This window comes from Brassica napus, chromosome C3 (genome assembly GCF_020379485.1).
Source record: "Brassica napus cultivar Da-Ae chromosome C3, Da-Ae, whole genome shotgun sequence".
Classification (NCBI taxonomy): domain Eukaryota; kingdom Viridiplantae; phylum Streptophyta; class Magnoliopsida; order Brassicales; family Brassicaceae; genus Brassica; species Brassica napus.
The window spans coordinates 31894701-31965613 of NC_063446.1; the positions used below are offsets into that span (position 1 = coordinate 31894701).

The window sequence follows — 70913 nt, forward strand, 5'->3', positions numbered from 1 at the left end:
GGGATGTGAATGTGTGTGTTAGTCTGTTCGACGGCCTAGCTTTCGCATTTCATACCAAATTGGAAAGCTACGGTTCTGAGCCAAAAGTTGTAATGTCTCCAACGTTATTACACAGCTCCATCCGTAGGATTTATAGTGTTCTCAGTCCAATATATCACTCAAAAAACACTTTCCATCATGCATGCCGATTATTTGTCAACGGCACTTCCCAAACCCATCTCTACTGTGACTCTGAGACAACTGTCGGTCAAGAACTCTATGAAAAGTAAGTACTTCTAATACAGATATTAGATGTAAACAATTTTATGCAAATAAAAAATATTGGCATATGCTTCCTCTAACTTTTCTGTGCTGCCACGTTTAAACTCTTTAGGTTGTTTGGGGATGGTTCAACCAGCCTGCCTCTACATCAAAGCTGGTTCATTCCCCAAAAATTGAACCGCTCACCCATTTTGAGCTTAACCAATACGTGTTGACCTCCGAACCTAAGGTGAAAGTCTTAACTATCTCAAGTTACCCCTCAATAGTGTATTGTAATTGTTATGGTTCTGTGACTGATTAGAGATAATTGAATTTCTATGAACTGCCAAAGTAACTGGTATTCAGGCAGATAAAAGTTGGTGTTATATTGGTTGCTCTAAATGTTCAAGGAAGCTCCAGTAAGAGATTCTTCATTCACATGCATCAAATGTGATAAACCCAAAGAGATAACAATGGTCCTAATCATGATCTACCTGGAGAGAATCGTGTAGCACCAGAAGTTGCAGAGGTAGCAGGAGGTGTGACAGCAGAAGTCGGAGAGACTACGAATGTCAAGTCACCCATCAACCAGCCTCATCTGTTGTACCAGCAAGCGTTTGTCCTGCAGCAACCAATCCGATTCTTTACCAAAAACGGAGTGGAAAGAAGAAGGCACGCATGGCATAGCTCAACGTGGAAAATGAAAATCTCCACTACATTTACTTTTTCTAATAATCTTCTCGGGTCACTTTCTATTTTACATTAATCTCTATGTAGTGGTGAACCGTGGATGTTTGAATTATTATTCCAAGTTTGTCTACTCACATTACTTTCCCTTTGTTTTAACACGTAAAAAAATTGAAATATATTATGTAGTGTCTCAAAAAAAAAATATAAGTCTTGCAATCAAGTGCATAGTATATATACAAATATAGTAACGCCAAGGATGGCTGCTAGGAATCGGTGAGACATATAACTTATTTTGGGTTACTTTCCGATTTCACAAAACAGGGACACCGTTTCCTGGTAACACGCATTTTTAAAAAGAAGTTGCAATTTCATATATTTTTTGATCAAAAAAAGAAGTTGAATGGTGTGATTGATACATATTAAATATTGTATATATATATAGATAATTAGGTGTTTAGCCTGCACTTGTGGACTATTTTACAAAAAAATTGGAAATAGATATATTTTCAGTTCAAAAACCATCTTTCTTTTTAATATTTAATAATTAATTAAATATTCATTTTATATACGATAAAGTATTTTTATTTTAATAAAATATCTTTTATTACATAAAATAAACTTGAAAATATTCATATATACATAAAAGTATATACATGGATCTAAATTTATTTTTAAAATATTATGATGTATAATATTTTTGGATAACATAATATAGAATATTTTTAGATAATGATGATTTATGGGTAATTATATATTAACAAATCCAATCTAACTATTTATTAAGGGTAATAAAGATTTTAAAAGCTCCAACTTTTAACGTGAGAGCGAAAATCACATGTCAAATAACATTATAACTATTTTTGAATTCTTTGTCGGCTTTTTAGAAGTTATCACAATGAATGATTTTGATTGTCCAAAGAAATTTATATTAAAACTTAATAATTGACTCTATCTTGTGTGATATATATTAAAATAGAGCTGGTTTAATATTACTAACCAAATATAGTATAAACATATATATATAATATTTTAATATTATTAAATTAAATATAATATTAATTTAACTATGACATTATCGTTAGAATTTTTGTAATTATTCTCAAGATAATGATAAATTATCAGCTAAAAGTATTTCATTCGGTATTAGATCCCTACAAACTCTGCTAGGGCAGCACAAACTAATGCATCAGTAGTGCATCCACACATGACATCAATCGATCTTATTCATGTCTCTCCAAACAAATGGAATGAAGAAGCGTAGGAAATTTTAGTTCACCGAAAACTCCAAATCAGTGTCAACTGTAATAAAAGACTGTGATTTGACTGTATTAGCAACCTGAACACATCACTATGGGAATGAAATAATTAAAAAGAAATCGTGAAACATATGTTAAACAAAAATTATTACAAATCACACCAATATAATTAAATATAAATTTTAACTATTATATTTTACAAAACTAAACATGGAATAACATAGAATAGAACATACGAACCCGGCGCGTAGCGCCGGAATACCACTAGTACGTTTAAGATGATATGGGAAACACAATAAACAAAACAAATGGTTTGATTACTTGTTAATTATGCATGTACGATTGAGACTATTTTATTGAAATAAATATGTATTACTTCTTCTTCTGCTCATATTACTTGATGTTTAAATTTTTTTATTCTTTTTTTTTACTTATTTTTTATTAAGAACACTTTTATTCAATCTATATTTCTTAAATTAAAACATTATTACCAAAACTAATCCAACCAATAGAAAATCATACTGCAAAATAGAAATGGTCACAATCGCTTAATAACATTAACTTTTTGTATAAATATTTGAAACATCACTTAAACTGAAGCAAAAAAATAATTCTAATACTTTATTATTTTATATAATAATAGTTTATATTTATTGTATTACTCATTTCTTGATTTTTAATAAAAAAATATATTAATTCTAAAAGAGTATTTTCTATTTCCTGGCAGATATGTATTTCAACAAATTGGAGAATTCATACTTGAGTTGGCAATTTCCACAGATGATTCTAAACCCATTAATTGAATTTTAGCATTATTTTTGCTCTATTAATAAGCATCAGTAACAGTTTTGATTTTTTAAGTATAACGATTCGGGATGTTATGGTAAATTATAACATATAATCCTATTGCGGACCAAAATCCGTTTGTCAAGAAAATATGAAAATCTGTGAAATTATTTATGGTGATCTAATCTCAGACATTTACAGATGTTAAGATCTATAGAAAAATCTATAGTTGTCATATATAATGTATATTATACTGATTTCTTTGTCATAGACTTTTTTTAAAGAAGATTCTTTTGAATACCAGATCTATGTCAAATCTAAGCATAAGCATCCTAGATATTATTTAACAAGTGATTGTTTAAGTGTTTATACCACAATCATTTTTAGAAAGCTGATGACATGATTTATTCAAAATATGACATGAATCATATCTAATTATTTGATATTATTTAACACAATTATAACACAAAATTTAACTATAAAATTAAATTATAAACAAAATCATTTAAATCCTAATTATTACCATAATTAATCAATTATAAACAATCATTTAAATTTTAGATGAATTTTTTTTATAAACTTTCACTCTGAATAACTTTATAAAAATAAACTAAAAATATTTATTGTTTTATTAGTATTTTATATATTTTTAATGTTTATCCTATTTGGATGAATTTAATATTTTTACGTATGAAATAAGCAAATCTGAAACAAAAACAGACCTGTATATAGAACTTATGAGTTTTACAAAATCGCATCAAATCCAACCGAATCTAAGTTATGGACTAAATCGGTTTTAGTTGTGGTTAATTTAATTTCCTGACTGAAATTCAACAATATGTGGGTTGATTCCTAAACCCTAAATAAAAATATAGTCAATATAGTCATTTAAATGATGAAGTTATATTTTGGTTATAGAAATATACAGTAATTGAAGTAATCAGTTATACTATTACTTATATATGGTCTTGGTAGAATTTAGTCATACTAACTTACATAAAGTGCCAAAATGGACACGCTACCTAGTAATGACACAAGCTTCCGAAGAGTACAATGCCAACCTTATTAAAAGTTGTGGTGACCCAATTTGATGTCATTGCTTTTATGTGTTGTATCTATGTTTGACCTTTTGGTTCAACACATATAAACATAGATATTAAATGACATTCTATAGAGGTTTAAAAAAGCAAAATATTGCCGTTTAAACGATGTACACTAAAAGTGGATAACTAGTGTTTTATGTTGAACTTTGAGGTCTGTTATATTCAACCAAAGAGACCAAAAGCTGGATATTTTTTTGCCATTTAATCCTATTTTGTATTGACGGGATCTAATAAAATATGTTTTTACAATATTTATTTGACCTGTATCCCAGAAAAAAAAAGTGACCATGTTTATGAGGACTGTATTAAAATTATAACATATAATCAATTATATAAATCTAATATTTATATCGTCAATTTATTTCACATAATTAACTTTGACATAACTAAGATTATAAGCATCGATTTATCAGTATAAGTTTGCAACTACTAATTTATAGTTTAGATTAATCTCTCTTATGCAGTAGTAAAAGATCACAAAGAAATTCAAGTTTAATTGAAATAAAATAATCAATGCAATATGTTGTTCCACTTATTTAATTTATTCTAGTACCCGTACTTAATTCGTTATAGCTCCGTACCATATTCTGTATAGGCCTTTATGTGGTCTCTTTGGGCCTCATGAAACTCTATCAAAATCTTTAAATTTGTACCATATTCTCTCTTATAGGTTGGGTTGGCATAATAAATCCATTTGGGTGAAAAATCGATTTAACAAGAACTTGAGAAACAACTAACATAGTCAAACGTTGACCAGAACTAGTCTCCCATATACCCCACAGTTTACTAACATAGTCAAACAGTTGGGTTTCTAACTCAAAACTAATCAAGAGTAACTCATGTCACCAACTACCATAGATATTAGAGACAAAAAAAAAAAAAAAATTCAGTTGAAACGTGATTATCTCTATAATCACAGTTTATTGGGCCACTAATAATAAGCCCATAACATGCCGAATGGCGCGTGTATTAACGAAATTTTAACTTTTTGTGAAGAGACAAAAAGATAATCTATATGTAGTAATAAATAGCATTTTACAACTAAAAAGGTGAATTTTTCTTCTTTCCGACGCCTTTCCTCTTTTTTTCAAAAAAAAACATTCAACTTTTTTCTTTGTGTAGGTAGACCCTTTGGATCATCGGAAAAGCTCTTTTTGAAGTCACCCCAACTAATAGTTGTTGAATCTTTTTTTTTGTTCCTCTTAAAATTAAATTCTCTCTCTGTGGAGATCTGATTTGTTTCTCATTTGGGTCCAACCATGGGTGGGTTTTGTTGAAGCTTTTTGAGTTTTGCATAATTGAGTACAAAAAAAAAAGTTGTCTTTCTTCTCTGTCTTTGTTAAAGTTTTGGTTTTTGGAGTTGAGTGGTTGAATAGAAATTATGATGGAAGCGGGTAGCTCCAATTCGTCGGGTCAACTTTCCGGGCGGGTCGTTGACACAAGAGGTAAACACAGGATCCACGCCGAACTCAAAAGGCTTGAACAAGAAGCTCGCTTCTTAGAGGTATGTATACACTTGATCTCCTCTTTTAAAAACGGATCCTTATTTGTGTGCGTGATTATTAAGCTTGAACTTGTTATTCTTGTCTGAATATTTATCGTGTTTGGATCAATCTTTAGTGGAGTTCGGTAGAGAATTTCAAAAGTTCGAAACTTTGTAGTTTTGGAAATACCAAAAGTGTTGATCTGATATCTAAGAGGTTACAGCAAACTCTTGTACTATATCTGTTAATGTGATGTGGAGGTAGGCGACTTTAGGGTTTCATTAGCTTGGAGAATGTTAGGGTCTGTAATAACAAGATATTAGAAAAGGTTTAAGGTTGGTGAAGAGCTGAATTAATATCTTGATCCCTTGGGGTTTGAAGCTGTTTAGGACTAGAATACTTGTGTGTCTTAAAATGTAACAATGTATATGATGATTCTTCCCTCCATTTATATTTATTCAGGAAGAGCTGGAGCAGCTTGAAAAGATGGATACTGCATCAGCTTCTTGCAAAGAGTGAGAACTAACTTCTTCGTAGCTGGTTCACGAATCATCTCTATTTCAATAAGCTTGACTCATTTCTTCTAATGGATACAGGTTCTTAGACAGTGTTGAGAGCAAACCAGATCCTCTTCTTCCCGAGTAATCCTACTTTTGTTTTTGCCATTTTTCTTGAGAGATTCATTTCTTTTAGACTATTAGTTCTGATTTTGAAAGCTTCTTTTCTTGTTTTTGTGTGTGACTACTTGCAGAACAATAGGGCCAGTGAATGCAACATGGGATCAATGGTTCGAAGGTCCTCCCGAAGCAAAAGGATGTGGCTGCTTCATTCTTTAAATCTTCACTTCCTCTCCTACGTTACTCCTTTTCCTCCATACAATAGTTTGCCCTTTTTACATTCCTGAGCAGTTAAATTGATGTAATTTGGAAAGAAAAACTGATTCATCTGTGCAGATAATAAAATGTATTGATATCCATCGATGCGTCTCTTAGAATACAAAGAATCACAGTGAAAAAATTTAAAACAAAAAGCAAGATTCTTTTCAAATAAATGGTTTTGATTTGTAAATGTACCTAACATGTTAGCTTTATATTAAAATTTTTTTTTTTTATTCATCATCTTTCTCAAAGCTTCAGGCTTTTGAGGCTTTGCCTAGTATCATCTTCTTGCTCAACCTGAAAGACATACAACAAAATGTAAGAAAAGTAGCAGAAACGAAAAAATCTTGTGAATTACTTAAAGCCAACTTGTGGAGGAAGCTCACCTCAACAACTACTCTTGATTTCTTCTTAGACTTTCCATTACCATCAAACTTCTTCACAGCTCTTCCCTTTTTATGAATCACTACTTGCTCCTCACCATCATCATCATCTTCAAAGTCTGTAATAGATAGTTCATGATTGAAATTGTTACTTTTATAAACACATATTGTAGTGATGGGAAGCCACCATAGAAATCTTCAATGTCTTCTTCCATAATCTCTCACTATTTTAAATGCATAAGAAACAGGCCAAAAACACCTGAGTTTTACCATAATCATCATCACCATCAAGGTGAGACTCCTTAGATGGGAAGCCACCATAGAAATCTTCAATATCTTCTTCTACTTCTTCCAAGAGTTCATCATAGCCTTCAACATATTCAATCTCTGGCTCCTCCTGAGATTTAATTTAGTAAATAAAATGTCAGTACAACGAAGCTGCATCTTTTTTTTGATGGTCAGCTCAGGTAAAACGAAAAAGAGCACCTCCTCTTCTTCTTCTACTTCAACTTCCTTTTGAACATCAGTAACAAGCTCTGGGTAATCGAGTATCTTAGGGTAAACGCCTTTCATCAAACGTTCTAACAACTCTGTTTCAATGGACTGTTAAAAAATAAAACAGCAAATTATAATGAGAATCTTAGAGAGCTAAAGTGAGGCAAAAGCATACAAACAAAACAAAGTGTAACCTTCTCCAACTGTGCTGCTTTTAAAGCCTTTTCCTCTCTTCTTGGCTCTCTCTTTATATCCCTCCTTGCCATAGTCATTATCTTCTCCCTTTTGATTCGAAAACAAAAGAAAAGAAAAAAACTAAGACATGTTGTGAATCAAAATAACATATATTAAAAATACCAAGAAAACGACCTTGTTTTGAGATTAAGTTTTCTGGTACGAATACGGATCTGAGTCATTTTGGTCAGTCTTTGTTTAACCTTGTGCTGCAACAACTTGGGCCAGTACAACTGAAACACGGAACAGGATCTCAATAGATCAGCATAACTGAAAGAGAAAGAAGAAGAAGACGAAGAAGGGATCAATCTTTCAGAGATCTCACCAAGTGCTTATCAATGAGTTCAAGGGCCTTCTCATAGTTTCTAGGCAGCTTAATTCTCTCCCACAAGTTCTTTGGCATGTGAGCTCTCTCTATTGTCTTCATATACAAATAAAACACTCCTATGTAACAACAACAACAACAACACAGAGAATCTTTGCTAAGAAATCACAAGACTTAAACCATGTTTCAACATTCCTAAGTGGTCCAAACACAGGACATGAGCACAAACAAAAGGTTTTGAATATTTTGATGAAATTACCATCGTGGTCACGGATGGTGGCGTAGCGACTGTTGGCAAGAGGGCAAGAGCTACGGTTGCAGATACCTGTTACGTTATAAGGGTTTCTGCAGAATATTCCTGTTTCGATTCTACAAAAGTAAAATTAAAGCAAAAGCTCATCAAAGCAAATCTTTCAGACAAAGGCAAAGAGAGATGAAAAGAAACATACTTGGCCATGTAACTGCAGTGGTTGTGTCTGATAGCCTGCCATATAACCTCATCGTCTTGCATCTTTCACGGTGAAGATGATGAAATCCGGCTTAAGGGTTTATGAGAAGCTGGTGAAAATCGGCGTGGATTTATAGTTTTTGGTGCGTTTCCGGTTCAATTCGGTTTACGTTATTAGGCCTTCTGCTGTTTGGCTTGGTTTGATTTGAGTTTTTGGTTTATGGATTTTTGGATTTTTTTTTTTTTTTTTTTTGCCATCAACTTATACAGACTCATACTGACTTTGTAAACCAAATCGGAAGATTTTGATCCATGTGAACGACAAAAGACGGTTGCTTCCTAACACTGTGTGCTAGGCTATCCGCCTTCGTATTCTGCGTCCTTGGTACATAGATAATCTCTGATCGAAAGAAACTTTCTTTTAGGACTTTTAAATCTTCCAAATAACTTGCAAAAACTGGTCATTCTCCTAGTTCCGAAACCATTTCACCAATTGAAAACAATCTGTTGCAAACGTAACCTGAAATTGACGTAAGTTTCTCATACATTCCATTGCTCAGAGTAGCGCTTCCACCTTCGCATGTAGAGGAGAGAGACTAGCCCGAACATTCCTCGTCCCCATCAACCCATCAAAACCTTCTAAAGTACTGAACCAACCCTGTCCTGAAAAAATATCATTCTCCTTCCAGGAACCATCTGTGAAACACCATCTTCCTCGGATTGACGGTAGAGTCGTAATCTCTACTTGTGGTACTCTCCTTTGTTCATTCAATATTTGGGTCTCAGCCCAAAGTATTGATTTTCTTTCTGCCAAATTAAGCGTGTCTCTAGGGTCAATATCCAGATTATTAAAAACTTTATTATTCCTTCATTTCCAAATGTACCATAATATCCATGCAAATTGATGATCATCCATCTGCGGGAAAACTCTCCAGAATAGATGATCCATATTTGTGAAAAGAGATCTTGTTGGGAAAATAGCTGAATTTGATGGTATCTTTGAGAGAGCCCAAACCTGAAGTGCTGGAGGACATTAAAAAAACACATGGTTTATCGATTCCTCATCGGCTCCGCATCTTGCACAACATATATCCCCCTGTATCCCACGCGCTTGCAGATTTTTCTTGACTGCTATACACCCCATCACCAATTGCCATAGAAAATGTTTTATCTTTGGTGGGCACCGTATTTTCCAACAGAACGCTTTCAAAGTATCAATTGTGGGTCCAAACATTAATGGTGGTTTTTCCCTGTCTGAGTAAACCGGTTCAACCTGATATCCTGATTTGACCGTATATTTCACATTATTTGTGAAATGCCATCCATCTCTATATACCATCTGGGTTCTGCATAGTGGTATGCTTTCTATAATTTTCACATCCTGTGGGGTCCACCAAAGTCCGGAGGGCCTGCGAGTTCCAAGTTCGCGAAGTAGAATCAATAAGAGAATCCACTGTGAGGTCTGGATAATAATTATGTTGGTTTTTATTACCTGGTCTCGGGCGAGTGGTTGGGAGCCATGGATATTTCCATACAGATATAGATGATCCTGATCCCACCATTTTGATTAGTCATTTGCTTACCAGAGATCTAACAGATACGATACTCCGCCAGCCATATGACGGATAATACGAACGAATCGGTTCCAGGGGTGAGACATTCCTGTAATATCGACCTTTAAAAACTCGAGAAGATAAAGTATTTGGCTTTTCTATCAGACGCCATAACTGTTTACCAAGCATCACTGTTTTAAAATTAGTTATGTCTTTGAATCCCAGCCCTCCTTCATCCATATTTATACATACTTTATCCTATGATTTCCAGTGCATGCCTCTTGTACTTCCCCCTGGATTCCACCAGAATTGTGCTACCGTGCTCGTCAGTTTTTTTTGCGGTAAACGATAGCAAGACATCACATGATTTGGTAATGCCGTAACCACTGATTTAATGATCACTTCCTTTCCTCCTTTTCTGAAAAACTTAAAAGTCTAACCGTTGACCCTATTATTTAGCTCATCCTGCACAAAGCTAAAAACTTGTATTTTGGAGCCCCCAAGATTTTCTGGTAAACCTAGGTAAGATCTCATTCCTCCAAAATTCTGGATTTCCAAAATGTCTTGTAACTCCTGTATGGCTGATTCCTCAACCTTGTGCCCAAATTGAATCGAAGACTTACCAAAATTAATGAGTTGACATGATACTACCTCATATTCCTTTAAAATTCTGAGAATGTTTTGACATTCTTATTTTTGAGCTTTACAAAAGAAGAGACTATCGTCCGCAAAAAATAAAATCTATTCGAGATCAAATTTTTTTTTCTCTTATGTTTTCGACCAATAGATATGGTTTAATCATTTTCAGATTATAAAATTTACTCTATTTTTAAGTATAATTATTAATAATAAAATAATAAAAAATAAAGTAAATAGAAATAAAATATTTAAAAATTACCATTAAAATTTATCAAAATATAATGCTTGAAATTTAAATTAAAAAACATTACCATGTTTTTAAATCATTTTATTTTTAATTATTATACTAAAATATAATTAATAAAATATCTATAAATTATAAAAAAATTAAAATATTTTGAAATTTTGAAACTATTTATAAATTTTAGGACATAAATTAGTTTTCATTTTTTCTAACTTCAATCGCTATTTTAAATTAATATAATATATTGTATTAATAAAATATTTAAAGTTTTTATAATTTTTAGTTGTTGTTTAGTGTGTCTAATAATTATCAAAATTATTCAATAATTTTATTTATATAAATTAATAACTAATTGTTTACAATTAATACTAAAATATCTATATTTATGTACAGATATTAAACACAAATCAATTAGTTTACATTAATGTTTAAATAATATATAATTGTATGGGAATTTTATCTTTATGAAAAATATCATTTATTTAATTATTAATTAATTAAAATATAGTATTTTATACAAAATAAACAAAATTCGTTTTTATATTGAAAACACACAAAAATTGGTTTTTGGCTTTTCTTCTTCATAAATTGGTTGAAATTCTGAAAAACTAATTTCCTTAAATTTTAAGAAATCCATTTATTAAAGGGGAAATTTTACTTATACACTTTATTTGATACCATTATTCAACTTTACCACCAACCAAAAGACATTTTCATAAATATCACATTCATTAGTGTGTAAAAGACTAAATTATCCTACCCTAATCTTTTTCTCCATTGCGTTTTTTCTTTCTCTGTCGAGACCCATCGCCCCTCTCCGTCGAAATCAGTCTCTTTCCGTCGAGATCCATCTCTCTCCGTCGAGATCCATCTCTCTCCGTCGAGATCCATCTCTCTCCGTCGAGATCCATCTCTCTCCGTCGAGATCCATCTCTCTCCGTCGAGATCCGTCGTCTATCTCCGTTGAGATCCGTCGTCCTTCTCCGTTGAGATTTATCGTCAAAACCTCTGGCATCAGATCATCTTTGATCACTTCACATGTTTGAGGAGATTGTAGAATCTGGGTTTTTACCATTCAAGTCTATTTCAGGTTTATGGATTACGATTTGTTGCAATATTGAGATTCAGAATATTCATCAATCTGAAGAGGGTAAATGTTTGATTAGAGATGAGTATGCAATATGATTTTGTGTTTTGAAATTTTATGAATTGGGTTTACGAGTTTATTAAAGACTCTGAATATTGAGACTTTAGCACTGAAATCATTTATAAGGATTTATTAGATAATTTATAAGGGTTTGTAAAATTCAATTGTTATTTAGAGTCGAAGCTTAGTATAGGTACTAGTCAAGAGAGAAATGACATAGTGATAGTGGTTGCTAGAGAATTGTATTGTCAAGATTCTCTTGCTATAATAGTGAACCGGTAATTTCCATTCTCTTTTCAAAAAGCGAAGCTTTTGGATATTATCTTAATATGCCTCTCTTTACGGGTGGTTTCAAAAAGGTCACATTTGTCTGTACATTTTCATGGCAGTTTATATCAATTGAGAAGAGACTACTGACTCATAAGGATTCGCATTGCAATGTAATGCCAAAAGTTTGATCTTTTGTAATGAAACTTGATAGATTCTTTGTTACCAAGTGTACTTTAGATATGAACTCTGTTATTGTGCAGTCTTCAGAAGATTTGAAGAAGGAGATTGCTTCAATTGAGTTTGAGATTCTGCGTATAGAACAATATTTTCTCTCTTTTTACATGGCATCTTTTGATGAACAAGTTACTTCATTCTCTCCACACACTGAAACAAGCTTAGTCTCACAATCAGACCTTACTGGTGTGCTCAGCTACCATTATCAAGCATCTCTTGTGTCTGAACGTTCCTCTTCATGTCCTTGGAGTTTCCAAGCCAGCATAAAAGCCTTTTTTACAAATGTAAGTAGAACACATTGGTCTTCAGCATTTAGCATACTTGTTTAACTGATTTGATGTTTGCAGGAGAATACAAGATATGTTTATGGTCATCACACTACCCTTAAAGATCTTCTAGGCTCATCTCACATCGTAGATGACATGGAAAACCCGAGTAGGTTCTCTGAAGAAATCTTGAGATGCATATCTTCAATGTATGTCACACTCTCCGGCAGAGCAAGAACCAGTTCTTGTCTTCAGGCTTCACCTTCATCCAAAACCAGATTTGATAGCTGGAACCCATGCCTTGGGGATAGCAAAGAAGCAAACGCTCCACGTGGTGTTGTAATAGAATTTCTGAAACTTCACCTGGATGATAGTTGTTTCAATATTTACGAACTCTTATAAATAATTTGTAAGTTTTTATAATTTTTATAGCTAATTTATAAATCTTTATAAAAGAAGTTATAAACTCTTAGAAATTGGTTTATGAAACCGGATAAATGACTTATAAGCTTTTCTAAATCATTTAATTGTTTCTTTTAAATTTAAATTATTCAAGAGATCATATGTGCAGTTCCAAGCTATTTTTTTACTTGAAATCAAACTCGTTTACAGTTAGTTACACAATACATGTACAACAAAAAAGAGAGAGAGGGAGATTGGCAGAAACATTATAATTGTTTATAAATCATTTATAATTGTTTATTAATCATGAGTGGATAGATAAAATCATAAGCTTTAAGATATTCTTATAACTAACTGATTAATATTTATAATTAATTTATAACCTCTTATATAAATATTTATAATTTCTTATCATTTTCACGTAAAAATATTTATAAAAATTTTTATAAATGATTTTGTAAGTTAGAAAATGTTTTATAAAACCTTATAAACTCTTTTTTCTTACTAAAAACCTATTGGAGTGAAAGTTATAACGATTCTCATTTTATAAACCCTTATGAATCATTTTATAAGGTTTTTATACATTAACTTAGGAACCTTAATAAATTAGTTTATAAACCTTAATAAATTAGTCTATAAACCTGTATATATCAGTTTACAAACCTTATAAATAATTTTATAAACCTTTATAAATTAGTTTTAAGTGTTTAATTTCTTAATTAGTTTGACTTTTATAAACCAGTTTTAAAATTCTTATAAATCAAAAGCCAATTTTAAAAAATTATAAATCAACTTATAAACCCATGTTAAGTTAGATGAACTTCCAACTTAAAGCCAATTGGTGATAAATGGATTTATTTATCTATATTATATATTTCTTAGATCTCTTCCAAACTACATTATTTCAAACTACATATGTGAGACACTTTGTGTCTTTTGACCTTTAAATTAGTTGGAGGTGTATAGAAAAATGGGTGTGCAAGCTGTGAAATTTTAATATTTTATAAATTAACAAATAAATCCTAATAAATTAGTTTATAAATTTTTATAAGTCATTTTAAAAACTCTCATAATCAACTTATAGACCCTTATAAATCATTTTATGTTTTAATAAGCATTTATAAACTCTTATAAATAATATTTATAAACTCTTATAAATCAAAAGTAAATCTATAAACATTGATAAATCAACTTACAAAAATTTATAAAAAAAATTTATAAACCATTTATAAAGGTCTATAAAAAAAGTTATGAGAGTTTATATTCAATTTATAAGTGGTATTATAAGAGTTATATCGGTTTAGAAATCAACTAAGAGAGTCTATAACCATTTAAAAAGACTTATAAAACAATTTATAATGGTTTGTATAATAATTTATAAGGGTTTATAAAGGTATATAAATAATTTATAAGGGTTTACAAAAATAATTTATAAAGTTCATACACCATTATAAAGGATTAGGAAACAATTTATAAGGGTAAGTAAAATTATTTGTAAGAGTCTATAAACCATTTATAAAGACTTATAAAACAAGTTATAAAATCTATAAACCATGTATAAATGTTTATTAAAAAGTTATGAAAGTTTATAAATAATCTATAAGGAGTATGTACACTATTAATAAGGGTTTATATAGGTGTAGAAACCAATTATAAGGTCTCTATATTATTTATAAGAATATACAACCATTTATAAAGGCTTGTAAAACAATTGATAAGAGTATGTAAAATAATTTATAAGAATTTATAAGGGTATGTAAATAATTAATAAGGATTTATAAATAATTTATAAAAGTTTTTAAAAACAATATAGAAATTTTATAAATCATTTATAAGGGTTTAAAATTATTTATAAAGAATCTAGACCATTCAACGTCAACCTAACCAAGCTTGATTTCTATTACAATAAACAAAATGTAGTAAAAAAGAGTAGTTTCAATTATTTGTAAGAGTCTTTAATCCATTTATAAAACAATTAATAAAGTCTATAAACTATTTATAACCGTTTATTAAAACATTATGAAAGTTTATAAACAATTTATAAGGGGTATGTATACAATTTATAAGGTTTATTAGTTTATGAATCACTTGGAAAGTCTTTAAATCATTTATAAGAGGTTATAACAATTTATAAACACTTATCAAAACAATTTGTAAAAGTTTGTAAAATAATTTTATAAGGATAAATAAATAATTAATAAGAGATTATAAATCATTTATAAAATTTTATTAAAAACAATTAATAAATTTTATAAACCTTTTATAAAGGTGTACAAATTATTTGTAAGAGTCTATAAACCATCTATAAAGGTTTATAAAACAATTTATAGAGTATATAAACTATTTATAAATGTTTATTACAAAAAATTATAAAAGTTAATAATTTATAAGGGGTATGTATATAATTTATAAGGTTTATATAGGTATATACATGTTTAGAAATCAATTATACGAGTCTATAACCATTTAGAAATGCTTATTAAACAAGTTATAAGAGTTAATAAAATAATTTTCTAGGGTTTATAAATGTATGTAAATAATTTATAAGAGTTTATGAAAAATTTATAAAAAATAATTTATACGAATATGTTCTAAAAAACCGACATCGTCAACTCCTTAAATGTTGTTCAATTTAGTCTTAGAATGTGTGTGAGTTTCTCTCTGCAACATTAATCATACAGTTATTTACTAAAAATTAAATTTGTTCCAAATATTTTTTTACACCTTTACAAAATATAAATCTGGATTTCAGGATATTGTTAAAAGTACAACTCGACGATTTATAAATCCTTATAAAGAAGTATTTAAACAAGAGTTCAATTAATTTTAGGATTTGCTTCCTTCTGTTATCCAAAAAAACAAATAAGACTTATTTGAACTTGTTATTTGAATAGTTCGGGTTAAGATTAAGATTTTCAGATAGTGAACACTAGGCCTGGGCATTTTGACCCGAAAACCCAAACCGGAACCGGACCGAAAATTTACAAGTATCTTTTGGGTCTAAATTTTTTTTACCCGAAAGAACCGGAACCGAAAGGAACCGACCCGAATAGATCCGGATCCGAAAAGAACCTACCCGAATAGACCCGACCCGATAAGAACCGATTTGTATCCGACTTAAAAACATGTATATTTAAAACTATTATGTTTTTGTGTTCTATTTTATATATATATTATTTTATGATTTAGTTGAAATATCTTTTGTTAACAATATTTGTTATTATTTTATAACATTTTTTAAGTAATATGAAGTTTTAAAATGTAAATTTAGAGTTTAAAAATATTTTATTTTAGTTATTAATAGTTTCATTTAAATTATTTTGTAAAATTTTAGATATATATGACAAATATCAACTAAATTTGATGAAATTGGGTATTTTAATTATAGACCTGAACCGACCCGGATCCGAGAAGAACCGACCCGAACCCGAACCGAAAATTTCTAAGTACCTATTGGGTCTAAATATTTAGGACCCGAAAGATCCGGACCCGAAAAGAACCGGCCCGGACCCGAAAAGAACCCGAAGACCCGAACGCCCATGCCTAGTAAACACTACATTTTTACAGAACTATAATTCCTTATAAAACTGAATTTTAGGATATTGTTAAAAGTACAACTGGACGATTTATAAGTATTTATAAAGAAGTTTTCAAACAAAAGTGGATGGCATATGTCTATAAAAAACATATAAATGTGTGAACCTGAGAAGTCTTTGAGGAATGCTAGGCAGAATGAGTATAAGGAACTCAAAACTGATTTATAAACATTTATAAAAGAACTAAATGCAACAAAAGAAGTAACAAAGAACTCTGCATTAGAAGCATATGCTATTACTTCTTCAGCCTCACGCCTTCGTCTCTTTGTTTCCTCTAATTCTTGTTCATCCAATTCCTTGTAGCCACCACCACGACCTCCCCTATATGGAGAAAATAAATGAATAAGCACAGGTCTTTCAAGAGAACAGTGAACAACAGCCTATCAGGCTGAAACATAACGTTTCTTAATGCAACACTAATTTGGCCAAAACATTTCAAGTGAGAAAGCACATTTTGATGCATTAGGAGCTTTCTCATACTGAACATATTACCAAAGAAAGCATTCGGTCAAATTTCAGAAGATAATATTGTTTCCCCTTTTCCAGTTATCTACGAGGCCATGTCTAAAGATGAATAAGCTGACACGAAGACTACTATTATCGAACAAAAATCTTATAAATGTATCCTAAATTCACCGCAAAAGCATCTATAATACCAATCCTCAGCTCGAATACTGTTAAAGAACAATACAAAGGAAGGTTGTCATTGACATTGAGTCATACCTCACACCACATTCATTCTGACCAGGTTTATTGGTGTTGCAGACATTACATTTTAAACGCTTAGCCCAGTTGACATTGCCACACCTGATAATTAAAATATTAGAGCAAAAGAAACGGATTGCTCCTGTTTTGAAAACCAAAGTATATGACCACTAAAGACCGGAACGGCGGAACCAAAGCATATATATACCCACAGCACAAGTACACAAAATGCATAATTACCCAGTGAAAACAGTCTATTAGCTAAACTAGTAGAAAAGTAGTATACACTTCTATATAACCTAAAATATACACAGATCAAGTAGCAGTTAGCCCTGAAACTACAAGATATTCACCAAATTAACAAACTTTTCCAAATTAACAAGGAATATCAATGGATAAACCGAAGCAAGAGACGCATACTAAACTAAGAATTCATAAGCAACCCAAAGATAAAAGCATCTCACACTGAGACAACTACCAAACAAGCTTATATGTCTCATTTAGACTTACAAGTGGATAAAGGAGGGGTCTTTCAGCATTCTTCTGATTACTCTAAGCCGAAACCAAAAACGATATCCAAAAGCTTCAGTGATTGCTTTTGCGGAATTTTGGTATAGATTCTAAAACTAAGTTGAATCGAGAAAGTAAGAAGGAGATTGAAACAGTGGAGCTTCCTTGGAATTCATAAACACAATCGAAAAAACTTGATGGTGGTTAGTCGTCTTCATTCATAAGCACTATGTTCTTGATCGATAAATTTATAAAGTCTTATAAATTTGAGATTTGAAAACTTCATGAGAAAGACTTCTGTCTTCCTTCTCAGAAATTGATTGATTTTGAAAAATCTAAGATAAAACTATAGAAAGAGACGAAAATCACCATATATTATCCTCTCACCTTTGTTACGCATTTGTGGTGAGAGATCGTCATGTTTTGTTCGTTTGAGCTTGTAATCTTCGCCAAATCTCGTCGGACATCAGCGTCTTCAAATCTCGCCGGAGTCGTCGAATCTCGCCGGAGAAATCGTCATAATCGTAGAATCTTCCCGGAGTCGTGAATCTCGTCGTTCAATTTGAGAACTGTTTGAATCGTGGGAGAAAGAAAATGGTTGTATGTTTGATTAGTTAGGGGTACAATGGTACTTTACTTATTAAAATTTTAATGGTAAATTTGGTTGAGGTATAAATGAAATGTGGTATCATGAAAGTGTTATATTTGGCAATTTCCCTTTATTAAAAAACTTTTATCGGGAAATCAAAGGGTTTAAAAAAAAAACAAAAACTAAAAGCTAAAATATGATCGGATGAAAAATGGTTTTTAGAAAAACAAAAACCAAATACCGAAAAAAAAAAACACTAACAATCATCATCGAGAAACAAAAAACTAAAACTAAAAAAACTAATAGATACAAATCATCACCTTAATAATTTGGTTCAGATTCGGTATGTTCGGTTTGGTTCAGTCCCAAGGATTTTGATTTTGTAGAGGCTCGTGATTCTCGCGTCGATGCAAAAAAAAAAAAAAGATGAAGACAAATGACCCTCCCAAAAGCGCTGTCGTATCAAATCAAAATCCAACTCATCACTCACACTTCGGTATATCCGCCTTCTTCTTCTTCAACAACAATTCTCTCTCAGAGCCTATACTAAATCTCCCGGAGCTCTACTTCTCCGGCCGAAACTATGTCTCAGTCTATCCAATTCTCAACTCCTTCACGCACTCCTCACCTTCTCCACCTCCCTCACTCACGCTTCCACCGTCCTCTCACTTCCTTATCCTTCCGCCAATTCCCTCTCAAGTACACCTCAATCAGAGCCTCCTCCTCTCCAGATCTCGGCTCCTCCTCATCCTCCCAGGTGCTTCACTCTCCTAACGGCACTGGCGCTGCCAAACCGGAAGAGCGATCCGTCGTAGCCACCGCGGTCTCCACGGATACGGCAGCGATAGACGTAGATACCGTGACGGAAGCGGAGCTGAAGGAGAATGGATTCAGGAGCACGAGGAGGACGAAGCTGATCTGCACGATCGGGCCTGCCACGTGCGGGTTCGAGCAACTGGAAGCGCTCGCGGAGGGAGGCATGAACGTGGCGAGGCTCAACATGTGCCACGGCACGCGCGAGTGGCACCGCGATGTGATACGCAGCGTTAGAAAGCTTAACGAGGAGAAAGGATTCGCGGTTGCTATCATGATGGACACTGAAGGCAGTGAGATTCACATGGGAGATCTTGGCGGTGAATCTTCTGCTAAATCTGAGGTTTTGTCTTCTCTTTTCTCCATCTCAATCAGAGCTTGAGCTTGACATTATTGCTCTGTATAATTAGATGATTGGTAGGCCTGAGCATTGTAACTGAATCGGTCAGTGTTCTAATAATTGGTATAGCCTGCGCTTACTCGGAAAATTGGTTTAAAAAATCGATTTAGGCGCCCGCCTAAACATTAATCCTCTATAAGGCGGCCAACAGCTACTAGCCATTTCTTGAACATTGGCACTAAAATACTAGAACTGATCAAGTAGGGTGGTACCTGAAAAGCCAAAAAACCATCCTCGAAACCTAAATAACTACCTCAAATACTTAATTTCATGTTTATTTTGATATGTTTTGTGCAAATATTCGATGGCCAATTCTCTCAAATAGACTTTTTTTTTAAATTTATGTCACAAAAATAGATCCAAAAACTAAAATGACCAAAATAACTTTTTTTATTTTGAAAATTTTAATTTTTTTTTTAATTTTAAAATTTGAAATCCTATCCACAAAACTCCACTCCTCAGCTTTAAACCCTAAACCTTAAACTTCACTCCTTAACTCTAACCCTAATGTCTAGATTAATTAACCCTAGGGTATAAGCGTATATTTACTTCTTTTGATAAAACATTAAGTCTATTTTGGTCATTTTTATTTTTAAGGTCTATATCTGTGACAAAAACTTTTTTAGGTCTATCCTAGGGAATTTCTCATATTTGTTCAAATCCGAATTATTGTTAACTGAACCCTAAATAGGTCTTAGACAGAGTTACAAAATCTACATGAATCCAAAGTGTTATTAACTAAGTCGTACACAAGGTTATATAAAACCTGACTGGACCTAGGAAGATGAACCGAAAAACTCGATCCGCGCCCGAACACGAAGGCCCATGCCTAATGCTTGGTATGACATTTTGCAGGATGGTGAGGTTTGGACGTTCACTGTTAGAGCCTTTGATTCTTCTCGACCTGCACGTACCATCAGTGTGAGCTATGACGGTTTTGCTGAAGGTAAATGCGATTATGTTTTGCAGTATAAAGAATGAAGTGGAAGTGAAGAAGAACATTTTAGATGATGGTTTTTGAGTACGAAATTGAGAAAACATTTGTGATGATGCAGATGTAAGAGTTGGTGATGAGCTTCTGGTTGATGGTGGAATGGTGAGATTTGAAGTGATTGAGAAGATTGGTCCTGATGTCAAGTGTCTATGCACCGACCCTGGACTGTTGCTTCCTCGAGCTAACTTGACTTTCTGGAGAGATGGGAGTCTTGTACGTGAGCGTAATGCTATGCTTCCAACAATCTCTTCCAAGGTATCTTCCCTTTGATTTCTTGGTTCACCTTATTTGGTAAATTTGGGATGGATATGGATAGAAACAATGTGGAGATGGGACCTTGATGTGTCTTTGCTTTGTAGTCTTATTCTTTAATTCTTTAATTACAGGATTGGTTGGATATTGATTTTGGAATTGCTGAAGGTGTGGATTTCATTGCTGTATCGTTTGTCAAGTCAGCTGAAGTGATCAATCATCTTAAAAGCTATCTCGCAGCTCGTTCCTGTGGAGGGTAAGTAAAAATGTTCATTACCAAGTAATAGGCCTGCGGTAATTAACCAAACCTGCCAAACCAAAAAGTTTGGTTTTCGGTTAGAAGGTTTGGTTTAGTTGGGAAACTTAATAAACATTCAGTTTCGGTTTGTTAATCGGTTAGTTCGATTTTCTAAAAAAATCAAACGGTATCATTCTTAACCAAAAACTTCGGTAGAAACTTTTGAAACCGTACCAACCCAAGATAACACACCGAAGAAACCGAACCCCCAGGCCTAACCAATAACATCTTAGTACTACTACATGAGAAACATATGATTTACCTTCTGTAACCACTGTCTTTAGTTTATATCGTAATCCTATTACGATGCAGGGACATAGGAGTGATTGCAAAGATCGAGAGTATTGATTCTTTAACAAACTTGGAAGAGATAATCATAGCATCAGATGGAGCCATGGTTGCAAGAGGAGACCTGGGAGCTCAGATACCTCTCGAGCAAGTTCCAGCAGCTCAGCAAAGAATCGTCAAAGTCTGCAGAGCGCTGAACAAACCCGTCATCGTTGCTTCGCAGCTACTCGAGTCCATGATCGAGTACCCAACTCCGACCAGAGCAGAAGTAGCAGACGTGTCTGAAGCAGTAAGGCAAAGATCAGACGCGTTGATGCTCTCTGGAGAATCAGCTATGGGTCAGTTCCCGGACAAGGCTCTCACAGTTCTCAGGAGTGTCAGCCTAAGAATCGAGAGGTGGTGGAGGGAAGAGAAACGTTACGAGTCTACACCACTTCAACCTATAGGCTCTGGTTTTTCAGACAGAATCTCTGAAGAGATCTGTAACTCTGCTGCTAAAATGGGTAAGTTTCATGTTTATTTTAGTTCCTCAAAAAGACAAAACTCTCGTTTAGTTTCTCATGTTTATGATCCGAACTTTTGCAGCAAACAACCTTGGAGTCGACGCGGTTTTCGTCTACACAAAGGACGGACACATGGCGTCTTTAGTTTCCCGCTGTCGCCCAGACTGCCCGATCTTCGCTTTCACGACCACAACCTCGGTGAGAAGACGGTTAAACCTGAAATGGGGACTGATCCCATTCCGGCTAAGCTTCTCAGAGGACATGGAGAGCAACTTGAACAAAACATTCTCGTTACTGAAATCAAGAGGTATGATCAAATCAGGTGACCTCGTGATCGCAGTCTCGGACATGTTGCAGTCGATCCAGGTAATGAACGTTCCGTAGGTTCATTCTCTCTTGCAAACATTTCTCCAAAGACTGTTTTGTTTCCTACTTTGTTGATGTTTAGACTTACTTCTACATTAGATTCCTAAGGCAACAGTGGACGATGCCATGAGTGTAAGCTTTGTTTATTGTGTACTGTTTTTTTTTTGGCTTTCAATAATATAATTAATCTATTACAATATTTTAAATCCTCTTTTGTCGGATTTTGCATAGTAAGCCTTGTTAAAAAAAATTGAACAATTTGATTTAGGAACACGTTTAGGTTGAAAACTTAAAAGAAATCATATGCAATTGATATCATATGCAATTGATACCATAAAAGAATAACAGACTCGATGACTTCCGTCTTTTTTCGACAATATACACACTTGTACGTTAAAAGTTATAATCGAGATGGCGGCTCCTAGGGCTTTGGCTATAAAAAAAGTGATTTTTGTCTCCAAGCGATCTGCCGTCAACTGCGACAAAATATAGATCTCTTGGCTCATACGAGGAACAAAAGAGATTACAACACTCTTTGCTTACCTCCGCCATCAGTAGATCTAGTTTGTCTCTGTTCTCTAGTTTTTGCTACGGTGTTTTTCTCAAAAGACGTTTGACGCACGCAACGGTTTCTCCCTTGTATTTTTTCTGATCTTCTCTAGCTTATGCTACGCGGCTTTTTGTTGATTCTGATATTGTTATTGGTTTGGTTCCTGGTGAACTTTTTACTTCGGGTGGATCTCTACGCTAGAACTCAATTGGGGCTTTGAGAATACCGGTGACTGTTCATGATGAGCAAATCCACTAGTATGGTGTGTCGTGGTGAAAACTCTGCACAGGCGAAAAGAAGTCTCGAATCGAAGGGGGATATTATCAGGATCCCAGAGTGTGATATGTCGGCGATGGCAGAAAGATTCAAGTTGACTCTCATTGGACGTGTTCTGCATCTGGGTGGTAGGAGTATTGAAGCTCTGATCTCACAATTGCCCAGACCTCGTATTTGGAACGTTGAAGGAAGGGTGAGGGCAAGGAACTTAGGGAACGGACGTTTTCAATTCGATTTTGACAATGAGAGAGACCTACAAGCGGTCCTTAACAGAAGGCCTTGTCACTTTAATCAGTGGAGCTTTGCCCTGGAGAGATGGGAACCTTTTACTAGGGAAGATTTCCCAAACACAATTCCCTTTTGGGTGCAAGTTACGGGGGTGCCGGTACACTTCTGGAATGACGGTACTTACACGGAGATAGCAAAAGCTTTGGGAACAAAGATGGCAATTGATGCAAAAAGTGCCCGCATTCAAATTTCTGTCAATATTGACAAGCCTCTCCAGTTCGAAGGCAGAGTGGGGTTCCCGAATGGAGATATTGGGAAGGTCACTTTCCTATATGTGGGCCTTCACAGATACTGCTTCACTTGTAAAATGATTTCTCATGATGAGAATAACTGTCCGGAGTTAACGGAAGATCAGAGGGAACAAAAACGTCTACAGAGGTTGGCTCTAAACAACTCTGGCTTACAGCTCCAGTTAGATGGTTATGATCATGGCCATGGACGTAAAAATGGTAGCAACTGACCGAGATCTCCTACGCTTGAGAGAACCAGAAAGTCCCCGCCCCGAAAGATACACTCAGACGGTTCTCATGGCAGGAACAGGGGTTACGGTGACAGTAAGGAATCACGAGATTTCGTACCTGATCAGACAACTAAGACACGCTACCATGATAACTCGCACCAGAGGAACAAGTACTCTCCAGTGAAATCTAGAACGGGAGTCTGGAGCAGACTGGACAAGGAATATCCCCCACCCCGGTCCTCAAGAAGAGGTAAGAGTACTGATCTCAGAACAAATATGCACTACAAGGGAGGGGAGCAAAAGCGAGCTCCTACAGCTCTAGACCGAGTTTCAAACCGTATCAATGAGACTCACTACCAAGAGTGGAGACCAAGAGAAAATCAGTCCTATACTAAAAATCGAAACAGAGACTCTCGAGATGATCAGGTCTTTGTGCCTAGTGATATGAACCGCGGTACTCCAGTGCCAGCAAGAGCGGAACAAGAAGGATCGGACTCCCAAAGAACTATCTCAGAACATCCAGATAATAATGATAACACTTGTGCACATAGGAGTGGACATCTGGTGGTTCATAGGAATGAGACAGAGGATGAGAATCGCATGAGATTAAAAGTCAAAGCTATTATGTCCTCAGTAGATGATACCCCAATGTCCAAGGAAAAGAACGTGCCAAGTTCTGCTATGCTCATTGGCAAAAACACTATCATCATCAGGGAACCATCAGTGCTGGATTCATCTTCTCAGCAAGCTCAGATCAGACAAACAGAGGAGAGAGCTCAAGGGGAAAAGATTGTATCAGTCGTGAGAAACACTGGGATAAGAGAAGATGTGACTTTGGATGATGACGGCATGCTAGACGAAGAACAGGCAAACAAAGTCCCGTTCACTGTGGAGGACGAAGCTGAAGTGGATAGGCTTGTCTCTGAGTTTGATGGTGTGGTGATGGCCAATTTGATACATGACTTTTCAAGGGTCTAAGATCAAATCAATGTAGTATAAAAGATTGTCGAACCAATCCTAGGTGATTATGATGCAAAGGGAATGCAAGACCATGCTTAATCTAAGTGCTACCAGTTTTTGAGATGATTTGAAACTAACTTACTACCTAAAATGCAATAAAGGCACAAGCTTTCTTTCTTATAAGAAGTGAGAACTCATGGGCTATGAGAACTGATCTTGGGTGATCAAGATTCAACCTAAAGGTGTCAACTTTTAACCAATTTATATTTTCCTTAGGCCTAGACACAATCCTAAGCAAACTCTATCCCTAGATGAATGCTCATTTACCTAGATAACTCAAGCATCAAATTCCTTTGGTTGAATGTTACCTAAGTAATCATTAATCTCAAGTCTACTAGTCATCTTAACACCTTTAACAACAAATCCCTTTGACAAAGGATGTTAAAAGCTTAGGAGAGTTGGTTCAGGCATTTCATCAAACACCTTCCGGGTATAAAATGCCTAGAGCTCAACTTTGGAGAGGCCAACTCTAAAATTGCATTAAAAGCCCTCTACTAGCAAGGAATAAGATTGATCTATACCTAAACACCTTAGATCTAGCTTAATCACCCTTAATCTCCCTAACCCATGAATCCAAAGATGACTACTCACTACTCTCCATGATGAGCCCAAGAATCAAAGATGATTTGGTGCTAAACATGATAAGAGATCAAGAAAATCAAGCAATCACAAGAGAGAAATGATCAAGATATAATCTTTCACCTCAAAGTACTTTTGTGATTTGATAGAAAACAAGATTCGATCCTACAATTAGGTCTGAAGGACCTTTATAGTAGCTTAAAGTCGAACCTGGTTTAACCCAACAAACTTGGGTTAACCAAAACACAAATTGGTAATTATCTGGTCAAACCCGGAAAATGTTGACTTTCTTGACTCGCAGCGGCCACGTGAAACCGCTCCGCCTAGCCGCTGGGACACTCGCAGCGGCTTACTTGCTTCGTCATCACACCGCTGCGACAAGTACGAACGCGGCAGGGAACGAGGTATTTTCCCAGCGGTCTCGCAACACCGCTGCCTTAGGCCGCTCCCGCACTTGGTCTCCATTTCTTGAGTCTTCATCTCTCGAGCGTCTACAGCGGCTTCGGTACAGCGGCCGCTGCGAGTCAAGAAAGTCAACATTTTTCGGGTTTGACCAGATAATTACCAATTTGTGTTTTGGTTAACCCAGGTTTGTTGGGTTAAACCAGGTTCGACTTTAAGCTACTATAAAGGTCCTTCAGACCTAATTGTAGGATCGAATCTTGTTTTCTATCAAATCACAAAAGTACTTTGAGGTGAAAGATTATATCTTGATCATTTCTCTCTTGTGATTGCTTGATTTTCTTGATCTCTTATCATGTTTAGCACCAAATCATCTTTGATTCTTGGGCTCATCATGGAGAGTAGTGAGTAGTCATCTTTGGATTCATGAGTTAGGGAGATTAAGGGTGATTAAGCTAGATCTAAGGTGTTTAGGTATAGATCAATCTTATTCCTTGCTAGTAGAGGGCTTTTAATGCAATTTTAGAGTTGGCCTCTCCAAAGTTGAGCTCTAGGCATTTCATACCCGGAAGGTGTTTGATGAAATGCCTGAACCAACTCTCCTAAGCTTTTAACATCCTTTGCCAAAGGGATTTGTTGTTAAAGGTGTTAAGATGGCTAGTAGACTTGAGATTAATGATTACTTAGGTAACATTCAACCAAAGGAATTTGATGCTTGAGTTATCTAGGTAAATGAGCATTCATCTAGGGATATAGTTTGCTTAGGATTGTGTCTAGGCCTAAGGAAAATATAAATTGGTTAAAAGTTGACACCTTTAGGTTGAATCTTGATCACCCAAGATCAGTTCCCATAGCCCATGAGTTCTCACTTCTTATAAGAAAGAAAGCTTGTGCCTTTATTGCATTTTAGGTAGTAAGTTAGTTTCAAATCATCTCAAAAACTGGTAGCACTTAGATTAAGCATGGTCTTGCATTCCCTTTGCATCATAATCACCTAGGATTGGTTCGACAATCTTTTATACTACATTGATTTGATCTTAGACCCTTGAAAAGTCATGTATCAAATTGGCGCCGTTGCCAAATTCTAAGTTGATTGTGACATTGAGATTTAGTCATTTGCTTGAGACTAAGTCAATTTTTATTTAATCGTGTTATTGCTTCTCTTTGTTCTTCTCTCTTTGCATTTCAGGTGTATGAACACAAGGAGCAGAGGTCCAACAAACCTAGTTCCAAGAGTTGAAGACATTAGAGCACTTGAGAGGGAGATAGCAAGACAAAGAAGAGAAGTAGAGCAACAGGCTCACTTGCAAGGGTTGGGGTTTGATATGGAGAATCTGCCTCAAGATGGTGAAGCCCAAGGAGGCAATGGTCCAGGAGCTAATCATTTTAGACCACAGCGCCAGCCACAACATCCATAGCGCCAAGCTCGTGCCATTGGAGCCTATGATCAACCTCACATTCATGGTCATAGGTTGGGAATCAGAGCACCAGCTGTGGAGAACAACAACTTCGAGATCAAGTCAGGGCTGCTCAACACTATAGAGAACAACAAGTATCATGGTCTTGCTGCTGAAGACCCTTTTGATCACTTGTACAAGTTTGATCAGTACTGTGGCTTGTCCAAGACAAATGGTGTTTCTGAAGATGCTTTCAAGCTGAAGCTATTTCCTTTCTCTTTGGGAGACAAGGCACACCAATGGGAGAAGACTCTTCCAAGTGACACTGTCACTACTTGGGAAGATTGCAAGAGAGCTTTCCTAGAAAAGTTTTTCTCTACTTCAAGGACAGCTAAGATCAGGAACGAAATCTCCGGATTTCAACAAAAAGGTCTAGAGAGCTTCAGTGAAGCATGGGAAAGGTTCAAGGGTTATTGGTCTCAGTGCCCTCATCATGGTTTCAGCAAGGAGAGCTTGCTTAGCACCTTCTATAGAGGAGCCTTACCACAGTGCAGAAACAGGCTTGATACTGCCAGCAATGGTTTCTTCTTGGGGAGAACTGAAGAAGAAGCAGAGGAACTGGTGGAGAACATGGCTAAGAGCGACTCAGTCTACAGCGAGGAGCATGATAGGGTCAACAGAAATGATGATCAACAGACAAAGAGAGAGATCAAGTCCCTGCAGGAGAAGATGGACTTGCTTCTTTCTAACCAAGCTAAACAAGAGCAGGTCAACTTTGTGGGTGGTCCTATTCAAGAGATTCCTCCCAAGATTAATGAGGTTGATGGTTTGGAAGGACAAGAAGAGCTGTGCTTCATCAACAACAATGGTTCTTGGTACAGGAAGGAACCTAACTTTCAGTACAACAACTACCAGCAAAAGTCCTACTCAAACAACCAGCAAGGAGGATACCAGCAGAGGCAAAACACTCAGCAAGGGAGCTATCAGCCTAGGCAAAACACCCCTCCTGGTTTCAACAATAACAACAATCAGTCTACTCAAGCTCAAGGAAGTTCTTCACAGGCTCCAGCTTCAGATACAAGTGTGGATGCAATGTTCAAGAAACTTTTGGATTTTCAGGCCAAGAATGAGAAGACAATGGGTTATGAGTTCACGAAAATTCACTCCAAGATTGATGGAAGTTACAATGAGCTCAACAACAAGATCCGCCATTTGGAGAATCAGTTTGCTTCAATGAACTCTCAGCCAAGTCGCCAACAAGGGGCATTACCTGGAAAGCCAGAGCAAAATCCCAAGGAGACAATGAAAGCCATCACCCTTAGGAGTGGAAAACAGCTACCACCAAGAACTCTCATTAGGGATAATGAGAAGCAAGATGGGGAGGTGGTCATCAATGTGGATGATGATGTAGTTATTATGGATGAGAAGACCAATGAAGAGATCTTGGAGAAAATAGTTGAAGCAAAAGGAAAGGGTAAAATTGGAGAAGAAAAGAAGGGGGAGAACAAGAATGAAGTTGCTACTTCATCAAAAGAAGCTCTATTCAATCCTCCTCCCTATGAACCAAAACTTCCTTTTCCCGGTAGATTCAAGAGACAGCTTTTGGAGCAATACAAGGCTTTATTTGAGAAACAAATGAGTGAAGTTCAGATTACTATGCCCATAATTGATGCCTTCATGCTAGTGCCTCAATACAGCAAGTTCCTCAAGGATGCTGTAACTAAGAAGAAGAAGGAGATGGAAGGCATGGTGGTTCTTACTCATGAGTGTAGTGCTATTATCCAAAGGCTAACCATCCCTAAGAAGCTTGAAGATCCAGGAAGCTTTACTTTACCTTGTGCCATTGGGCAATTTACTTTTGAGAGGTGTCTATGCGATTTGGGAGCAAGTGTGAGCCTTATGCCTCTCTCCATTGCTAAAAGGCTTGGCTTTACACAATACAAGAAGTGTAGACTCTCTCTTGTGCTAGCTGATCGCTCAGTGAAGATTCCCATTGGTATCCTAGAAGATCTCCCTGTCATGGTTGGAAATTGTGAGATCCCTACAGATTTTGTGGTGTTAGAGATGGATGAAGAACCAACAGATCCTTTAATATTGGGGAGACCTTTCTTGGCTACAGCAGGAGCAGTTGTGAATGTTAAGGAAGGGAAGATTGATCTTCACCTTGGAAAGGGAAACATTCTTCACTTTGACATCAAGGAGGTAATGAAGAAGCCTATTACTCAAAGCCAAGCATTCTACATTGAGGAGATGGAGGTGTTAGCTGATGAACTTCTAGAGGAGTTGGCACTTGAAGACTCTCTACAACATGCCTTAACAATTGAGAGAGAGGTCCAAATGGTTGAGAACAAGGAAAGTGATGCTTATGTGAAGATGCTGGACTCTCACAGAGAGATTAGTGATGAAGAACAGAATGAGGAGATTTCATATGAGGATCACCATGCTTCCCCAACTTCTCAACAAGAGAATCTCCAAGAGGATGATTGGAGTGAACTCAAAGCACCAAAAGTGGAGCTTAAACCTCTTCCCCATGGTGTAAGGTATGCTTTCCTTGGCCCTAATGAGACTTACCCTGTCATAGTGAGTAGTGAGCTTAGTGAAGATGAATTGTCTAAACTTTTGAATGAACTTAAAAAGTATAGAAAGGCAATAGGCTACTCACTAGATGATATTAAAGGGCTATCACCTTCTTTATGCATGCATAGGATACATCTAGAGGATGAATCTATGACTTCTATAGAACATCAAAGAAGGTTGAACCCCAACTTGAAGGATGTTGTTAAGAAAGAGATTCTAAAACTCTTAGATGCAGGAGTCATCTATCCTATTTCGGATAGCAAATGGGTGTCTCCTGTGCATGTTGTTCCAAAGAAAGGAGGAATGACTGTGGTTAAAAATGATAAGGATGAACTAATACCAACAAGAACAATAACAGGACATAGGATGTGCATAGATTATCGAAAACTTAACAAAGCATCTAGAAAGGATCATTTTCCATTGCCATTCATTGATCAAATGCTTGAGAGACTTGCAAATCATCCATATTATTGTTTTCTTGATGGGTATTCAGGGTTCTTCCAAATCCCCATACATCCAAATGATCAAGAGAAAACGACTTTCACATGCCCCTATGGTACCTTTGCTTATCGAAGGATGCCATTTGGGCTATGTAATGCTCCAGCCACTTTCCAAAGATGCATGATGTCTATTTTCTCTGATCTTATAGAGGATGTTGTGGAGGTGTTTATGGATGATTTCTCTGTCTACGGATCTTCGTTTTCTGCTTGTTTGTCAAATCTTAGCAGGGTCCTCAAGAGATGTGAAGAGACCAACCTTGTGCTGAACTGGGAGAAGTGTCACTTCATGGTTAAGGAAGGGATTGTGCTTGGACACAAGATTTCAGAGAGGGGGATTGAGGTAGACAAGGCCAAGATTGAAGTGATGGTTGGGTTAGCTGCACCAAAGACGGTTAAAGACATTAGAAGCTTCCTCGGTCATGCTGGATTCTATAGAAGATTCATCCAAGACTTCTCGATGATAGCAAGGCCAATGACTAAGCTTCTATGCAAGGAGGCTGCATTCGTCTTTGATTGGGAATGTCTACAAGCCTTCAAGAAGTTGAAGGAGAAGCTGGTTAGCGCCCCAATTGTGCAGCCACCAGATTGGGATCTCCCCTTTGAGATCATGTGTGATGCTAGTGACTATGCTGTGGGAGCTGTTCTTGGTCAAAAGAAAGACAAGAAGACTCATGTGATCTACTATGCGAGTAAAACTCTTGATGAAGCCCAAATGAAGTATGCCACAACTGAGAAGGAGTTGCTAGCCATTGTCTACGCCTTTGAAAAGTTCAGAAGCTACTTAGTTGGGTCGAAGGTCATAGTCTACACTGATCATGCTGCATTGAGACACCTCATGGCCAAGAAGGATGCTAAGCCAAGGCTGTTGAGGTGGATCTTGCTGTTACAAGAGTTTGACCTTGAGATTAGAGACAAGCCAGGAGTTGAGAATAGTGTAGCAGATCACTTGTCTAGACTGAAGATTGAGAGTGGGATCCCTATTGATGAAGGGCTTCCAGAAGAGCAAATCATGGCCATTGGAGCGGTGGTAGCAGCTTGTGAAACTGGAAAGAAACTTGAAGAAGTGAAGGCAACTGAAGAGAAAGGGCCTTGGTATGCTGATTTGGTGAACTACTTAGCTTGTGGGAGAGAGCCACTTGATCTTGAGGGATATGCCAAGAAGAAGTTCTACAAAGATGTGAAGCGATACTATTGGGATGAACCTTACCTCTACATCCTTTGTAGAGATCAACTCTATAGAAGAGCAGTAGCTGATGAAGAAATTGAAGGGATCCTCACACACTGTCATGGATCATCCTATGGAGGGCACTTTGCTACTTTCAAGACTGTCTCAAAGGTGTTACAAGCTGGGTTTTGGTGGCCTCATATGTTCAAAGACACTCAAGACTTTGTCTCTAGGTGTGATTCATGCCAAAGGAGAGGAAACATCACCAAAAGAAATGAGATGCCTCAAAACCCAATTCTAGAAGTGGAGGTGTTTGATGTGTGGGGTATTGACTTCATGGGACCATTCCCATCATCTTTTGGCAACAAATACATCCTTGTAGCTGTTGACTACGTCTCCAAGTGGGTAGAAGCTGTGGCAAGTCCCACCAATGATTCTAGGGTGGTGATAAAGATGTTCAAAAGTACCATTTTTCCAAGGTTTGGAGTTCCAAGAGCTGTCATCAGTGATGGGGGTTCTCACTTCATCAACAAGCTGTTTGAAAGTCTTCTCTAGAAGAATGGTGTGAAGCATAAGGTTGCAACACCATACCATCCTCAGACAAGTGGACAAGTTGAGATCTCCAACAGAGAAATCAAGTCTATCTTGGAGAAAACAGTGGGGACTACAAAGAAGGATTGGTCCATCAAGCTAGATGATGCACTATGGGCTTATAGGACTGCTTACAAGACTCCTTTAGGAACCACACCTTTCAACCTTGTGTATGGGAAGGCTTGTCATCTACCGGTTGAACTTGAGTACAAAGCATTGTGGGCTGTTAAGTTGTTGAACTTTGACATCAAGAGTGCAAAGGAGAAGAGACTTCTCCAACTCAATGAACTGGAGGAGATCCGACTTGATGCTTTTGAGAACTCAAGGATTTACAAGGAGAAAACCAAAGCTTTTCATGACAAGAAGATCTTGAAGAGAGAATTCAATGCTGGAGATCAAGTGCTTCTCTACAACTCTAGACTGAAGTTGTTCCCCGGGAAGCTCAAGTCAAGATGGTCCGGTCCTTTCAAGATCAAGGAAGTTAGGCCATATGGGGCAATTGTGTTATGGAATAAGGATGGTGGAGACTTTACAGTCAATGGACAGAGGGTTAAGCTCTACATGGGAGCAACAACAGAGGATGAGAGAACCTCAGTTCCTCTCTCCGATCCCATTCTCGCCTAGCCAAGAATAAAGGAAGTCAAGCTAGAGACTTAAAACAAGCTCACTTGGGAGGAAGTCCCATGTCTATCCTTGTACATATTTTTATTTTTTTTTTCTATTTCTAGTATGTCTTTGGCTATTTTTCTGTGTCTATCAGACCTTCAGGTCCAAGAGGAGAGATTATGGCATTAAACGAGGTGTGGTGAGGTTCAAAACGCTCACAGCGGCCAACCACAGCGGTCTACACATACCGCTGCGACTAAATGAGAAATATGCTCGAAGTCTCACAGCGGTATCATGGAGCGGTCTCATCAAACCGCTGTGAAAATACTCTACCCCCTGCCCGATTCGTACTTGTCGCAGCGGTCTGTGAGATTTTGAGGCAATAAGCCGCTGTGATAGGCGCAGCGGTTTGGCGGAGCGGTTTACGGCGACCGCTGCGACACTCAATTGCGCGTACCGGCGTCGATTTCCGGTTCAATTCAACTGAACCGGATCGAAATCACCAAAACCCGACGCGAGACACTCCTTCTTCCTCTCTACAATCGTATCTCTCTCTCTCTCCCTTATCAAAAACTCCATACTTTCATTCTCTCCAACATAAAAACTCATAAATCTCTCAATTCTTCACCAAATTCGTTGATTCAAGTTGCTATCTCCGTGATTTCACTTAGACTTTTCATTTCCCTACTCTTGTTTATCTGAAACAAGCTAAGGTATAGAGAAATCGTCATCTTATTTTCGGATTTAAAATTTCCATTTTTTTAAAAAGTGGTTGCATGGTTGATTTCTTGTTCAATACTCGTTAATTATGTCCTTTTAAGCTTGATTGATGAGTTGGGTAGATGAAAAACGTGTTTAATTGACCTGAATTCGAATTTGAAAAAGTTAGGGTTCATATTGGGGATTTTCGAAATTTGAAATGGAGTGATTGTTTGATGCTAAAATTGAGTTTATTGAGTCATAGAAGATGAGTATGAATGTCATTAGCTGTTTTTGAACTCATTAACTCTTTCCAAGCTTAAATTTGTTTCTTATTGATCATGTCACTTATACAATTTCGAGCTTGTTGATAGCAGGACATGGGGAAAGATCGCGGTCCCGGAACTGATCGCATTGTGGATGTAGGCACTTCGTCTCGAGCTGGGACAAGAACCAACCCACCACGAGCAGGACGATCAAGGCCAAATCCACCAGCTCAAGTTTCCCGGCGCAGAGCTCCACAGCAAAGAGAAAAGTCGCCAGCTGACAGAGCGACATTAGAGGCAGAGATCGAAGAGATGATAGAAGAGGGTCTTAGAGCTGATACTGAAGATGAGGAGGAAGAAACACCTGCTCCCAAGCCAGCTAAGAAGCGGAAGAGAGTGCCCCCAACCAGCAAACCGACTTCAGCACAACTCTATGAGCGCCTTTATGATGATGTCAAATGGAACCCCATGAGATTTCCGGATGCTGAAGCTCTTCATGCGCTTGGGATCTATGAAGATGTAAGGATGATTCTCCGGAACATGGGCATGGAGTCACTACTTGGCATGAGCTACGGGATTCACAAGGAGGCCTCTTGTGAGTTTTTGTCTACATTCTTCGTGCAATACCATTGCGACGAACATAGGACCGAGGGGTTTGGGCGCATCAGTTTTAAGATCAATGAGAAAACCTATAAGGTGGGTTTCAAGAAGCTAAGCTCCATTCTCGGTTTCTCGGACAACTGTGGGTCGTTTCTACCTGCTAGGTCGGCAATTGTGGATGACATATGGACAGTGATTACGGGGTGGTCGCGTACAGCGGGAGAGGACAAGAGCAATGACATCTCTAACCCGGGAGTGAGATATGCCCACAAAGTCCTTACTCACACCTTTTACTCACGGAGGGAACCGGGCGGAGCAAACGATGATGAGCTCAAACTTCTAGCTCTTGGACTTCTCCCTATTCTTGAGGAAGGAACGCTACTCCACACCGATCCGGAAGATTTTGAGGATTTGGGACTTGTGGGACTGTTGATGAAGCGGTTTGAGTACTACCGAGATTGGGCTTGGACAACTCCGAATGAAAAACCGACGCTGTTTATCGGGAGCTTCATTACTCCGATCTTGGAAGCATTTGGGATAGATTTGGGACCTCAGGATCATGCTCCAGCCTCCATTGATCTCGCTTACTTGAAGAAAACCCATTTCCTCACCGGCCAATCTGGCGATCGGTATGGTTACCCCTTTTGGTCCACTGATCTCGAACCTGAGCAGCTACAGATATTCCTACCATGTGAGAGATTGACGACGCTATCTGATCCTCGGCATGTACTTTTCGCTCCAGCTGCTCATGAGCTCATTCCCGCAGATTTTGGTGTACTCGAGACCATCACCAAAGCGCGCAAAAAGAAGACCAAGGCCAGTTCTTCTCGGGCAGCTCGTCCTAGTGATGCTGATGACGAAGGACCGACCACACCAGCCTCGGTGTATGGGACAGAGAGATACCACTTTCAGCCTTATGGTGGAGTTACACCGAACTTTGCATTGCGCCAAGCTCTCTCTCAAAATGCCAAGTTGCTTCGGTGGAACAAGATGCAAGATTCCACCATCCACAAGCTGAAGAACTCAGTGAAAGCGCTTAAGAGACAGATGAAAAAGGTCACTGCACTTCTCTCTCAAGTGTCTATCGGTTCTGGTTGTCAACGGGATGACGTGTTGGCAGCTGCTGGTCCATCTACTCTCCCATACCCCGTCTTCTATGGACCTCCTCGTTCCCCGGAGTACCGACTCCGTCGTAGACGCAGGAACACAGCTCCTCCACCCCGAGCCTCCTCCAACGAGTCTCCTTCAGTCGCTACCGACGACGACGACACGGAGGGAGCATCCTCCTTTGCTTAGCCAGGTTTCATCATCACCCTTCCTTTGTATATATCAGTTTTTCTTTGCATTTATTTCTCTTTTCGGTATCTCCTCATACTTTCTAACACAGAGACTGTGTGAACAAAGTTTGGGGGAGGTATCAAGTATTTGATCATGTTTTCTTTGATGAATTGAGTCTCATGCATCGCATTGTACATACATATATGCATAGAAAAAACCAAAAAAAAATATAAAAATTTGAAAAACACAAAAAGAAACATGTAGTTGCATCACTTTCACTTTTAAGATTGAGTCTAGAGCATATAGGTTGCATTCACTTGCATTGGGAATAATGATTTAAAATGCCTTGCAAAGAACCCTTGTCTAGAACTCAAAATGACACCCTAGTTAAACATATCAAGTAGCTTAAGCATCTCTTGAAAACCTTGTACGCTTCGAGCCTTGAAAACTCATCTTGAAACTTGTTTGCTTGCTTGATGTTAGCATTGTTCTTAAGATCAGCTCCAATCTAAACTTGGCTTGAATGAACTTAATCTCTCTTGCATATGGGCATTTGCATACTTGATCATGGATCTCATACACATTTGGGTTATCTTATTCCTTCATACCTATCTTTGTTAACCCAAATGGCACTCCTTACCCTAAAACCCTAACCATTCTTTGAGACCAAACATTGAATTGCATGAGTGAGGCCTCTTTTGATAGCTTGTCATGTGCAAAATCTTGAGAGTATTGGAGGCGACATAGGTTTATTCTCATCTCTTGCTAGCACAATGAGTTAGCATTTGGGGATGGTGAGAGGGGTTTGTGTTTTTAAATTTCAATATCTTGGGTTTGGAGAGTGAGAAAGATGAGAGATATGAAAATAAAGCTCCTAGGAATATATATTAAAAAAAAAAAAATGATAATAAGAAGCTCTTGATTATGCAACAAAGAACCTTCCCCCTAAAAAAAAAAAAAAAAAAAAAAGAAGATCAAAAAGAAGTTGGGGAAGGATATGAAAAAAAAAAGGGGGTTAGAGCTTGTGGAAAGTGGATTAAAATCCCTAGTGAGTGGGTTATAAAAAAAAAAAAAAGAGTTGTACATTGGGTGAGTGATGTGAGGGGTTTTAGATTGATTTTTGAGATGATGATAAAGAGGGTAGAACTTGTGATCATTTATAACAAAATGGGGTAGAATGATGAGAATGAATCTATGTATGCATGAGTTGCTTCTAATCTTAGATAAATTTTGCATAATGATCAAGCTCCTTGTTTTGAGTGATAACCACCCTTAAATAAAAGACATTTGAACCCATCTCTTCATTCATATTAGACCATTGCATACCTAGCCAAATGATTGAGATCATGTGCCCATTTGTGAGACTTCACCTTGTGTGTGTGTGTGTGAATCAATGTGAGAGCTGATTGAAGGGACTTGTTGGTAGAAAGTATTGCAACTTGAGTAGAGAAAAAAAGAGTATGGATAGGCCTAGAGAAGCTAGAGTATATTAAGGAGAATGCTCATGCTATTTGCTATGTTTCTTTAGGATGTTAAGTTGAGTGCTAGGAAGTGTTACTTTTGGCTATGAGTTCCCACCTTCAAACCTCTCTCTCTTATGAGTTCTTACAAGGTCACTTGAGGACAAGTAAGATACAAGTTTGGGGGAGTTGATATCTTCTCAATTTGCATTGTTTTAACCATTCATTCTAGCATATGCTGACCATTTAGGATAGCATTTAGATATGTTTAGGATTGCATTGCATTACATATGTCCTTATCAGGTGATGGAGATTTCAATTGGTGACTTTGGAGCATTTAGAGATGGTTTGGAGGCAAAAAAGGGGTGATTCTCGAGAAAGAGACGCATTGGTCAAGTGTCCCAGTGGCATAAGGAAGTCCCAGCGGCCTTTTGGCCCCTCAAGAAGCCGCTGCCAGCGCTGTGAAACGGAGAAGTATGGGAGCGGCCTTACGCAGCGGTGTACCGAAGCCGCTGTAGACGCTCGAGAGATGAAGACTCAAGAAATGAAGACCAAGTGCGGGAGCGGCCTGACGCAGCGGTGTGACGAGACCGCTGGCAAAATACCTCCTTCCCTGCCGCGTTCGTACTTGTCGCAGCGGTGTGATGACGAAGCAAGTAAGCCGCTGCGACAAGTACGAACGCGTTTCACAGCGCTGGCAGCGGCTTCTTGAGGGGCCAAAAGGTCGCTGGGACTTCCTTATGCCGCTGGGACACTTGACCAATGCGTCTCTTTCTCGAGAATCACCCCTTTTTTGCCTCCAAACTATCTCTAAATGCTCCAAAGTCACCAATTGAAATCTCCATCACCTGATAAGGACATATGTAATGCAATGCAATCCTAAACATATCTAAATGCTATCCTAAATGGTCAGCATATGCTAGAATGAATGGTTAAAACAATGCAAATTGAGAAGATATCAATGGGCGAAAACATGGTGATAGATGAAAACGTGATGGATGAACACATGATGGAAAATGATGATTTGCTGGTGGACGGACCGGGCTTTGATGCGGAGAAGATTGACGCTATATCCCAGCTCTCCCCGATGCAGACACAGTACGAGCCTGCTGAGGCAATTGGCACCAAGGAACAGCCCATTAATGACTTCGCGAAAGCACAGGGTCCCGACAAGGGTGCCAAGAAACATGCTATATCGTCTCAAAACAGGATGAAGTCCTCTGCTCAGACGCTGACTACAGATACAGGGCTGACAAAAAAAGAAATCTACTAGCGGGTCTGACGTCAAAGGAGCTCGTGCCTCCAGGAAGCTTTCAGTGCAAAGGTGGCGAGCGCCCCCAAAGAAAACCAGAGGTGCATGTATACCTCTAAAAGCTGCTCAACAAAAATTCCCTCGTCATGAGGTGTTCCCTTCTGCTACTAGCAAGAAATCTCTTTCTCTTTCAGGTTCGGTGGTGTCCCAGAAACCACCCAGTAAGGATATATGAATATCATCTCATGGAACTGTCAAGGGGCGGGAGCCTACTTGACGAAGCAACACTTGCGAGAGTTGCACGTTATTTTACACCTTCTTTTCTCTTTTTATCAGAAACAAAAAATTCCTTTTCTTTTATGCAAGACTTTCAGATTTCTTTTGGTTATAATAAATTGTTCACCGTGGAACCGGAAGGTCGAAGTGGTGGACTAGCTCTTTTTTATTTGGATTCTTTTAATGTCAAGATTCTTTACTCTGATAAGCGTATGATCGATATAGAAGCGTCAATTGAAGGATGCAAGACTTTCTTGACATTTGTTTATGGTGATCCGGTCATTGAGTGCCGAGAATATGTATGGGAACGTCTTACCCGTATGAGCCTAGGGCGAACAGAAGCTTGGTTTATGATAGGGGAATTCAATGAGATAAAGAACAATGGAGAAAAAAAGGGAGAGCGGAAAAGACAGGAAGCCTCGTTTATACCCTTCAGAACGATGTTGGCTAACTGTGGCATGATCGATTTCCCTTATAAAGGCAACCCGATGTCGTCGGTGGGTTTTAGGAGCTCAGGTAAGGTTCAATGTAGGCTGGATCGTGCTGTTGGTAATGAAGAATGGCACCACCTCTTTTCCCACACAAATGTGGAGTATCTCAAACTTTGGGGTTCAGACCATCGGCCAGTTTTGGCAAGGATTCAGTCAAGAGAAGTGGCAAGGATTCAGTCACGAGAAGTAAGGATCCAACGCAACTTTAAGTTTGATAAAAGATGGTTGAGTAAAGATGGTTTGGAGGACGCCATTAAAGATGGGTGGGGGATCTCCTCCAGAAATAACTCCAGCGAGCTTCACTTCAAAATCAGCAATGTTAGACGAGCTATAGCGAAGTGGAAAAAGGCAAATCCGACAAACTCGGCAAAAAAGATTGAAGATATAAAGGCATTACTTGAGCAGGCTCAGACAGAAGATGATTTCACCAGTGAAGAAGTGATGAACCTAAAGTGGAATCTGTGTTCAGCTTATAGAGAAGAAGATTTGTATTGGAAACAAAAGAGTAGAATCCTTTGGCTGAAAGAAGGAGACCGTAATACAAAGTTCTTCCATGCAGTTGCAAAACAGCGGAGAGGCAGAAACTGTATAACCAAACTGCGAAACTTGGCCGGTGGATGGGTGGAGAACGACGAAGGCATTGAGCAAGTGGCAACCACATACTTTCAGAATCTCTTCACTACATCCTCTCCGGGCGATCCCGAGGATGCACTCCGGTACATTACCGCGCAGGTCTCACCTGATATGAACACATCACTCATAAGACCGGTTCTGGATTCCGAGATTATGAAAGCCATAGAAGACATAAACCCGGAAAAAGCGCCTGGCCAAGATGGAATGACCGGTACCTTCTATCAAGCCTTTGGGGACATAGTCGCTGATGAGGTGATTCATACAGTCAAAGGCTTTTTCAACTCAGGAACCTTTGATAGTCGATTAAATCAGACTAACATTTGTTTGATCCCCAAGATGGATAGGCCAAAAGAGATGACTGAATTCCGACAGATAAGCTTATGCAATGTAAGCTATAAGATCATATCCAAAATCTTATGTAGACGGCTGAAGAAATTTCTCCCGAAATTGATATCGGAGACACAATCAGCCTTTGTGGCTAGACGACTTATCTCGGACAATATACTGGTCGCCCAAGAGATCTTTCACGCTATGACAACAAACCAGATTTGCAAATCGAAGTTTGTGGCCATCAAGACGGATATGAGCAAGGCGTATGACCGTGTTGAATGGAATTTCCTTGAAGCTCTAATGCTCAAGATGGGTTTCGCAGAGAAATGGGTTGCATGGATAAAATGGTGTATATCTTCTGTATCTTATCAGGTTCTATTAAACGGCGAAGCAAAGGGCAACATCATACCCTCTAGAGGACTCCGGCAGGGAGACCCTTTGTCGCCGTTTCTCTTCATTATCCTGACAGAAGCTCTTATTTCCCAGATCAAAGGCGCAGAAGCTGAAGGAAGATTAATGGGGCTTAAAATTGCTCAAGCAAGTCCAGCAGTCTTGCACCTTCTCTTTGCAGACGATAGTTTGTTCTTTTGCAAAGCCGATGTCCAGCAATGTGCTGAACTGATGAAGATCATAAATAACTATGGTCTAGTGTCTGGACAACAACTGAATACGTCCAAATCATCTATACTTTTTGGCAGCAAAGTCCCAGCAGAGGTGAAACATGTGATCAAAGCAACCGTTGGGATTCAGCCAGAGGGTGGAATGGGGACATACCTTGGCCTCCCTGAGAAAATATGTGGATCAAAAAGACAGGTCTTTGCGTTTATTAGAGATCGATTAAACAATCGTATAAACTCTTGGACTGCAAAGTTCTTGACAAGAGGAGGTAAAGAGAACCTTATAAAGTCAGTCGCACAAGTACTACCCACATACGTTATGTCATGCTTCCTACTGCCCCAAGATATCCTAAACAAGCTTAAAAGTGCTATAGCCAAGTTTTGGTGGAGTACTAAAGAGAATAACAAAGGGCTACACTGGATGGCGTGGGACAAAATTTATAAACCAGCTGAGAAAGGTGGTTTAGGGTTCAGAGATTTGAAGAACTTTAATCTCGCACTACTTGCGAAGCAACTTTGGCGCTTACTACATTATCCAAATTCCCTCCTAGCCCGTGTACTCAAGGGTAGATACTTCAGACACACAAACCCGCTGGAGATAAGCAGTTCGAATAATCCTTCGTATGGATGGAAAAGTATGCTTGCAGCCAGAGATCTTTTAAATAAGGGTCTGAGACATACAATTGGATCCGGCTACAATACACGGGTGTGGTTTGATCAATGGATCCCGACACAGTCACCTAGACTGCTAAGAGATAATGGCGCATGGAGAGATCCTAAACTGTATGTCAATCACCTCATCAATCACAGAACGGGAGAGTGGAAGATGGACCTGATACAAAACATATGTGACCCTGATGAGGTAAATCTTATCCAGAGCATTCGTCCTAGCCGTCATATCAAACCCGATGGCTTCTGCTGGACACATACCAAATCAGGCTTATATACTGTTAAATCGGGGTATGAGCTTGCATCTTTGGCACAAGAAGAGAATGTAGAGCAACAAGTTCTGGAGCCAAGTATTAACCCCCTATTATCTAAGGTGTGGAACCTGAAAGCACCCAGGAAAATTAAACATTTTCTCTGGCAATGCTTAACAGGTTGCGTTGCGGTCTGCAGCCGTTTAGCGGACCGACATTGTGGAACCGAGCGGTCGTGCTCTAGGTGTGGAGGTGAAGATGAAAATATAAACCATCTGCTCTTCGAATGTCCTCCTGCGGTACAGACGTGGGCCCTGTCGGACCTCCCCACAGTTCCGGGACAATTCTCGTGTACGTCACTTGTTGAAAATTTCGACTTCCTTGTGATCCGAGCCGCTGCAAAGGGGGTCCCGTTACAAAGGTTAGCCAAGTTCCCATGGATCATATTGTACTTATGGAAAGCAAGGAATGATAATTTGTTTAACGGAAAAGAGATTTCGCCTTTGGATTCTCTTCACAAGGCGTGTCAAGAATGTGAAGAGTGGTATGTCGCGCAAGAAGTTACAAAAGCAGGAAAGGCGAGAGAGCGAGCATCACCAACGGAGGAGACAATGGGGTTGCACAAACCGAGATGTCAAGTGGATGCATCTTGGGCGACCAACCATACTACTTTCGGTGGGGGTTTTGCTATGGACCAGGAAGATGAGAGCTCGATCTCGGGTTCTTTTGGGAGAAACCAGGTCCTTTCTCCACTCCGCGCAGAGTTCCAGGCCTTGCTTTGGGCAATGGGTAATTCTCTCCGTATGGGGCATGAATCAATGCATTTCGAATCAGATAGTCTGCAAATGGTTAAGCTGATCGAAGAAGAAGAATTTTGGTCAGTTTTGGCTTCAGAATTGGATGAATTCTTTCATCTCCGTTCTTTGTTTACTTTATTTTCCCTATCTTTTATTTATCGTAATTTCAATTCTCGTGCTGATCTCCTCGCTCGTGCTGATCTCCTTGCTAAAGGAGCTCGTGCGAAAGGTTATGAATTCTCCCATGTAAACACTTTGGTTCCTCCGGAGGTAGCTCAGACTAACCCGTTCGAACCGGCTTAATAAAACATGGTGCTTTGTTGTCAAAAAAAAAAATACACACTTGTACGTTGATCAATATGCCGTGAGTCAAGATTATAGGAATATTAGTTTCCCTCAATTCGAAGTTGATTATCACACTTCTTCCTCGAGAGTCGGACAAAAATGATATCAATTCACAGACGATCGAGTTGCCACAAAGTCCATATTGTATGTTTTTTATAAAGGATTTTCAAGTTCATATTATATGTTTATCAATCCACGAGTAAGTTTAAGATCTTCTGACCAATTTCTTTCATGTTCTAAGTGTCGTTTCATTGGCGAAAGGAAAATTGTATTTCATTTTTGTATGAAATCATGTTCTAAATTTAGAATGAAGACGATATGATTTTAACTTAAATTAACTACCAAACACGGAAAATAGTTTACATATATGCATTACTAAGAGCATCTACAATGTATATCTCTATATTTTCTTTTAAACCAGAGATTTTTAGTATAAAGGTGAAATTGATTCAATGTATGCCTAGCTCTATTCGAGGTAAGCCATCTCCTGGAATCAAATACCCGTCCACTCCATCTTCTCTTGGGAAGCCCCAACAACGAGATAAGCAACTGACGAGGAACGCCTTCAAGTTTTGAGTGGACCAGGTAGCGTTAATAAGAGTGAGTGAAAGGTCAAGGGAACAAGCAATGGATTGAACAACGTTAGTGAACTTTATAATAGAGTTTTTCTATTTTAAAAGAAAACTAGATTTTGATCCGCGCTTTGAAAGCGCGGGATATTTTTTGTTGAAAAATTTATTAATCCATATATTTGTTCACTAATATGTTTAGGCACGTGCGTTCAATTTTTAGTTCGACTGTAATTTGTTTTTTTTTTTGGTTTTCGGCTTCGGTTGTGATTTTGTTTTTTTTTCGAATTAAAAAATATAGGGAAATTAAAAAATATAGGGACCATTCGATTATTTGTTAATTTAGGTTTGGTTTCGGATTAATTATTTTAGCTCTCAGTTTGATTGGGATAAAAATATTAAAAATTCGATAAAGTTTCGAGTTTAATTTGGTGCTGGTTCGGTACCTATTTTTTGGATAATACGGTTCAAAATCATATTTTTGTATTTTTAGAACAAAATCGGCTAAATTTAAATATTTAACATATAATATTCTTGTGATTTCGTTGTATTGAGAAATTCGTATCTTACATAGTAATATTTCTTATCTCCTATAAATCTATTTATATTGAAGTTGATTTTAATAATGAAAATAAATTATATTTAAAACTCTTACAATATATAATAACTTCCCGAAAACTATCAAGATTTTTAATTTTAAAATTAACATTTATAATACAAAATAAGAACCATTTTAAAATTAATTCATAAAAATAACCATTTTTAATAAGAATAAAATTATTCATGTTTATGTTAACGAATATAAAAAAAAAGTAAAAACTGAGCTTTAAAGCCTATAGAAAAATTACATGAAGGGTTACTGGTAAATTGGGCTTACAAATCAACGACCAACTTTTGTTTTCTATAACCTAACCCAAAACAGGTTTAAGTATCCTAAAACCGACAAAAGAGAATGCTTAGGTTTTAGGAGAAACTTGGGGAGAAAGTTGGGGGATCTTCTCTTTATTATTGAATATCTCTATCTTTTAAGATTAGTATTCAAAAAATTCAGTTACGATGTCAAACAGAATATATTCTCTGTGTGTCCATCAAGTTAATTTAGTTAAATCGGAAAATCTTGTTTCTATATATTATCTTTTGAATTTATTGTATGTAGCAATTACGAAAATGGATGTTATACATAATATTCTTGGAATTTATTTGTTTTGAATCTGAAAATCTATGAGTTTCTATTTATTATGTTTTATATTTATATTTATATACCAAATTTGGTAAATACAAATATTTAATTATTTAAATAGTATTGGTTGTTTAAAAGGTCAATAACATTGAAAACCAATGATTTCGAAATATGCTGACCCTATACTATAATAGTATCATTAATATTATTGAAAGATAATATTTAATATATTCGGCAACTTCATATAAAAAATTTTAAGTAAGACATAGATATTATAATAAATTCCAATTTATTTGGTATAGATTTTTGGACAATGGGGTTTTGATGGTGTTAATAGGGTTTGAATAGAGTTAGGGTTTGAATAGAGTTTTAGGGTATAGGGTTAGAACACAAATGAATATGGATGGGTTAGTAAACACACACAAAATGGGCTTAAAAACGATGGATAAATTGTTTAAATTATCAGGCTGTTTTGTTTAGTTGGACAAAAACATGCTACTTTCTAATTTGCTGGGCTTTTAATTTCCGAAAACCATAAAAATAATTGAAAAAGGTAATGGAAAATTTTGTAATTAATCAGAAAAATCAGGTGCTTTAATAGTATAGATATGGAAGAAAGTAATTTTTTGTTTCTAAATTTAGAGGTAAAAATAACATATTTCTATATTTTTCTCTATAAATAGAGGAACTCTATAATAGAGTTTTTCTATTTTAGAGGAAAATATAGAGATGAAAATAGAGATAGGTTAGAGATGATCTAAGTATTTAGCTGAGGGAAGACATAAACTTTTTTGTTTATCCGAAATATACATGTTTTCTAATGTAGAAATTAAAGATAAAACACATTCCCTTCGTTTCATTAAGATACATGTTTGAAGAAAAAACAATTTGTTTCAAAAAAAATTATCTTTTGGTATTTTCAGTTAATATTTATGAATAATAGTGATTAATTGTCAATTTTTTAAAAAATTGCATTTATTAAAACTTGATTGATTTATAATTAGGAGAAATAGATAATTACAAAAATTATGTATTTATAGTTAAAATTTAATATGTTTTATTAACATATGTGAAAAGTATAAAATATGCATCATTTTGAAAGAGAAAGAATATTAAGAAAATCTTTATATTACATTTTGTTAGTATATTATATGACATTTTACTATGAGAAAGAACATTATATGACATTGCAAAACTGAAATAATAAATCAGTCTTCGAGTAATTATATGATATTTTCATATTTTTTTAATCCACTAGAATTAGAGGCTAGCCAGAGAAGTATTTTTAGTGATTAACTTTAAATTAATATAAAGCAAATCATATTGGAGGATTTGATCATATCTGCCCCTTCTATTGTTTGCATCAACTTAAATCGATGGTCCCATCTCTATACAAATTTGAGTAAGTGGGCCTCCTCAATATTTTAAAAGTAAAGATAACAATTTTTAGATTAGTCATGAAACAGTTCAATAATTCAATTATCGTATAGTCAGAATAGGCCTTAATTAATTAGCTATTTCTTTACGGGTCCTTAAGATCAGTGATATGATAAAGATACATATACAAACAATTGTACAGAGTAGTAATACAGACAACACCAACAATAGCAACAATTAATAAAGAAATTATAATCCATCTTATTAGCTGTGGTTCAACGACTAAACTATGAATATCATACAATACACACTGTAAGTACATATGCCTACTTTTGTAATAATTAATAAATTAATATTACCGGAAATAAATTGTTTTTTTTACATTACATGAGAAAAGTCTGCCTTTGGTTCAACTATTTCTTGGTGATCTTCCCTGACGCAAATGGTTAATTATGTAACTCTTAAAGAACCTTACATTAGCATATATCTATATACATAATACATTAGCTTGGTTTTGCCTGAAAATCTGAAATTACCAGAAAAAGAGGAATATTCCCAAAGAAATCAACAGCATAATTCCAAAACAAAAAGAAGCATAAAAACTGGTAGGGTAATGATGATGTAAAGCAGTATATATATGCGTGTGTAAATATCAATATTATCATTTTATATGATACACATACTGTCATAATACATACACATATAAGTATGGTCAAGACCTTTATGTCCTCTTCAGTCCTTATCTGATTTGCTAAATTTAATATTCAGATCTGAACACTCTAACCCTAAACTCAATTTTCTCGTCCATGTATGCAATCAACGTGTATATATAAAGAAAATATATAACTCTTATTTTTATATTTTCGTGGGTCCAGAGCTACTTTTATGTTTATTAATTCGGTTCTGAATTTTATCCAGATTCAGAATTAAGACACGGTTACGGACTCCAAGGAAACTATTGTAGTTAACGTCTTTGATCGTAATAACGTTTATCCAAATAAAACTAATCTCATTTTGTGATTAAATTCCTTAAACTTTCAAGGGAAAATTGTTTTTTTTAGAGCAAAAAAAATGGTAACTATGTTTTTTTAGACTAATCTCTATTATTTTATGTCCCATTAGACTTTTTTTTTTAAAATGGTTAAAATTGTAATTTTTTAAATAAAATATATAATGAGTTCGATCATGCAAGACCGATCGATCTGAATTTAGAAGGTCCAACGGATCGATCGATCCTGATCATTATGCAGAACAAAAAAACGCGGAGTATATACTGATCGACCTTGTCCATTTCACTCGAATCGGCGAAGGTCCATTTATATAGATCGACCGATCTCTCAATACGGATCGATCGATCCCGTGCCCAGGAAAGTATCCCAAATCGATTTTTTGGTTTTCTTCGATTATATCTGTATTGATTCCCATTTGATTTGAACCGACCAAGCATGATTTCAACTCTTTAAAGTCGATTTCTTTGGGATGAAACCCATAATTTCCCATTCACGAACAAAGGGGGAGAAAATCAAAGTCTCACCCAAGTTCATAAACCCAAACTCACTCAATTTCACTCTGATTTGGACGATTCTTCGGCCTAACCCATACGATTTCGTGAGCTTTTTACGAATCTATCACTCTTTAGTTTGTTCTGCAAAGGTATGAAACTCTATCTCCAATTCTTTCTAGAGTTTGAAAATAGAAAGGTAAAAGGTAAATTTTTTGAGTTTGTTAGGATGTTTAGGCTTCAATCATGTGTTAAGGTGATGATTATAGACGATTTTGTACACAATCCATGGCTTAAATCATATTTTTTCGATAGATTTAGGAATTTTAGGTTTTGTTCTTAAAAAAAAATCAAAACACCCGAAAATTGGAATTGATACAGTGAGAATGCTAATTCTTTTAGGTTTTGTTGACATTGGTTATTGATAGAGTTTTAAGAGACATTATTTAACTGAACTGTAATATTTGTTATTAATAACTATTGTGTTGTATTGTATTCAATTTTCAGGTATGGAGTTGGAGTTGCCTAGTCGTTTATACGGTGAGGGGTTGGAACCTCAGGTTAAGAAGATTAATAACAGCTGCCGACTAAAACTTCTCGAGTTGCTGAAGGAAAAAATGGAGCCAGAATTCGATGAAGTTATGAAAGATCTCTTTTTTCGCATATTATGGTTATCCTGAAGAATGATCTGAAGTTTTCGGCGAGGTTGTTACACTCTTTCTTGTGTAAGGAGTTGATGACAAGCAAGAGACATGAGAAGTGGTTCACTTTTGCTAGGAGGCCTCTGCGTTTTGGATTGCAAGAGTATCATGCTGTCACTGGTCTGAAAGTGAAGCGAGAGAAGAACAGTGGGTTAGTGACATGGAAAAATGATGATGGTTTTTGGAGCAAGCAGATAAAGACAAATGGAAAAATAAACTTGCAGATCATAAAAAGAAGCATTTGGAAGAGAGCAATACCTGTACTTGGGGTGATAAGGTGAGACTGATATATCTTTGCGTTATTATGGGTGTGGTGATGGGGAAGGAAGGTGAATATCTCGCATATGTACATGAAGTTGGCGATGGATTTGGAGAAGCTTCGAAATTACCCATGGGGTATATACTCGTTTGATTTTCTTCTGAAGCAGATTGATTAAACAAGGCATAAATTGGAGCAGAAGGAGGGGTATCTGATGGAAGGATTCTTGTTTGGTTTCCAGATTTGGATAATGGAAGTTGTTCCTGCTTTAGGAGAGATTTGTGGCACAAAAGTCAGCAAAAATTTTACAGGTCCTCTGTGTGGTCATTGGAGAGGATGTGCAAAATGTTCTTATGAAGATATCATTGGCGTTGAGAACTTATTCCCAGAAAAGGTATGCATATATTTTTCTAATAAAAATGTTTATTATCTTGTTCACTTTACTAATGATTTGATTGTTTTTAGGGGATTTTGCATTCATTCATGGAATCCCACATAGATGGAGTGGTCCTTTTGGCAACTGATTTTGTACAGAAGAATGAGAAGAAAGATGAAAGAGTGGATCGCATTTTGGATATGATCAATAGAAAACATGATTGGAACAATCATGTCTTGGGAGTAAAAGAAGCTACGAGCTCCGAATTTGAGGAAGCTGGCGAAGAAAAAAGAGAGGATCAAGCAGCTGATACTGAGAGGGGTGAGAATAGTCATGTTGCACAGAATGTTGATGGCACATCTGATGTTTCGGGAAGAAACAAGAGAAAGCATGCGGACCGAGGAGCAGAGTCAAGGAAGAAGAATGTCTTTGTTAAAGGGATCGATTGACTCAGATCTTCTAACCAAGTTAATACATCATGAAAATTAAACAAAGTTCTCCCAAACTGAAACAAAGTTACTAAAATTCAAGCAAATATAGTCTGAAAGACTGAAACAAAGTTATCACAAACTGAAACAAAGTTACTAGAAATCAAACAAATGAAGTCTGAAAAACTTTCACTAAATTGTGAAGAACACAACAAACAAATCGACTATATTGGCATCTTGCAAGTTGCTCTATTATGACCACCAAGACCACATCTACTGCACTTGCGAAGCTGACCCCCTTGTGATCGTTGTGATGATCGGATTTTGTCTTCAACAGTTTCGTATCTGCGTTTTTTATTTCTTCCAAGAGATCTTCTTGTCTCAGGCGGTAGCACTTCAGAATTTTCCACAACTTGTGGGACGGACCAACCATCTTCAGGAACTGAAATGGGATTTATGCTTTCTTGATAAGCTTCTCTCCAAGCTCTCATGGTATACAAAAAATCAGTCAATGTATATGGTTCTCTACCAACAAAGAAACCGGCTTTTATTGCGTGTCTACAAGGGATCTTCAAGAGGTCATACTTCCCACAAGAAAAAGTCCGTTTGTCCAAATCAACAAAGCAGTCAATTGTATCGCCTTTAACAAGCAGATGGCTATCGGTTACAGGGTAAACTCCGAAAGTTTTCCCCTTTTCGATTCTCCTATCGATCTTTTCCTCCACATCTATGGTCAAACGATGGGTGTGCTTTGAAATCAACTTCTTACGCTTAAAAAACCAGCGTGTCAGCATTTCTCTAATACTGTCCAACAAAGAAATTACGGGAAACTCTCTCGGCGAACCCAACGCAGAATTTATCAACTCTGCAGGATTGTTTGTCCTAATGTCATACCTGTATCCATGAAATTGACATCTAGCCCACTTTTTGACATTCGCTTCCATAAGATAATTTCCAATTGCTGGACTGATATTGCAAACATGAGCAAACGTCTTCTTGAAATCAACCACTCTATAAGCCTTTGAAGCCTTAGAAATCAACCCAGTTAATCCCTTCCCCTTGAAATATGATATCACATTATTCAACAAATGATGAATACAAATACCATGTCTCGCTAGCGGATACACTTTCTCCAGTGTCTTCGCTATTGACACTTGTCTATCCGAAATAAAAGCCAAACCATTATCATCAGCAACAACAACTTTTAATTGTTTCATAAACCATTCCCAAGACTGTTCATTCTCAGAGTCTACTATCCCAAATGCAATAGGATATAAATTTGAATTTCCATCTATAGCAGTTGCAACCAGTAGCACCCCTTTGAATTTACTCTTCAAAAATGTTCCATCGACAACAATGACACGCCTTATGACTTTGCTAAAGCCACTGATCGATTTACCAAACGCTATAAACAGATATCGAAATCTACCATTGACGCCAGTCTCATAAGAGGAATGTGTACCCGGATTGGCCTCTCGCAGCATGTGCAAGTATTTTGGTATTTTCCCATAACTTTCCTCTGGAATACCTCTAACAGCGTTGACTGCATATTCACGGGAATCCCATGCTAAAGAATCAAAGATCTCACATCCATAATCATTATGCATAATCTGAACAATATCTTTCGCTTTAGGCCCTTCCTTGATATCTTCATATTTATGCATGATCAGACTGCCTATCGTTTTCGCTGAAGCTGTCTTTCTGGCACTGGTTTTGCTTGAAGGTTCGCAGGAATATACACCGACATACTTCTTAATAATAAAATATGTGGAGCCCTTCAAACACTCTGCTCGAGCACCCCAAAAGCACACCTTATCAGCGCATCTAATACACCAAACTGATTTATTGGAGTTGGTAACTGTGTAGTGAAAGTTATGCTTCATTGCACATAACTCAAACCTCGCTTTCAAAACCGTTTTGTTGAGGAAAAGATCTCCCGTCTTAACCAATTCGACCACCGGACTCTTTGCCAATTTTTCGCTGTTTTCTTTTTCATAGTTGATGTTGTCAGCATCATAATCATCTCCATCAACCTCGTCTTGCTTCATCTTTCCTTTCTTTTTCTTGTTATGCTTGTCAGCATCATAATCATCTCCATCAACTTCACTTTGCTTCATCTTCCCTTTCTTCTTCTCGTTATGCTTAGCCCCCTTAACAATATTTGAAGCGGCCCCAATGTCACAAGGATTTCGCTCGTTCTCTTCACTAGTACTTGCATCAGTTGGCATCTTATTAAGATCAATGTCAACCTTATTTGGATTTCCTTGCTTTGCTTTATAGCTAACACACAATTGAGTTGACTGATGCTTCTTACAAAACCCTAGAAAATTTTGAACTTGCCGTGAGTTTCCAATGATCACCGGTGGACATTCTGATGAATTGATCAACCCAATAGGAAGGTAACTCAACTCCAAATCGGCATCCATTTCTTCAAAACCAAAATCCTCTATAATGTTTTTCTGTAACTGTTCCAGAGAGGACTTCAATTCCAAAGCAAGTAACCTTCCCCCTTTCTTTTTATCAACATTAAAACTCCAACCTGAAGATACAACCAATTCCCAAACACCACATGAAGCATAGACATGAATCATGGTAGAAATAATATGAAATTTTTGTGAAATTTTTGTGAACAATCAATGGAATATAGAAGACGGCGAAGAAGGTTACCAAGGTTTTTTTTTCGTTTTGTTTAGTTCCTTTTTAGTTTTTTTTTTAAATCGATTTTTTTACAAAATATAAAAGTGAATATTCCCAAATATTTTGTTTCCATATTTTTAGGAACTGATTTCTTATCCGTAGAATACAGCTAATCTTTAGAAATCGGTTTCTACAGTTTTTTAGAATTATAGTAATGTATAGATTTTGATTTCTACATGTTTTAGATTTATAGTAAATCTGTAGAAGTCGGTTTCTACGTGTTTTAGATTTATATTAATGTGTAGATTTTGATTTCTAAAGATTTTAGAACGGTAGGTTAAGCGCGGAATGTGTATTCTAAATATTTTTAGAATACTCCTATTTACGTAGATAACGTATTCTAAACATTATAGATTCAATGAAAAAAGTGGATTTCGTTTTCTACTTCGTAGAATGTCATTTCTACTTTATTTAGAACATAATCTGAAATTTATGATTTCAACTTTTTTATAACTGAAAAAAATATCACTAAGTTCATATAGGTATTTTATCAAAAGTTACTATTTTTTAATTTTTTTTGTTTGTAAAACTATTTATTAAATTTATTTTCAAATATATTAAAAGGTGTTATAGGAAAAAATAGCACAAAATAGAAATTAGTCTAAAAGAACGTAGTTATCATTTTTTTGCTATAAAAAAACAATTTTTCCAGCTTTCAAAGCATCTTCGAATATAGTACCAATATATGTACCATGAACATCTACATTGTTGTTGTCGAACTTGTACGTGTATATTGCAATATGAAATGAGAGTTTTCCAGTGAAATACAATATATAAATCAGAATAAGAATATGTACATTAAAGTTTGTACATGAATAAAAAATTATAAAGAGTAGATAGATGGAAACTAAGATAATGTTAGATTTAAACTTATGGAGAATTGAAATAGCGAGGTAGGCCAACTAATGGGGTCATACGGAACCCAATTTTATTTTGACAGTAAAAAACTTTTTAATTTATCCGTTTGGCCTTTTTGTTATATATACTCTCCAAAATTTTAGCATTAATTTTCTCGCTCCAAAGAATGAGATATAATTAACATCCCCTATATATATTAAAATTAGGATAAGACATACGCATTGCGCAAGGTGAATTTATTTGTATATATTATCGACAATTTTTTTTAATATATTTGATCATTTTATTTATACATATACAATGTTTTTGGTTGTTATTATATAATTTTTTTCTGATGGACCGGATAAAAATTGTGAAACTAAACTATAATTAATATATCACGGGTTGATTGGATTGAACATTAAACAAATTATAACACAAAAAACTTCTTTTTTCCACCGAACACATTTTTCTAAAAAGTGAACAATACTGTTTCCACGGTTGAATTATTTTGACATTGATCTTCCATATGGTTTTGAAAAGTTTCAGATCAACTATCGAATTGATACATGTCATTTTAATGTTTTTAGTCGTATGCTTAAGAAAAACTTACATTTTTGTAATTTAAAGTCGTTTTAAAAAATTCAAAATATAACATATATAAAAATATAACATATAAGAAAAATATAACTTATAAGTTTTCTCATTTTTGCAATTTAAAGTCGTTTAAAAAAAAATAAAATATAACATATAAAGTTTCCACATTTTTGCACTTTAAAGTCTTTTAAAAAAAATCAAAATATAACATATAAGAAAAAATTTAATTTTTTTATTATATGGTTAATGTGATTGTTTAATTTTTTAATAATATAAAATTAAACAAAATGAAGAAAGATGCAAAAATTGTTATCAAATCTTTATTATTCATAGTCATAATTGTCATATATATGTTAATTATATTAGGTAATTCTGTAGTTTTTAATTAAGGAAATAATACACGCTTCTTTATTTTGGGTTAATATAATGTTTCCTAGTAATTGGATTTGGATCGACATTTTTTCAATTGATTTTTAAGATGCCACGTAAGCTAAATTGTCATCCTAATTAAGTGACACCTAAGCATGATCTATTTTTAATTAGTATAAACTTAAGGTACCAACTTTTAAAATGATCTTCAACTAATATATATGGTATAAAAACATTACAACACTTTAGCTATAACACGTGTCATTGCTAAAATACTTCTAAAATCCCCTAAAAAATATATTGGTCCATTAAATATATATTATAATTTTCATTAAACTACTCATAAAATTAATCAATAATATACAATTAATGTTTTTTCTCTTTCCTTAAATAAAAGTTACGTAATTACTTAATATGATAATAGTATATATATATAATAATTAATAATTTTAATAATAAAAATTTAATAAAAATTCGTGTTTCTTCATCACTTATGTTTAAAATTATATTATTAACATAAAATAAACTATCATATTAACTATATAATAAAAATTTATATTTTTTATATGTTATAATTTGAATTTTTTAAAATGACTATAAATTATTAAAACTATTAAAAGTCCGACATTAAAAAAAATTGTGATCAAGTTTTCAAAATTTTTACTATAAAAAAGTAAACGATTGTAAAACCATATATAAAAATTCTCATTTAATAGATATTAAAAATAATATATATTATATATATTAAAGTATATACCATATAAAACTACACAAATATTTTAATTGAACAATTCATGAGAACTTAAATTTTAAGTGAATATTCGACAATGGCTAAAAAATTAAAACTATTAAAAGTTTCACATTAAAAATTTGTTATCATGAGTTTACAGTTATACATATAATCATTAAATCATATGATAATCAAGTCTCATTTAATAGATATTCATATTAAACTATATTATGTATTTATGTTAATATCATTGAAATTTATTTATATCCATACAAAATATATAAAAATGATTGTTTAGATTTATTAACCATAAAATGGTTATAAATTTTGAAAAAGTGATTGCTTTGACGTGTTTGCACAAATTTAATTATATATGTAATAGTTAATTACTTTCAATGATTTAATATATATTTATTATTTTGTTAGTTTTAAAATATGTAAAAATGTAGATTGAGTAATAGTATGTAAAATTAATTTTTATATACAATGCTCTTTTCGTAAAAAGCGCGGATCTTAACCTAATTCTTCGTACAATATAATACCAAGACTTCCAAAGAGGTATATGTTATAATTTTACATTTTTTATAGGTGAAGATAATTTTTGCTATGAAATGGCCAATTGGAAAAGCTAGGCTATTATTCTTTATATCCCGTAATATACGATACTTAAGAATATTTTCTTATCTTAAAGATGTTTATAAGTTGTTTTGCAAGGAAATACATTTCTTTGATGACTATTTATATTCTATTTGGTTAACTCGTTTAGCCAGAAGAAACTATTTAATGAGACAGAAGAAGTAATTAGTACATTGAATATGTTGGTTGCTAAATGAGTAGATTGGATTAAATTTTTTGATACTACAGAATATATAAATTTTATTTGATGGATATATGGCAATATGCACATGTTTCATGTTTTAATTTAGAAGCATTTTAGTCGATAGCATTTCCTACCTTATAAATGTATTATATATCTATGGAGATTTTTAACGGATCATCATTGTAACTTTTCCTTTTCTTACACGAGCACGCAATCCTATAAAGACTGTGAGATACCTAGAAAGCACCTAAACAACACAACAAAGAACAAACAAGTACTCCTTCTCTTTTGTAGTAGATCATCTTTTGAAGAGTTTTTGATGTTTCAAGTTTCATATTTTTTAATTAGTTTAAAGTTTATTGAAAACTGTGTGACTGATGATGTTTTATAGTATTTTTGACGATTGGTTGTATTAGATTTATTTTATATTTTAATGTTACTTTTTAGAAAAATGTGTGTGTCTTAATTCTTGTGCATTTATCCAAAACATCAACTATTTTGGAACAGAGAAAGTATCATATTGACTTAATAGTACTCCCTCTGTTCCATAATATAAGATATTTTGGAGAAGCTTTGATGTTTCAAAATATAAGATGTTTTGATACTTTTAAGATACTTTAACTTTATTGAAAGTCAGTTAACCAATAACATTTTAATACATTATTTATGATTGGTTTAACTTATTTTCATTTTATATTACTAATGACATTATCTTCTAAAAAAGTAAGTTTATTAATTCTTGTGCATTCATGTAAAACATCTTATATTATTTACTAGTACTCCCTCCGTTTCAATTTAAGTATCGTTGTAAAATAAATTTTTTGTTTCAAAATAAGTATTGTTTTATAATTTCAGTGCAAAATTTATTAATTTTTTATTCTAATCTATTTTTCTATTGGTTGAAATGTGATTAGGTGTATTGGTAATGAAGTTTTTATTTTTAAAATATGCAAAATTAAATATTTTATTAATATGTTTGTACAAGTCTAAAACGACAATTAAAATGAAACATAGTGAATAATATTTAATCAGTTACTTATATCTATATTATTAAAACTGAAGTACATTTTGGAATAGTTTGAGAACATAAATAGCAATAAAAAAAAATGTATATTGTCCTTTTAGTTATTTCATTAATTATATTACCTTAACAATACATCACATCATTAATATATTTACCTTAATAATAAATCAAATTATTAATTATATTACCATAAAGTAATAGTGCAAATTTTAATTATTAGTTAATCAACATTAATTTTGTGTAAATTATAAAAATCAAAAATGTAAAATAACCGGGTTTTGCATATGGTTAATATTCGGTTTAATCTGTTTTACTAAAAAAAATTTTATCATAATACCAATCAGTGAAAAATTACGTAGCCAAACACATAATTCAAATACATAGTTTATGTGAACAAAATAATAACTTAAATTAAAATAATTAAAACGAATTATATTTATTGTCACTTAATGTTTCATTCCATATAACTATTTTACTAAATGAAAAAATCTTTCTATTTCCCTTATTTTAGCAAAACATGTAGAAAGAGTTTTTTAAAAAAATTATTTACATAATTAGTTAGATATGGACATTCAGGTACTCATTCAGGAACAAGTTTTTTCTTAGGGGATCAATTTTTTTTTTGGTTTTGAAATTAGTTCCCTTTTAGATATTATAAATTTATGTGTGGGATTTGAGTTGGGTCATCCCATGTCTGAATGATTTTGATTCTGATGTATAGAAACATAAAAATATCTAAATAACCAATGTATCTGAAACAGGTTCGTATATTTGTACCAAAAATAATCTTATTATTCGATTCAATCCGGATCTTTTGAATATAATTAGTTTTACGGTGACGCATCTAAAATATATAACACTAATCATTAAAAACGAATATCAATATATCAGATTGCCAACAACTGACTCGCCTCATTCAAACCCCGCAGGAATGGCCAGTCCTAGGACCAGAATTGGATGAGATTGATTTTATTAGCTCTGAATTCTCTTATTTATCTATCTGTTATATACGACGTATTGAAAATGTCCGTGCGGACTGCCTCACAAAGGCAGGACGATCACGAGCTCTTGATCCCTGTTTTTTGGATACCAAGATTCTTCCATGGCTAGCTCATGAAGTTTGCCTGTTTGAACTTCTAGTTATTTAATAAAGTCTTACTTTTGATGCCAAAAAAATATATATATATAAAAACATAAAAATCAATATCCACGCGGACGCACAAATGAAGCTATAATATATATTATTTATATAACAAAACAAAATACAGTACATATAACTCAAAAGGATGTTTTTAGATGTTTTGAGGATGAGCAAATGCGAGAATTGAGTTTGCTTTTGCATTGAAGTATTTGTTAGGTTTGAACAAAACCATTAAAACCCGATCCACCCAAACGGAAAAAGTCATACCTGACCTTCCGCCTAAACCACCCAAAAGAAAAAGAGTTTGCCAAAGTATTATAAAGAGTTTTTTTTTTTTTTTTTTTTTTTTGAGAAAGGGCTTTAAGTATTATAAAGAGTTCTAACTTGACCTTCGTTATCTCGGCTTTCCGAAGAAAAAAAAGATGTGAAAGTATCTTAATCTTTAGTCTAGTTGTAGTATAAGTCAAGATTCAAGAATATGTTTTGGTAGCTAAGATATTTAAAAGATTTGCAACTATGTTTTGGTGGCATATTAAGATATTTAAAAGATTTGCAATTATAAATACGTTGTAACTTGTAAGATATAGCTGTTCCTGGAGAGATGGATTGTATAGACGTTTTTTTTTTTTTAAGTCAGGATTGTATAGACGTTACCCACATCTCTATAGACATTATCTTTTATTTACCTGGTCATCACTCAACTTCACTTTAGTGAAACACAATCAGCCAAAGAGTGATGAAAATGATAATAAGCTATGTATTTGACACGGTACAAATCTCTTAATCCTATAAGGTATCCACATCATAAGAAATTACAGTTAATTAAATTCTTAGATTAATAAATTTATACTCCCTCCGTTTCAATTTAAGTGTTGTTGTAGAATAAAATTTTTATTTCAAAATAAGTGTCGTTTTATAATTTCAATGCAAAATTTATTGACTTTTTATTCCGATATATTTTTCTATTGGTTGAAATGTGATTAGGTGTATTGGTAATGATGTTTTTATTTTAGAAATATGCAAAATTAAATGTTTTATTAATCTGTGTGCATGCCCAAATCTAATACGACAATTAAAATAAAACGGAGAAAATACATTTTAGTTGACAAGAATGAAATTTATACCTTTTAATGTTATTGATAAAATTCATATCAATGCATGATTTCTATTACTGATTAATAGTGTATATATGTATCCCCTTCTTATTATTTGAGGAGCATTATTAACATTAAACTTTTTTCTCATGTGTGATTAACAAGTTTGTCATTTTTTAGGTGTCATCACTAGAATCTACTTCACATCCTTTATTAAATAGCCATTTATTGCCTAGATTAAATACATGTAACACCATTACCAAATAATACTAGAAAGGGATTATAGTATATGTTTCATTTTATTTTATGCATCTTTCTTGCGGTGAGAAGAAAAGTGGTAACATTATATTATTGTGGTGCTTGACAAAAACATGAGTTTCACTTATGCTAACGGTTATGGACTACTTACTAGATAACCAAGATTTAAATAAAACATAATAAGATATTTATTACCAGATAGTATATATTGTAGTATGTGAACATTATCACATATCTTATTCTCTTGATTATGAACATTGTTACCAATCTATTATAGTATGTGAATATTGTCTTATTTGATGTTTGAAACAAACATATTTTTAGTGGTTTTGTTATATAGTAAATCAAAGATTCGTAAATTTTGGTTAATAGTAACATAAACAATTTTATAAATTGTTTCATATAGTTTCTCTCTTTGGTACATTAATAATTGGATAAACTATTTAACAGAGGGCTTTCTTATATGATATTAACTATAAAGTAAAACCATAATATACTATTCCATTATTTTTATGTTTATATATGTATTATATATGGTTAACACGCATGCAATCTTATGCACATGGGGATGTCAAATATAAAAAGGGATTTTTGAGAGAATATATATGGCATTATTTGTGTCCATATATTTCTTTATTAATGTGAGTGAAGGTTTGTGAAGGAGTCAAACCAATTATCATATGGAAATAAGAAGAAATGTATATATTAACATGATCACAAGCGTTTATTGTATAAATAGTTTACTGATAAAGCAAGTCATTAATTGTATGAGTGACAAATTATGTGGCATTTATTCTAGACAAGAATATACGTAAATTATGTGATCATAGAAATATTTTAGGCAAAGTCAGAATCAATCCTACGTTCGTATGAAAATTAGAATAAATTTAGGATTTAATATTTTTTCCTTAAATGTAGTTAAGTACAATTCCTATACTAATCATATGCAATGTAAGACGATAGAACATCAGTAATTCCTTATAAAAATCAACCTTTGGTCTCATTCATTCCATCCCAAGCATAAACTGATGTTATAACAACTTCTTGAGACGGTTTCGAACCGTTATTGGTTTAAACAGGTTGGTCTCGATTTTTTTTTCATATATTAACGATTATATGACTGATTTTATTCAAAAGGAGGTCCATATTAAATTAAAAATGAAATTTCTTAACTTAAGCACCAAATAATTTTTAATGTTCTTGCCTATATTTTATTTTCTTGCATTTAATACTTTCCAAAATTTTCAAAGATTGATCAAACAATAAGGGACTTCTCAGATTGATTTTTCGGATTGATTCTCGGATTGGATTGAGGTGGTCTAAACCCTAACAATTGTGAATATATAAATACATACAAAACTTCTAGCTATGGTATCACAACCGAGAATAGAAACAGAAAATGAGTGCCATGAATTTCATCTCCCACTTGAAGCCAAAGAAGTCTATATGTCATAATAATGGTCCATATTTTTACATGTATGTTTTGATCTGTCCACTTAATTTGGAAACTATTATTGTTAATAGATTACATTTATCCTTCTTCTATTTTAGGAATTCCCCGAAACAGTATAAAATTATGAAAAAACTATAACATATTAATTTATTAAGAAGACTATTACTCTTAATTATTTTATTTTCGTTTGATCCTGATAGCAAAATACATCGAAAAGTCCAAACTGTTTGTTTTTAATTGATGTGTATATCAAAAGTTACAAATTTATGTCATATAACACATATTATTTGTTAGGGTCCCTATTTGTTACTATAAAAAAATTTACATTTTTAATACTTATAAATTGATAATCATAACTTCTTTTAATCCGTTCACTCCGTGCAAGTAAGTATATTTGTATTCTTCGATCTGTAACACAAATTACGTTACATGTACGTTTTTTTTTTTTTTTTTTTTTTTTTTTGAACAACACGTTACATGTACGTGTTGTATTCAAAAAGTAGGCCACACCTGTCTAATACAGCATTATTCTGATATTCTCTATAGTCTACTCATTGATAGTGAAGAAGTCTTAAGGTTAATATGTTTATTACAAAATAAATACATACAATCAAATAGGTGAACGATAAACCGTGTTGAATTGTCTAACCTTCGCTTTCTCGCATTACTGTCTTTACCTGATGAATTAAATAATGCGGTATATTATAAATTTATATACAGATATTTATTCTTTAATATTTTCAAAATTTCCTACACCATAATTATTAAATTATTTCAAAATATTTGTATATACTGTTCTAAGAAAAAAATTTAAAGAAGAAAAAAATTGAATCTCAGCATTCTTATTTTAACAAACATCTTTCATTTCTTATTTAACTTTTACAGTAGATCTCGATCCGCGCAACCGCGCAGATTTTCGTTTTCATTTATTTTTATATAAATATTTTGTTTTCAATTATAAATTGATATATATTATAATATATATGTGTATATCAATTTTTAAAACATAATAAGTTTATGATATATTTTTTTCATTGAATAGATTATTTCAAACTTTCACATGTATTTGTATCTTCTTGTATATATATATTTTTGGATTATTATTTTATTATTAAAATCATAACTATATATATAAAGATGAGTAAATATTGTTTTATTGTCATATTCAAAGATATTGTAACATTTCACAAATTTAGAAAGTTTTTTAAAAATTAAACTTTTCGCTTCATAGATTTATATTATCGAGTAAATAATTTAACATTTAGTTTTTGTTTAATTTTTAAAATAAACTACATAGTTTAAAATTTGTTTTCATTGGTTTAAGGTAGTAAATATTAATCATTGTTAGATAATATGATTTTTGTTATTTTAAAAAAAAAATATATATAATTTTAAAAGTTAACATGGTCAAATATTTAAATAATTAACATATAGAGGTGTAGTATTACAACATTAAATTATATCTATTTAATTTATATTATCTATAAATCCAATAAATTATCTATTGGTTAAATCAAATTATTGATAGCCCAATAAAAGTTTTTGGTAGACCCAAAATTTAAATGATAAGATTAGAGATTAAATGTAACATGACTTTATAGAAATAAGTCTATTAGGTCCATTTTTTAAAAAATCACACATGAATCAATGATGTGACTTCTGTTTTAATATATAAGACTAGATCTCCATCCGCGCAACCGCGCAGATTTTTGTTTTCATTTATTTTTATATAAATATTTTGTTTTCAATTCTAAATTGGTATATATTATAATATATGTGTCTATCAATTTTTAAAACATAATAAGTTTACGGTATATTTTTTTCATTGAATAGATTGTTTTAAACTTTCACATGCATTTGTATCTTATTCTATATATATTTTTGGATTATTATTTCATTATTAAAATCGTAACTATATATATAAAGATTAGTAAATTTTTTTTTTTATTGTCATATTCAAAGATATTGTAACATTTCACAAATTTAGAAAGTTTTTAAAAAATTAAACTTTTCGCTTCATAGATTTATATTATCGAGTAAATAATTTAACATTTAGTTTTTGTTTAATTTTAAAAATAAACTATATAGTTTAAAATTTGTTTTCATTGGTTTAAGGTAGTAAAGATTAATCATTGTTAGATAATATGATTTTTGTTATTTAAAAAAAAAATCTTTATAATTTTAAAAGTTAACATCGACAAATATTTAAATATTTAACATAAGGACGTATAGTATGACAACATTAAATTATATCTATTTAATTTATACTATCTATAAATCCAATGGATCATCTATTCTTTAAATCCAATTATTGATAGCCCAATAAAAATTTCTGGTATGTCCAAAATTTAAATGATAAGATTAAAGATTAAATGTAACATGATTTTCTATGAATAGATACATTAGATCATTTTTTTAAAAAAACACACGTAAATCAAAGTTGTGACTTCTGTTTTAATATATAAGATAATTTAGATAATAATTTAAAATTTATACTTTAGTTGAAACTTATAAGAGATAGCTAATACATTGACCTTCCATCGGATGTAATCTAGTTCACGTCAACCAAATGGTTATTGGTTAAAATGCAAAAGTAGCTTATTTAGATAATTTCACTATTAGTTAACAGTTTAGTCATCAATGTAGTACTGTGTGTTTTTTTAATCTAACCGTTTGATTGACTTGTTACAAGATTACAATTGAAACCTGATTCATTTGGATTTTTCTTCTCAATATTAAAGACCTAATAAAACCGTATGAAAAATGTCAACTGGATTGGTTTTTGATATCAATTAGAGATACAATAATGGTTTTGTTAGTGAAACAAAGTTGATCGGTTGCATATTGAACAAAAAAAGAAGTTTTTTTTTTTGTTTTTGGCATCACAAAAAAAACAGAAGTTAAAGGATTACAAAATAGATCAAATCAAGTTAGGAACATTTATTTCTTACCATATTAACATTTACCATATTTAATCCATAAAATATAGATTTTCTGTATTTATTTAAATTAAATGGATTTTCCGTAAAAACCCACCTCTATATTTAAATATAAAAATTAGTATCTTAAAAGGAAAATATATACATATTAAAATTGGAGAATTTCTGCTATGTTTTTCTTAGAGTATCAGATATAGATTTTTTAAATGGATTTAGCAGCATAGTGACTATTATTTTGTAAACTGTCTTTTAAAACTTTCATATAAAATATTTATCTTTTTTTTTTGTCAACATATAAAATATTTATCTAACAGTCAAATATTCTAGGGCTCTACTATTCAAATAGATATCATGTGATCATATCATTTGATGAAAATTTGTTTTTCCAGAAATTTGATAATTTAATTTACATTCTCCCGTACTAGAATTTGGCATATTTTGTGCATATTACCATTCAGTGAATTACTAAATATAATTTAAAAACTGGCGATCATTTTCTGCAAATGGTATTCTTAATAAAATTAAGGATCTTCCGCTGAGGAGTCTTGGACCGGGAAAACGGCCAATTCCTACATCAACACTGTCTCGCGGTCCCGATAAGTAGATACATTCATCACCTGTACAAAAACATATGTCTTGGACCATGGAGATGTCGTGACATTTAGATTCAAACACAATACTCCTTTGTTTGTAGTGCACTAGTGCTTAGATATTGTAAGAACATATCCATTTCAAACTCTAATTTATATCTTATATGTAAGCACCTATACTAATTTCCTCTAGTTATTAAAACAAATATATTCCATATTACCATGTTATTGTCCAGTGGAAAATATGAACCACGATATCCACAACTTCTCGAATAGGGAAAAAATATCTCGTTATCTTTTATGAAGAGAAAAGTGTCCTTTTTTCTTTTGTGTAGATAGATAAATGTCGTTCTTGTCATATTAGTTTACTCAGAAAAATAGGGTGCAGTTCTAAATTTTCTTAAATCATAAAAATAATTAATACTCTATTTGTTTCCTATTCGATGATGTTTTAAAAAAATATATTAAATTTTTTGATAATTTTATGTTATTTTTAACTTTACTAAAAACTGTGTAACCAGTTAGATTGTACATTTATTTTTATAATTGGTTGAATAATTTATAAATTATTTTTTAAAAGATAAAAAATTTAATATTTGTACATGAAAACAAAACATCTGTTGTGAAACAGAAAGAGTATATAATTACTATGTGTCTTTTTCCAGCTTCAGATATAGTAAAAAGTGAGTTCTATAACTAAATAATATTTTAATTTTATAAAATTGTGAATTGGTCAATAAAAAAAATCAAACAGTGTTTACTTGCAAAGAAATAGTATATTCATATTCATGTAATTTATTAAAAAGCTGAAGCCAAGTTTCGTTAAATTCATTGAAAATCAAAAGTGGTAGTTATGATGATGATATATGAGTCTTGGAAATAGCTAATCTCCAAATCAGCTCAAATACAGCTATGTTTCTCCGCCAATGATATTGAAAATCTGTATGATCCATAAATGAACATTTGGATAAATTCAATGAATCATGAAATCACAATTAGACTATATACGGAATAAAATTTAGTCTGAATAGTAGAGTGTTTATATGGATTACAAATTCACAATCATGTCTTGAGTTGTAAATGTTATTAGAACTGAACTTTCCTTTTTGACCAGAAATACAGAATTGAACTTTTTTCTAGTCTCGAATAGATTGTTTAGACTAAAGGGGAACTTAATGGTACGTTTCAAACGTGGAACAACCGTAGCGTATTAGTTAAGGTTTAAAGATTTTTACATCCAGGTTTGAGGTTCGAATCTTAGACTATGCAATTTCTTACAGATTACAGGAAATCCAAGTTTCAAGTCCCGGAGAGAGCGATTTATTAATACAGACTACAGAAGAAAGGGTTACAAAAGATCTTCAACATGGTGCAAATAAATCTGGTCAGAAGTGGATTTTCATAGGACGACTCAGATGATGCTGTTGACGTAGATCCTCATAAAGCATGTAGTATTGTCGGTTATCGAATCGTTTATGTAAAAAATTTCATAAATGTAATATTATAATAAATCAGTTTTAAAAAAATGATGAGTTTCAAAATATAATAACTGCTTCCTGAAAGAAGTTCTCATAAGTGGAAGCACCAATTGTGCTTTTTTTTCAAAATAATATTATTTTTATTTTATATTAATTGTCGTTTTACATTTATTTTATCATAACTACTTTCTCCGTTTCAGTTTAGTTATCATTGTAAAGTAAAATTTTTGTTTTAAAATAAGTATCGTTTTATAATTTTAATGCAAAATTTACTAAATTTATATTCCAATCTATTTTTCTATTGGTTGAAATGTGATTAGATATATTGGTAATGATGTTTTTATTTAGTAAATATAATATTTTTTAATTTCTGTGTCCAAATTTAAAACGCCGATTAAAATAAAACGGAGAGAGTATCGTTTTATATTTTTAATAATATATTAAATTAATTTTCTAGTTTTTATCCCTATTTCTAATTTAATGATTAATAAAAAAATAAAACATAGTAGTGTATTAAATAAAAGTAAAACAAAAAATTACTAATTTTCTTAATTTTGGTTTAAAATATTTAAATGACATTTATTATGAAACGGAAAGAATATTAGAATCATAATCAAGTGAAATACCAAAAGATTGATATCTTAAATTTGTATATATATTAAAAAAAATTATTTATTCGGCTATTGCTTTTTGGTATACCAATAAAGTTTTATCATTTATATTTATTTTAGTTTTCAGAGCAAATGTATTAATAATTTTAAATGTCAATTTTAATTACAAAAACAAATTTAAAACATTAATCATTCATATATGGAAGCATTAATATATTCACTTGCTTCTTGAAGATATTAGTATACAATGGGTTTATTGGTAGTAGAGAAATACGTCAGCTGTGAATTCTCGATATGGTGGTTGGGTTAAGGCGTGACAAAGTGGTTGATTTTTGAAACTAAATGTTTAGTAAATAATTAATTTATTGCCTGAAATACATGATTAATGAATTAAAGAAAGTATAAAGAAAAACCCAAAAAGAAGAAGATAAAAAAGGTAAAACGGGAGTGAGAATAATTAACTGTTGCCAGGTCCCAGAGGGTTTGTATTTGCTGGGAGTTTGTTAAACATTGCATCAATAAATCATTTTTCCAAAAGTGAAAAACCTTTCATGTTTCTGTATAGGTTTAGTTCATCTTCATGTATATTTTCACGTTCGGTTTTCTATGTTGGTTACAAAAAAAACATATAATTTTTTTTTTGTGTTCTCATGGTAATTGCTTCGCTATGAAAAAGTGATCATGAAAACCACCGTAGTGGAGAAAAAGGGTTTTGATAACTTGATTGCTGTAGAGGGAAAGTATCATCAGCTTTTGGTTTTGGGGAGAGCAAATCGACCCCCACTTCTTTTCGTGCTTATCAATGTTAAATTAATTCAATTTTATACTACTATAGTGGTAACAATGTACCATTACTTTAAGAGAATTTGCACTCTATACCCAAACATTATATCATATTTAGCTGTATAATCGAGCATTGCTTTATTTAACAAAACAAAAAAATTGAATAGGGTTACACTGCACTTATATAAGTAAAAAGTAAATCAAAGCCTGTTATTTCGTTTCTCTGATATTAATATGTATAATACATGTATAGAGTTGGGAAACGATGTCGATATTGTGAATCGTATACATTTCTACCGATGTCAAGTCTATTATACTGTTTATTTACTTTTACCATTTTGTGTCACAAATTCTAGAGGACCCATTAACATCATATACTAACAAATTATTAGTATATTTTCATAAGTTTCAAATGTTTGGAGATAGGACCGCTTCGGTTAAAGAACAATGAGTGCGATTGTCCCTGAATTCATGTAAAAGAATGGTCTTATTTTAAAGACAATGTTAGTTTGAAAAAATAAAATAAAATTAATTATAGATTGCAAATAGGGTATCTTTGGGATGTAAGGAGTACAATTGCTTTTAATTATAATAAACAAAAACTTAGATATATACTGTATATAAACAAAAAAATTATTTTATTTATTTCGAAAATAGATTTGTGATTAAATATCATACAGTATAAAATAATTTAAAAGGTATACTAAATTACTTTTGAAAACCACATAAAATAATTCTATTAAAATTCTATTTACTGAAGATTTGTTCAGCCACCCAGCAAAACTAAAAGTCTAAAACCCAACACTGTTTGGAACTGAATATACACAACATGAAATGAATAAAAGAAATAAATGTTAATGTTCAGTACAAGAAATAAAAAATGTAAATGGCTAGTTAAAATTCAAATATCTGATACAGTTTTTAAAAAGTTGAAAATCGACACATTATTTACAATCGTCACTATTACAAAATTCACATATTACAAAATTCACATGTATATGGTTGTCCTCTAATTTACCAGCAGGTAGGATAATTGCATACATGCGTACAAGGGAAGAGTCATCTTCTCATATTCGTTTTTAACACTACACTTGTTTTAAATCCGCCTTTACCTTTTTATTTGTTCTCTTTGTTTTAACTTTTACTTTTCTTTACAAGAATAGACCAAACGGTCAAATACTTGGGCCCGTCTTTTTGCATGATTTTTAGTAATTTTAACTAAAGGTTTGTGATTTAAATGCGGTTAATAAAGCAAAGCTTAAAGTTTCATAATTACAGCATGGGGATATAAAGTTTTAATCTTTAATAAAATATACTCTTATATTGCTATCATTTCACATTCAGATAATTACTGCCATAACATGCTTTTCTTTTAATAAAAGAAAATTGTCACTTTTTTGTCCTTTAGTGGTCAGTCTATTGTTTTCCCCTATTTACTGACATAAAGCGGATCAAACAATGATGTATTAAAAATTAAACTAGATTATTTTTTCATCGAAAATTAAATATTAGTAATATACCACATTTGTATTTTACTTCTCATAAGATAGTACAATATACCCCGACGGTCCCGAACGAGGAGTAAATAAGATTTGCTTTAGCTACGTGTTGTTTAACTATTGGTTAAGAGTCTGTTTCGCTATAAAAAATAACATAATATCCATTTCCGGATAGTTACGGATATTCGACGGCAGTGGAGGTCAGAGGCGTAATTTACCTATTAGCAGTTACTGACACGTCTCCGTAAAAAAGATTTACCACCACGCTGAGATGAAAACGACAACATTGTCAATTAAAATTTTAAAAAGATTAAACGGTAAGAAATAATTACCACGTGACGTGGCATTTACAGTGCCTAGTCAGCTTTCATCGTCTGGGCCTCCTCGGCTTCGGATCTCTCCTCCTTTATAAGAACAAGCCAACCTCTCTTCTCCGACACCAGAAAAAAAAACAATTACCAAAAAAAAAAACATATAAATCTCTCTCTCTCTCTAGATTTTTCGACTACCTTTAAATTCGCCGGCGATGAATCTCGCCGGGAAAATGAATATTCCAGTAAACATGACCGTATCTAGTAACGCTGTCTCCGACCACCGCCGTCACGTGTTCCGTGAAAATCGTCACTGATCCGTCTCCTAGTCTTTTTTTTTTCTTTTTAATTTTATTCTTTGCTTCGTTTTGTGAAAATGATCCGCTGATTGAAGAAGACGGTCTAGGTTTCTTCTTTTATTAGCTGAGAGGTTTGGTAGATTCTTCTTCTTCTTCTTCTTTTTATTGAATCCGTGTTTTTTTGAATTTTTGAGAGATCTGAGTTTGGAACGAGAAATTGACTTGGACCGTAGTCAGTCTTTGTCAAAACGATGCCGTTTACGATGAAGATCCAACCGATTGATATCGATTCACCCGCCGTAGCTAAACCGGAGGCAACAGGCAAACCGGTGCTCAAATCTCGCCTCAAACGTCTCTTTGATCGGCCGTTCAGGACCGCAACCTCCGAGAAACCGTTCACCGGTGGCGAAGCTCAATCCGCGACGGAGTTCGAGCCGAGCTCCGTTTGTTTAACGAAGATGGTTCAGAACTTCATAGAGGAGAACAACGAGAAGCAAGCCAAATGTGGACGCAACCGCTGCAACTGCTTCAACGGCAGCAACAACGATAGCTCCGACGACGATGAATCAGATCTCTTCGCCTCTGATCATCTCGAGGTATACACCGTCCTCTCTCTCTTAATTCATTATCTTGGTTAGGTGCTAACCGTTTTGCAATCTTGATCCCAACAGAGCTTGATCCCGTGCGCAACCGTCGCCGAGAGTAATCTCTTTGCCGACGTGGCGAATATTGTAGATAAGAACAACAAGTCAGTCAAACGAAAAGACGAGATGAGGAAGATCGTCAACGAAGGACTCTTATCTCTTAACTACGACTCGTCAATCTGCAAATCCAAATGGGACAAGTCTCCGTCGTTCCCAGCTGGCGAATACGAGTACATAGACGTGATCGTTGGGGAGGAGCGGTTGATGATCGACGTTGATTTCAGATCGGAGTTCGATATCGCGAGGCAGACGAGCGGTTACAAGGCGTTGCTTCAGTCTCTACCGTTCATCTTCGTCGGGAAATCAGATCGGTTGAGCCAGATCGTTGCCTTGATCTCTGAGGCGGCGAAATTGAGCATGAAGAAGAGAGGAATGCATTTGCCTCCGTGGAGGAAAGCTGAGTACATGCGATCTAAGTGGCTGTCGTCTTATACCAGAGCCTCCGGGAACGCTGAGGAGCTGCCTGTTGCGGCGGCCGCGGCGGAGATGGAGGTAGATTGTGCAGACCTTGAGCTGGTTTTTGAGGAGAAATCTTTGTCTCCGGTAGTCGTTAAGGCTTCCTCGTCTCTTTTTCCGTCTGTTGACGGCGATGGTGCTGATGCGGCGGTGGAGAGAGAAGTGAAGGCCGTCACCGGATTAGCTTTACTCTTCAAAGAGAAGCCTTAATAAGAAAAGTTTTGGAGTTTTTTAATTTACCTTTTTTCTAATTTTCTTTAACCTCCCGAGGTAAAAAAATTATCATATATTTTCCCTTTTACCGTTCTCTTTTTGTAGTTGTTTTTTTTTTACCTCTTTTGTTTTTTGTTTTCTTCGCAAGGGGTTACCACTTTGTACTTATTACCGTCCACGGTGAAAAATAAATAAAAAATATTGTACTTCCGAAACACCTGAGAAACTGTGCAGTTTGTGGATGTGGATAATATTTTAGTTTAATTGATACTTTCAATCTCTGTAAAATCTCAAGGAGATAGCGTTTACACTATGTAAGCACATGAGGGAGCAGAAGAGTATTGACACGATCTTTAATTTAACTTCTCATCTTTTCATAAAACTTGCATTTTTAATGAACTATTCTTACTTTATACGTTACGAAATTTGTTTACTATTTTTTTTAATGATGACAGTTTTGAGAGAAGAGAGAAGCTCGTGGGCTCTCGATAGCCGTGGAGTCGCCAGAGTTGTTCTTCAATAACGTTTTCTATTATTTGATTCTTTTATTTTTTTGTTGGTTAAAACCCGGTCCATTTTATACATTGCTTCGGTTGATCTTTTCTTTTGGGGTTTTGTAATGTGAAAAAGCTTAGGTGGATTTAAAATCAAAATAATATAAACATATATACATGTATGAGATGCGTTATATAAATTTTTGTAATTTGGATTGTTGATGTTGAATTCAAACAAGTAACTAAACAAAAATTTAGATATAGAATTCAAAACTGATCGTATTAATAAAACGATAACTCGACAACTGCAAATAAAATGATATTGTTAGCAAAATGTTGAGTTTAATATATTAAGAATA

At 34.2% G+C, this 70913-nt stretch overlaps 9 protein-coding genes, 1 long non-coding RNA gene and 1 other non-coding gene across 11 annotated transcripts; 7 read left to right on the top strand and 4 right to left on the bottom strand.

Annotated features, from left to right (window-relative positions):
* The first annotated feature begins 5129 nt into the window (after positions 1–5129).
* Positions 5130–6535, top strand: LOC106416661 (guanine nucleotide-binding protein subunit gamma 2). Its single transcript, XM_013857582.3, has 4 exons — positions 5130–5579; positions 6022–6074; positions 6156–6200; positions 6311–6535. Exons 1-4 carry the CDS (start codon positions 5457–5459, stop codon positions 6393–6395), a joined length of 306 nt encoding a protein of 101 aa, XP_013713036.1. The 5' UTR covers positions 5130–5456; the 3' UTR covers positions 6396–6535.
* Positions 6516–10453, bottom strand: LOC106416660 (protein MAK16 homolog). Its single transcript, XM_013857581.3, has 9 exons — positions 8324–10453; positions 8134–8243; positions 7875–7993; positions 7685–7782; positions 7510–7597; positions 7307–7423; positions 7091–7217; positions 6824–6939; positions 6516–6734 (listed from the first exon to the last, which is right to left on the bottom strand). Exons 1-9 carry the CDS (start codon positions 8383–8385, stop codon positions 6684–6686), a joined length of 888 nt encoding a protein of 295 aa, XP_013713035.1. The 5' UTR covers positions 8386–10453; the 3' UTR covers positions 6516–6683.
* Positions 10454–11029: 576 nt separating this feature from the next.
* LOC106417976 lies at positions 11030–13197 on the top strand. The gene is made up of 2 exons (XM_022698233.2): positions 11030–12693; positions 12757–13197. The coding sequence occupies exons 1-2, from the start codon at positions 12373–12375 to the stop codon at positions 13075–13077; spliced, it is 642 nt and encodes a 213-aa protein (XP_022553954.2). The 5' UTR covers positions 11030–12372; the 3' UTR covers positions 13078–13197.
* Positions 13198–18943: 5746 nt separating this feature from the next.
* Positions 18944–22590, top strand: LOC106418357 (plastidial pyruvate kinase 1, chloroplastic). Its single transcript, XM_048753258.1, has 6 exons — positions 18944–19633; positions 20546–20636; positions 20746–20939; positions 21071–21192; positions 21547–22025; positions 22108–22590. Exons 1-6 carry the CDS (start codon positions 19061–19063, stop codon positions 22407–22409), a joined length of 1761 nt encoding a protein of 586 aa, XP_048609215.1. The 5' UTR covers positions 18944–19060; the 3' UTR covers positions 22410–22590.
* A 610-nt stretch (positions 22591–23200) lies between these two features.
* Positions 23201–23965, top strand: LOC106417504. Its single transcript, XM_013858296.1, has one exon. The coding sequence runs from the start codon at positions 23201–23203 to the stop codon at positions 23963–23965; it is 765 nt and encodes a 254-aa protein (XP_013713750.1).
* A 1877-nt stretch (positions 23966–25842) lies between these two features.
* On the top strand, positions 25843–29497 carry LOC125583014. Its single transcript, XM_048749542.1, has 4 exons — positions 25843–26069; positions 27750–28182; positions 28264–29385; positions 29486–29497. Exons 1-4 carry the CDS (start codon positions 25843–25845, stop codon positions 29495–29497), a joined length of 1794 nt encoding a protein of 597 aa, XP_048605499.1.
* On the bottom strand, positions 27757–27863 carry LOC125584592. Its single transcript, XR_007321505.1, has one exon. It is a non-coding gene; the product is annotated as a small nucleolar RNA R71 (small nucleolar RNA).
* A 19106-nt stretch (positions 29498–48603) lies between the features above and the next one.
* LOC125583015 lies at positions 48604–49178 on the top strand. The gene is made up of 2 exons (XM_048749543.1): positions 48604–48747; positions 48819–49178. Exons 1-2 carry the CDS (start codon positions 48604–48606, stop codon positions 49176–49178), a joined length of 504 nt encoding a protein of 167 aa, XP_048605500.1.
* Positions 49179–49381: 203 nt separating this feature from the next.
* Positions 49382–51205, bottom strand: LOC125583016. Its single transcript, XM_048749544.1, has one exon. It carries the CDS (start codon positions 51203–51205, stop codon positions 49382–49384), a length of 1824 nt encoding a protein of 607 aa, XP_048605501.1.
* A 16839-nt stretch (positions 51206–68044) lies between these two features.
* Positions 68045–68547, bottom strand: LOC125584566. Its single transcript, XR_007321479.1, has 2 exons — positions 68410–68547; positions 68045–68343 (listed from the first exon to the last, which is right to left on the bottom strand). It is a non-coding gene; the product is annotated as an uncharacterized LOC125584566 (long non-coding RNA).
* On the top strand, positions 68518–70277 carry BNAC03G43110D. Its single transcript, XM_013859099.3, has 2 exons — positions 68518–69283; positions 69359–70277. Exons 1-2 carry the CDS (start codon positions 68939–68941, stop codon positions 70055–70057), a joined length of 1044 nt encoding a protein of 347 aa, XP_013714553.1. The 5' UTR covers positions 68518–68938; the 3' UTR covers positions 70058–70277.
* The last annotated feature ends 636 nt before the right edge of the window (positions 70278–70913 follow it).

Bases quoted from the DNA above. Each gene is read 5' to 3' on its own strand.
- LOC106416661 (XM_013857582.3), top strand. From the start codon at position 5,457: ATGATGGAAGCGGGTAGCTCCAATTCGTCGGGTCAACTTTCCGGGCGG. The intron at 5,580-6,021 runs GTATGTATACAC...ATATTTATTCAG, and splicing joins AAGAAGCTCGCTTCTTAGAG to GAAGAGCTGGAGCAGCTTGA. The intron at 6,201-6,310 runs GTAATCCTACTT...GACTACTTGCAG, and splicing joins CCAGATCCTCTTCTTCCCGA to AACAATAGGGCCAGTGAATG.
- LOC106416660 (XM_013857581.3), bottom strand. From the start codon at position 8,385: ATGCAAGACGATGAGGTTATATGGCAGGCTATCAGACACAACCACTGC. The intron at 7,598-7,684 runs GTCGTTTTCTTG...TCGAATCAAAAG, and splicing joins AAACTTAATCTCAAAACAAG to GGAGAAGATAATGACTATGG. The intron at 6,735-6,823 runs GTGAGCTTCCTC...TATGTCTTTCAG, and splicing joins AATCAAGAGTAGTTGTTGAG to GTTGAGCAAGAAGATGATAC.
- LOC106417976 (XM_022698233.2), top strand. From the start codon at position 12,373: ATGAAACTTGATAGATTCTTTGTTACCAAGTGTACTTTAGATATGAAC. The intron at 12,694-12,756 runs GTAAGTAGAACA...TGATGTTTGCAG, and splicing joins TAAAAGCCTTTTTTACAAAT to GAGAATACAAGATATGTTTA.
- LOC106418357 (XM_048753258.1), top strand. From the start codon at position 19,061: ATGTCTCAGTCTATCCAATTCTCAACTCCTTCACGCACTCCTCACCTT. The intron at 20,940-21,070 runs GTATCTTCCCTT...CTTTAATTACAG, and splicing joins TTCCAACAATCTCTTCCAAG to GATTGGTTGGATATTGATTT. The intron at 22,026-22,107 runs GTAAGTTTCATG...GAACTTTTGCAG, and splicing joins TAACTCTGCTGCTAAAATGG to CAAACAACCTTGGAGTCGAC.
- LOC106417504 (XM_013858296.1), top strand. From the start codon at position 23,201: ATGGTGTGTCGTGGTGAAAACTCTGCACAGGCGAAAAGAAGTCTCGAA.
- LOC125583014 (XM_048749542.1), top strand. From the start codon at position 25,843: ATGTTGACTTTCTTGACTCGCAGCGGCCACGTGAAACCGCTCCGCCTA. The intron at 26,070-27,749 runs GTACAGCGGCCG...CTCTACTTCAAG, and splicing joins GAGCGTCTACAGCGGCTTCG to GACAGCTAAGATCAGGAACG. The intron at 28,183-28,263 runs GTTGATGGTTTG...CCTAACTTTCAG, and splicing joins TTCCTCCCAAGATTAATGAG to TACAACAACTACCAGCAAAA.
- LOC125583015 (XM_048749543.1), top strand. From the start codon at position 48,604: ATGGAAGTTGTTCCTGCTTTAGGAGAGATTTGTGGCACAAAAGTCAGC. The intron at 48,748-48,818 runs GTATGCATATAT...GATTGTTTTTAG, and splicing joins AGAACTTATTCCCAGAAAAG to GGGATTTTGCATTCATTCAT.
- LOC125583016 (XM_048749544.1), bottom strand. From the start codon at position 51,205: ATGAAGCAAGACGAGGTTGATGGAGATGATTATGATGCTGACAACATC.
- BNAC03G43110D (XM_013859099.3), top strand. From the start codon at position 68,939: ATGCCGTTTACGATGAAGATCCAACCGATTGATATCGATTCACCCGCC. The intron at 69,284-69,358 runs GTATACACCGTC...TGATCCCAACAG, and splicing joins TCGCCTCTGATCATCTCGAG to AGCTTGATCCCGTGCGCAAC.